Source organism: Mesoplodon mirus (genome assembly GCF_964341445.2).
Source record: "Mesoplodon mirus genome assembly, chromosome: 3".
NCBI classification, from domain to species: domain Eukaryota; kingdom Metazoa; phylum Chordata; class Mammalia; order Artiodactyla; family Ziphiidae; genus Mesoplodon; species Mesoplodon mirus.
The window spans coordinates 29,383,720-29,445,042 of record NC_138978.1 but is presented as its reverse complement, the minus strand read 5'-3'; the positions used below and the strand labels follow the sequence as shown (position 1 = coordinate 29,445,042).

General features: G+C 47.3%; 1 protein-coding gene across 5 annotated transcripts; it reads right to left on the bottom strand.

The window, feature by feature from the left end:
- Positions 1-11,293: 11,293 nt before the first annotated feature.
- Positions 11,294-50,751, bottom strand: AZIN2 (antizyme inhibitor 2). Of its 5 annotated transcripts, XM_082614885.1 has the most exons (12): positions 50,614-50,751; positions 50,400-50,520; positions 49,586-49,739; positions 47,928-48,101; positions 39,070-39,242; positions 37,917-38,072; positions 36,958-37,123; positions 35,601-35,763; positions 34,334-34,446; positions 19,729-19,943; positions 11,490-11,555; positions 11,294-11,399 (listed from the first exon to the last, which is right to left on the bottom strand). In XM_082614885.1, the coding sequence occupies exons 3-12, from the start codon at positions 49,688-49,690 to the stop codon at positions 11,390-11,392; spliced, it is 1,341 nt and encodes a 446-aa protein (XP_082471011.1). In that variant the 5' UTR covers positions 49,691-49,739; positions 50,400-50,520; positions 50,614-50,751; the 3' UTR covers positions 11,294-11,389. The 5 variants fall into 5 exon arrangements, with proteins under 5 accessions (XP_082471011.1, XP_082471008.1, XP_082471009.1 ...); XM_082614882.1 differs by lacking the exons at positions 11,294-11,399; positions 11,490-11,555 and adding an exon at positions 15,680-16,170; XM_082614883.1 differs by lacking the exons at positions 11,294-11,399; positions 11,490-11,555 and adding an exon at positions 15,680-16,170 and having other exon boundaries at positions 37,917-38,051.
- Positions 50,752-61,323: the final 10,572 nt, after the last annotated feature.

The following is a 61,323-nucleotide window of genomic DNA, read 5'->3' as shown; positions in this document are numbered from 1 at the left end:
GGCATCAGAGCAGAAGGAGAAGGGGAGTGGCTTGTGTCCCTGCAGCTCCAGGCACCAACAGCGGGTACCTTTCTCCATCTTCCTCCCCGAAGAGAATGGAGACTTGGCCTGGGCCTCCGTAGCCCCTCCTCCAGGGCAGAGTTAGTCGGTGCCTACCCACACCTGGTACCTCCCTTTCTGGCAGCAGAGCCAGAGCCAGAACTAGCCACAGCAGGGACAAAGCCACCTGGGCAGCTACTGGAGCCACGGGGAGTTGCAGGTAAGTGAGGGCACTGACCCGAGGGCATCCCCTGATTCCATGGCACTAGTGTCAGCCCTACTACCCCAGGTGGGCGGGGATTTGGCATTTTTTTCCTGGAGAAGGGGCTTTCCCTCACTCCTTGTGGGCTGAGCCCCTGGGCCTGCTTCCTCTGCCCACTGCACACCCCAGGCAAAGCCCCTCCATGACTAAGCTGCCAGATCTACAAGCCAGGAATGGGGCCCTGGGGCCCAGCAGCTCTCCTCTGCCACTGGGAGAAGGGAGAAGCAGATAAGCGCCCCAGGAGGTCCCAGAAAAAGCAGAGACCAGCTGGAGGTGTGTGAGTCCCACAGATGCAGAGTGAGGGTTGAGATCTGGGCAAACCTGCTAAATTGGGAGTGGACCCTGACTTGGTGCCTGACTCACCAGTGACCCTGGACAGCTCCTGGCACCACCACCTTATGGGTGTCCACACCCCGTTGGTTCAACAAGAGAGATGGGTGACCCTGGGCTATGGGGCAGCCCCCGGTTCTAAGGTTCTAACTTGAGGCAGCCTCATGGAGTTTGTCCAGCAGTGCCCACCCCCTTCACCGCCCCCCCTTCTTCTTTAAGGGCCTCCCTCCGTCACACTTCTGGAAGGCATTCCTCCATCCCTTTCGTTCCTCCAACAAAACTTACCCTCCTGTGTTCCTCGGGGTAACTGACTTATGGTTTGCAGTGCCTCCCTCCCTGTCCCATGCACACTTATAATAGAAACATCTTTTTTAAATATAAACAAATAAATTTATTTATTTATTTATTTATTTATTTATTTTTGGCTGCATTGGGTCTTCGTTGCTGTGCGTGGGCTTTCTCTAGTTGCAGCGAGCGGGGGCTACTCTTCACTGAGGTGCATGGGCTTCTCATTGCGGTGGCTTCTCTTGTTGTGGAGCACGGGCTCTAGGCGCGGGCTTCAGTAGTTGTGGCACACAGGCTCAGTAGTTGTGGCTCGCGGGCTCTAGAGCACAGGCTCAGTAGTTGTGGCTCACGGGCTTAGTTGCTCCGTGGCATGTGGGATCTTCCTGGACCAGGGCTCCAACCGGTGTCCCCTGCATTGGCAGGTGGATTCTTAACCACTGCGCCTCCAGGGAAGTCCCAGAAACCTCTCTTAAAGAGTAGCTAGTGGTGGGATTTCAGGCACCACACCAAGCAGGTGGGAGAAAGATAGCAGTAGGGATAGGAAGGCAGAGGAGAACTCGTACGACTCCACGTGGGCAGCACTACAGCAGCTGTTACTGTGTGGGCACAGACCCAGCCAGAAGTGACCATGGCTCCCAGGCACTGAACCGATCCAAGTCCTACTCTTGGCCAAGCTTTCAGCCCTCATTCCCCCTCACCAATACTCAGCAGGCTAATGGTGACACAACAACTGCCTTTCTGTTTTTGGGGGTCTCACGGTGGAGGAGAAAAAAATGGTGCATATAATGTTAGAATCAGAGCACTCAGAATATTAGGATTCCAAATGGAAAATGTTAAGCAGGTTCTGGTCCTTACCACCTCCGCTTTTGTAATACCCATCCGCCTCCTAGAATGCCCTTGCCCTCCTTTTCCTTCCTGTTGAAATCTTACTCATCTTTCACGTCCCATTCAAGGTGAAGCTGCCCTGGTCATTCAGATCCAGCAGAACTCAATGCTCTGGACCCTTGTAGCACTTTGGGTCTTCCACTACCACTAGACCATGAGCATCCTGAAGCAGGGATCATGTTCCCCGGGGACATGGGTGCAGAGAGTGTCTCAGAAAATATTTGCTGGCTGGAACTGGTTAGTGCCCAAGCTGGAATCATGAAAAGCACTCCATCTCCAAGTTGGGAGGAAGCTTAGAGACCAGGGATGGCTCCTCCCTAAAGATGCCCAGGGTGAGCGCACTGACCACCCCCAGATTGTGCACAGAGAGAACCAGCAAAGACTAGGGACATTGTTTGATTGTTTGTCTTTTTTTTTTCAATTATAAAACAACTTCTGCTTATTGCAAAACATTCAAATAGACGTAAGACCATAAAACAGAAAGTCCCCTCATCCCATTCCCAGGAGTCAACAGCTGTTAACAGTTTGGTGCAGGTCCTTCCAGACATTCTTCCTTATGCATAAACAAAAATAGAATTTTCTTTTACAAAAATACGTTCACTCTTTATTTCCTATGAGTTCCGTAAATTCCTACAAATAGAATTTGTTAGTCAAAAGCCTTGCTCATTTTAAACGTGTTGCTTTCCTAAGTAAATTTTTTTTCTTATAACATGTTCATCATAGAAAATTTGGAAAATACAGTCAAGACACACAGAGTAAATATTACCCATCAACCACTGTTCAGAGATAACCACTGCTAGCGTTTGGGTGATAAGGTCTACAGTTTTTTTTTTCCATGTGAGTATTATTTACCAAAGTCGAACATACTCTCCTATTGTTCCGTAGCCTATTTTTTTCTCCACTTAATTTTTTTTCCGTGCTGTTAAATAGTCTTCTACAGCATCAGTTTAATACAGTAAGGTTGTTTGACCTTGAGGGCCCCCCTAGAAGCCTGCTCTTTCTTTTTTTTTTTTTTTTAAACAAATTTAATCAGTTATACATATACATATGTTCCCATATCCCCTCCCTTTTGCGTCTCCCTCCCACCCTCCCTATCCCACCCCTCCAGGCGGTCACAAAGCACCGAGCTGATCTCCCTGTGCTATGCGGCTGCTTCCCACTAGCTATCTACCTTACGTTTGGTAGTGTATATATGTCCATGCCGCTCTTTCACTTTGTCACAGCTTACCCTTCCCCCTCCCCATATCCTCAAGTCCATTCTCTAGTAGGTCTGTGTCTTTATTCCTGTCTTACCCCTATGTTCTTCATGACAGTTTTTTTTCTTAAATTCCATATATATGTGTCAGCATACAGTATTTGTCTTTCTCTTTCTGACTTACTTCACTCTGTATGACAGACTCTAGGTCCATCCACCTCATTACAAATAGCTCAATTTCATTTCTTTTTATGGAAGCCTGCTCTTTCTAAGCCCCATGCTGAGTAGGGAGCCTGCTACAACAGTGGGCCAGAACCTGTTGCTCCAGGATGTAACCTTGGCCTGCCCCTACTTTCAGGAAGGGAAGGCCCAGGAAGGCCTTGAGCACCTGCTGCCTCCACCCCTCCTGAACGAAGGCCCCAACACCTCACTGATGGGCTCAGAGCTCCCCTGTAACTTCTCCACTGCTGCCCACCGGTGCAGTAAGTAGATACCTGCCTTGCCCTTTCCTCGGCTGCTTTCCTGGACCCTTGGATCCTCCAATCCTGGGGGGTAGGGGACTTGGGTGATCCTGACCTTGAGGTGGAGAAGGGCCTCTGGAATCAAGTGGTGAGTGAGGGGAGCAGTGCCACTTGCCGTTGCACTTCAGCCAGCTCTTCAGCCAGCTTTCCCTCATACTGACCAGATTGGGGAGGAACAGGGACAGATGGAGGTGGCGGGAGGATGGGGGAAGGAGCTGAGCCACTTGAAAGTTTTCCAAAGCAAATACCCAATTTCCCAACCCAAGCCCATGCTCTGCCCCAGGAATTTACCAGCCAAATAGTGTGGAATTAAGTGTGATCTTGGACAAGACTCCTCCACTCGGGGGGAAGTTTAGGGGTGGGTCTCAGTCTCCTCACCGACATACCACAAGGTTCCTAAGGCACGTTCCCAGCTCTGAAATTCTGTAACCCAATTCAAACCCATGTTTCCAAATGCTCTCTTTTCTCTCCAAGCCCCTGAACACCCTTATGATTTGTTAAATCTAATTGTACGCCAGGCCTTGAGGGATCATTAACAGAATGCATATTATTAGCTGCCATCTCGTTTAATCCTTACAACAAGCCTGAGAGGAGGTACCATTTTATTCCCATTTTACAGATGAGAACACTAAGTCCAGAGAGTTAAGATGATTTTCCAATTAAGTGGTAAAGCTCAGATTTGAACCCAGGGCTGTGTGACTCCCAAACCCATACTCGTTATTAGCCTCCCATACCCATACCACTGTGATGTGTGCAGGGATCATTCTTCCCTAGCTACAGTTGAGGAAGCTGAGGCCAGAGAGGGGAGGTGAATTCCTCAAGGTCACACAGCATGTTCATGGCAGAGCTAGGTGAATCCAGCCTTTGTGCCTCCCAGCCCACCCTCACCTCCTACATAGCACTGACCAGTTTTCACAGAGGGAAGCTGGAGAACAAGAAACAGTCCTTGGACTGGAGTCAAATGCCCAGAACTGATTGGGGGTGGGGTAGTCAGGTGGGGAAGGCCGTGTTTGTTCAGCCCAGCCTGGGTCCACCCTCCCCCAGCTCCGTCCAGGGAAGTGTTGACTTTGGGCATGTCCCGAAGGAGAAAAGGTAGCATTACCTATGGGTGGGGGAGGGCTGGGCCAGAGGAGCCCCATCCCCGCTCTCCTCCTAGAGAGTCCCACTGTCTTCTCCACTCCCTCACTCTCCCATTCAATCACTCACCTAACAAATCCCTACTGAGTGCCTATGCTGTGCTAGCACTGAGATGAGCAAGGACAGGTGCATCTCAAGTCTCCAGCAAAAAGCCAGCAGTGACCAGGCAGTCACAGCACACGTGCGGAGGGCTGGGCTAGAACAATAGGGGAGGTGCAGGAACTCAGAGAAGAGGGGCCTGCTGCAGGAGGTACCGCAGAAGCTGAAACCTGCAGCATGAGTAACAGCTGGGGAAAGTGTTCCAGGAAGAGGGAACAGCATGTGCTAGGGATAGGAGTCCGGAAATGAGGTCATGTGGTTAAGGGTTGAATATGAGGCAAAGGGGCAGTCCCTGCATCTCACCTTCTCCATCTGGTAAATGGGAATAGCATCTTGCCAACCTGTATAAGTCAAGGTATATAAAGCACCTGGTGTTGTTAGCATCACTTCTCTCCCTTTTAGTCCACAGACATGTACCAAGCCACAAGTGCTAAACACTGAGGGAAAAGTACTTTTGGCTACTTGTCTAAGATCACTCAGTCTTTGCCTCCAAGGCTGTTCTTGCTCTGTACCATGCCTCCTCCATACCTGGGAGCCCAGTATTGTGTGGGTCACAGGTCCTGAGGGCAGGGGCACAGCCTGACCCTGGGGAGCAGTCTACTACCACTGTCCTGATGCCTCCATCCCTTCGGCCAGACGTGGGTGGCTTGCAGGCTGCAGGGATCATCATCCCAACCCTGCTCTCCTCGTCCACTCTGCTGGTCATAAGCTGCATCTTATGGAAGACCTGCCGTCGGTGGTCTCGGGTCACCCACCCCAGCCTGCCATCCACATGAAGGGCCCAGGTAAGTCACTCAAGGACCATAAGGACAGGGAGGTTCTATTTCAGCTTTATTCTTTGTCTTCCTTAAGAGGAGAAACTCTCCTTACTCTCTTGAGGCAACAAGGGATGATGTGCTGAGCTGGATGAAGCCTCACAGAGGCCACAACCACGTGTGGGACCTCATAGTCTCCTGTACCCTTGTCCAGGTTCTGCTGGAAGTTACTCATCAACCTCTCAGGTCAAGGAACTGTGGCTTTCGTTAACTATGAGACCAAGGCTACCCTTGGCCACACGCTGCCCCCTTAGCTCCCTGCGATGCCCCCTGCCTCCTGGGGCCTCCACAGGGAACCTGACCAAGGAGCAGGAAGTCCTCCTCCAGGGACTGGATGAGAGCTCTCCTGGTTTCACCCCAGTTGGGGTGTGGCTTATCATATTATCCAAGGCAGTCCTTAGAACTTTCCACTTCTCATATTTTTAAACACTCACATCACCAGTGCTTTCCTGAGGTCATGGTGTTTCAGCTTATTACATGGTTCTTAGGGGGAACACAGCCCTAAGGCCCCTGACAGGAAAGGCTTGGATGGCATGGAAATTGCCAGATCCCTGGACCCCTGCCCGGTCTGGAGCCTCCTCTCTCCTTGTCTACTGCCTGAGCCCTGGGATTCAGAGGAGCAACAAAGTGAGGAAATGGGTTTCATGCAGCTAATACAAAAGCCCAGAATTCTCACCACTGCCCTAAGATCTCAGGATATCTGCTCTGTCTGCCAGCCACAGGTTCACGGCTTCTTCCATTCGTCCAGTGATACTCAGGTGTGTACCATGTGCCAGGCATGCCAGGTGCTGGGTTTATAACAACAAATGAGACCCAGACTAGTAATCTAGTGGCCGTAACAGAACAATGACAACAGAGTATGAGAAGCGCTTGGATGGGGTACAGGAGTCTGGGGGAGCATAAAGATGAGACCACTAACTAGCCAGGGGAGGAGGGTTAAGGAAAGTTTCCAAAAGTGGCATCTAAACTGACAACTGAAGGATGACTAGGTGCTTGCTGGAAGGAAGGTGGGAAAGGATAGAAACGGCAGAGGGAACAGAAAGTACAAGGTAAGGTGCTGGCAAACTATGGACCACTTTCTAGATTTATAAATAAAGTTTTATTGAGACATAGTCATATCTATTCACTTATGTATTGTCTCTGACTGCTATCGCTCTACACAGCAGAGTGGAATAGTTGTCAAAGAGACGCTATGGCTCACAAAGCATAAAGCATTTACTATCTGGCCCTTGACAGAAAAAGCTTGCTGACTCCTAGAGGTTAGAGTGCTTATACTGCCTTTTAGGAACGTAGTAGCTGGAGGGTTGAGGGTGGGAACTGTGCAGTAGGCAGCTCACAATGAGTGCTTCTTTCCTCAGCCACAGTGGATTGATCCAGGAGTAGACACACCTGATTTAAACTGATCTAACCAGATTCTCTCTTCCTAGGAATTTGAAATGTGGAATGTGAGGCCCAGAAATGGAGCTGAGTTACATCAGTGTCTGTGAACCTCTGCTGCTGAGGCCCTTAGAGCTGCCCTGCTCCTTTCCAGACCCATTCATCAATAATCCCTTTGATTCTGAAGCCCCTTGCAATCAATTCCCCAAACTTTTAACTTTCATTTCTTTCAAAGTCAGTTTCTGTTCATTTTAATGAAAAAACTTTAACTAAAATTAACATAGTGCAGAGAGATGAAACTGGTGGGGTATACAGTCAGCATGGTGCACTATATGTATAATATGAACGACATATGTACTTTTACATTTTCTAGTAGCTACATTTTAAAAAGAAATTAGTGAAATTAATTTTAGTAATATTTTATTTCACCCAATATAGGCAAATATTATCATTTCAGTATGTAGTCAATATTTTAAAATTGCTAATGAGATGTTTTACATTCTTCTCTTTGAACTATGTCTTTGAAATCTGGGGTGTATTTTACATTTATGGCACATCTCAAATCAGACTAGCCACATTCTGAGTGCTCCATAGCCACATGAGGCTGGTGGCTAACATAATGGACAGCACAGATTAGGACCTTCAAGGCAGCAAAGGACCTGCTAAGAAGTCCTGGCTTCATTCTGAAAGCAGTGGGCATCCCCTGAAGAGATTCAAGCTAGGAAGTAACATGATAAGATATAGATAGATAGATGATAGATAGATAGATAGGTAGATAGATAGATATAGATAGATAATTTTAGGAAGATCACTCTAACTTCCACTTAAAGAATGGACTGGACAGGAATTGAGGCTAGAGTTAGGGAGATCAGCTAGGAGGAGTTGAAGAGAGAGGAGAGGTAAAGATTATGATGGTAGACTTTGGCAGCAGCAGCAGGAATATTAAGATACAGTTGAACTCAAGAGAGGCTTAGGAGGCAGGAGCAACATGTCTCATCATCATTGCTGCCCCTACACACTAAATCTACTTCCCACCCGCACATCTTTGTGTATCTCCTCCCCATCATTCCATCCCACATATCTTCCCCCTTTCCTCTCTGGCGACCAAAGAGGGAAATCCTCCCCAATCTTTAAGGCATAGTCCAAGGTAGTTATGCATACACAGTGGTCCACAGTAGGAGATCAATTCACAAATGTTTCTTTCCTCCCTCAATGAAGTCTTCTCTGAATGCTCCTGCCCACACCTCACCTCCAATCCTGAAGTATGAAAGACAGGAATATTGGCCCAATCTAGGGTAAGCTGGAGGTCCTGTCCTGAGAAGATGCTGGCAACTCTAAGAGGAGCTTTCAGCTGCATGGGTGAAGGTGGAAAGTTATATTTAACCAGAGTTGTGGTTTTGCTAAGAGAGTACACATACAACAAATGAAAAAGAGGCAAGGAAGTAGAGGGTGAATGCAAGGGAGTGATGATAAAGATTAACCATGGAATTTCAGCTGACATGGGAAACTCTAAGTGCTATTCACAAATATTCCAGTTCTCCAGCCCCACCCCTTGCTTCTGGATTTTGGGTAGAAATGCACTTTCCAATCCACTTCAGGCTAGGTATGGCCATGTGACTGGTTCTGGCCAATCAGATTACAGATTCTAGATGGAGCAGTTAATTGCCAACATGACCCTCCGGAGTTCTCTTTTCGTTCTTCCATAGTGACCAACATTATTTGAGATGGTGGCTTTTCCATCACCCTGGGTTTCTGACTACAAAAAGCAGAGCCTTCTGTTGACCCACAATGTTCAAGTTATGCGAGCAAGAAATAAATCTTTCTTCGTTGTATTGAAGCTTAAAATGTAAGCCTTAAATATAAGCCTGAAATATACGGAGTATTTGTTACTGCAGCAGTACCTAGCCTATCCTGACTGATATAACTGGAGGAGAGAACATTAACAGGGAGAGAGATAATGCAAAATGTAGGATTAATAGATTTCACTTCCTGGCATGGAAGGATTGATGGGGTCAGAACAGGAGGGAGAATAATTGGAAAGACATGAGGTATTGTTTACAGCATTAGATTCATGATAAGGTCTAGGGTATGACCATGGAGCGAGTGCTTGAGGTAGAGAGGACAAGATCTCTGAAGCAAGAAACTGAGAGAACAATGTTGGAAGGATCATCTCTGTGTATATTGAAATCGTCAAAGATTAAGACAGAAGCAATGTTGGAGAGAGTAAGAACCAGAAGCCAAAAATCTTATTGTTTCTCTTCCTGCAATGAAGATAAGAATGCCATGAAGGCAGAGACTTTTGTGCTCACTTTTACATCCCCAGTGCCTGGGGTAGTGCCTGGCACAGAGAAGGCACTTAATACATATTTGCTGAATGAATGACTGGATGAAGGGGAGAGTAGTATACCATACACTTTGACAAGAAAACCTAATTCAGGGAAGAGAATTCCTTCCAGTTCTTACTCCCTTGATTCTATTTTTCTGCAGTACTTTTCCCCCAGACCACAGTGACAGTTCTCTTTGTCCAACCTAGAGTCTGCTTGTTGATCTATCTTGTTGTTGCCAGAAATCTCAAGGAGCTACTTTTTAAACTCATCCCCAGTGGCCTGCATGCTGGCAACTCTAGCTAACACCACCCCCCGTGTTACCAAACACTGGTGTTCTCTCCTCCGCCTCCTCCCTCATTCCCACATCCAACTCCATTGCCAAATGTCTTTCCTTTGTTTCCAGACCTATCTCAAATCCGTTCCCTGCTCTTTACCCCCACAGCTGCTGCCCCAATCCAGATTCTCATCATCTCTTCCCTGACCTAGAACAAGTGTCCCCTCCTAATCTCCCCCTGCTTTCTCTTTGCTTCTAATCCCTCTCTATTATCTAGTTAACTATTGCTGCTTTAAAATTACCTTAAATTTTTGTTAAAACTTAAAACCAAAAATATTTATTACCTCAAAGTTTCTGTGGGTCAGGAATCTGGGCATGGCTTAGGGGTGCCTCTGGCTCCGGGTCTCTCACATGGCTGCCACCAAGTGTTGGCCAGGGCTACAGTCATGCCAAGACTCACCTGGAGGAGGATCTACCTTCAAGCTCACTTATGTGGCTATTAGAAGTCCTCAAGTCCTTGCTAGTGGACAGAAACACCAGTTCCTGGACACGTAAACCTCTCCATAGGGTAGCTTGCAACATGGCAGATGTCTTCCCTAAGAGCACGTGAGCAAGAAAGAGAGGGTGCCAAAGACAGAAGTTACGGTCTTTTTGTAATCTAATCTCAGAAATGGTAACCCATCACTTCTAACATATTCTATTCATTAGAATGGAATCAATAAGTCCAGTCCATACTCAAGGAGAGAGAATCATATCAATATGTGAACACTATGGTTTGGGATCACTGGGGACATCTTAGAGCCTGCCTACCACAACCTCATCACTGCCTCCTAGTGAGCCACCTAAAGTGCAAAGCTGATCTCTTCTCTCCCTTTCTCAGAAACTTCTGTTAACTTGCTGATACTAGGACATAACCCTTCATAATATTCCTCAATCACTATTTCATTCTAATCTTCCATCCTGTACTCCAGTTCCTAAGAAAGAGCTCTGAATTATCGCACTTCTATCCCTTTACACACCACTTCCCTGGTTTGGAATGCTTCCCTCAACCTCCCCAGACTTTTCTACCTGGCCAACTCCTACTCACCCATCAAGGTTTCTGCTTCCATCCATTGCTTCTGCCAAGTCCATCCTAACTTCTAGCAGGCAGTTACGTCTATCCCTAATCAGACTTCCCTTGGCACCCTGTGCTTTCCACTAACACACTACTTAGCACACCAAATTATAATTATCTCCACTTGGATCTCAAAGTCGACATGTTCAGAAGTTCGTTTCTGCTGATTTTTATATCAATGAAATTTAGCAGGAGATAGATCTTGCAGCCTCACCATCTTCAATGGAGATGTATAGAACAAGTTATAGAACCTCACCATCTTAACTGGCATTATTAAATGCCCAGAGAGTAGTCATTTGGTAATAGTGTCCTACTAAATAAATACATGTGCTGCTCTAAAGGCAATTCTGGTCCCCACAAGCTTCCATAGCAAGAGGGCTGGGTGAGTATGACTGAGAGGTTCTTCCAGAGTAGGCAGAGATGCTTCCCAACCTGCCTCCACTTGTTACTATCTATTCTAGACAAGTTACGTCATATCTAAGCCTCAGTTTCCTAATTTATAAATGGAAATAACCTAAGTGGTTCCTATGGTGACCACAGATCAGCTGCTATTCTGAGCACTTCAAATATGTTAATTTATTTAATCCTTAGAATTAGGATATGCAGTAGGTGTATTATTCCATTTTACAGATGCAGAAACTGTGGCACAGAAAACACAGGTAATAACTGGCAGAGCCAGGATTCCAACACAGGCACTGAGGAGTCGGAGTCTGTGTCATAATATCCACTTCACAGGTTACTGCGGATTAAACGAAAAAGTGCGAGTCAAGGGTGAGGGCAGGGCATGGCACACAGTGAGTACTCTTTATTATTTTAAAACGTAAAACACCTTGGCCTGCAAGTCAGGAATTCTTTCAAAGCCCATGATTTTCTGCGTGAATTCATCGGGTGTCTCCTGTAGGGAATGAGATGGATGAGTGGGAGGACACTGGGGACGAGCCTCCCAAGATCGATACAGCTCTCTGGCCCCGTTACTCAGGGATGCTCCTACTTTGTAAGGGGAAGCGGAAGTAGCTGGTGGGCAGAAGCCCAGTTCCGGTGTCACTGCGGGCCTTTCTAGCCGGGCAGGGGCCCGGTCGCCCCCTTGCCTGCCTCCTGTGTGCCAACAGAACCCCTTGCTCGTGGGGGCCCGCCCACGGTGAAGGTTCGATTTTCCACTGGTGGGGGCTGCGGGCGGCGTCTGTCCATCCTTCCGCCAACGGACCCGGCTGTCTCTTCTCGCTGTTTGGTAAAGTCCTCCTCCGCTCAAGCAGAGGGCGCCAGAAGACGGGCCTCGAAGCCTGGGCGGCTCCCTGACACGGAAGTGACGTCACGCCGCCGGAAATCCGCGTCCGCCGGGACTCGGGAGTGTGACGGATAGTTGAAGCGGCTGAAAGCCGAGCGTGTAAGGTTGTGCTAGGAGGTGATTAAGGGCATCGTCTCCACTCCGGTTAGGCTCGGAGGCTCAGATGAGAAAAGTGAGCTCCTGGAGACAGGGACTTGTTCATATTCACCCAGCGAGAACCTCTCCCGAGACCAGCGCTCTTCGCACACGACTCCTTTTAGCGGAGGAACGGCCTTGGGGTGGTCTGCTCCGCCTGAGGAGTCCCTGAGGCAAGTGTCACAGGAATACCCGCATTGCACAGATGGGGAGAACGAACCCAGAGAGAGACAGGGACTTGCAGGGTAGGGTTGCCGGATTTAGCAGCTAAAATGCGGGACGCCCAGTTAAAGTTGAAGTTCAGGGGATCAACAGTGTTTTAGTATAAGGATACCCCTAATAGTCATGGGTCATACGTTTACTGAAAAAGTAGCCGTCGTCTTCTGAATTCAGATTTAACTGGGCGTCCCATATTTTGTATGGCAATCCTACCGCACGGTCACCCAGCTGAGTGGAAGAGCAGAAAGAGCTTTTGAGACATCCTGTGTGCCTCCCCACCGAAGGCTCACTAGTGTGTGGACCCGCGCCCCTCCTGGGTATAACCCTGGAAGCCTGCAGCGACCCCAACCCGTTCCAGTTAGTGGCCTGCCCTTCGCAGGATCTAGGCTGCTGTTCAGGAGCTGAGGAGAAGGGGCCAGATACCCCTGCCTCGAGGTTCAGGGGTAACCCCCCCACCCGCCATCCTCCAAGACTAGTTTATTCGAAAGACACTAAGCACTTACTCTGTGCTAAGCACAAACCCAGGCTCCAGATGACGTTGGCAAGTAGGAGAAATATTCCCTCTCTTTGTGGAATTAACAGATTTGCGGGGAGATGAGTAGAAAGATTACAATACATTGCGATCAACAGTTCTTTAATATGGGTAAATGCAGCACGCTGTGAAAGCACAGAGGTGCAATATCCAGGCAGAGAGTAAGAGAAAAGGGAGATACCCAAGCTGAGACTTGAAAGGTTCATTCAACTTATTTGAATATTTGTTTGTGGGCAGTGCTTTAGGCATTAGGAACACAGCAGTAAACAAACATATCTCTGCCCTTAAGAGCCTAATTCTAAGTAAAATGCATGTCAGATGATGAGCTGTGGGGTGCAGGAGTAAAAGGTGAGGCTACGGAGGGGATCATGGGATACTGGGGTGGGAGTATCACGGTTTTAAAGACTGTGGTCAGGAGGGCCTCACTGAGAAGGTAACATGTGAGCAAAGATCTGAAGGTGTGAGGGAGAAAGATCATGGAGCTATTTGGGGTTATAAGGAAATGTGCCTGGTGTGTTAGACGAACACAAAGAGAGGAATGATGTACTGCTTCCAGTATGATAGCTTTCTCAGGGATTTTCAGTGACAACTTTGACAATGTGTTTCTTGCCTTAAATACTGCCTTTAGAATCTAATTTCTGTAAAGTGTGACTCCACATAATTAGCTGGGGCCCCACTTTAAATAGGGTGTACAGAAAAGGCCTTTCTGAGAAGGTGACATTTAACGTGAGCCCTTTAAGATAGGGATGAGTCAGCCCTGGAGAAGCTGGAAGAAGAGCTATTTAGGCAGAGGGAACAGCAAGGGCAAAGGTCTGGAAGCAGGAAAGAACTCAGTAGACGTGAGGAACTGAAAAGAGGCCGGTAGGCCGGTGCATGGTGAGAAGAGTGGCAGGAGATGAGGTTGGAAAGTGGGCGGAGATCTCAGGCAATTTAACTTTCATTGGCATCACAGTGGGAATCCACCGGAGGGTTTTCAGCAGAGGATTGACAAGATCAGATTCATGTTCCAAAAAGATGGGTTTCCCTGGTGGCGCAGTGATTGAGAGTCCGCCTGCGGATGCAGGGGACGCGGGTTCGTGCCCCAGTCCGGGAGGATCCCACATGCTGCGGAGCGGCTGGGCCCATAAGCCATGGTCCCTGAGCCTGATCGTCCGGAGCCTGTGCTCCGCAACAGGAGAGGCCACAACAGTGAGAGGCCCGCGTACCGCAAAAAAAAATAAAAAATAAAAAAAAGATTCCTCTGACTGTTAGGAGCCTATATCAGATAATTTTGTAGGTTAAGTTTACACGGGCTTAGCTACTCATCCCCTAGGTGCCAGGAAGAGGGTTTAAAATGGAGCAAAGGGTTGACTGGGAACTCACATCCTGTTGCCTTCCGTATGGTCCCTTTACAGCTGGAATGAGTGGCGGGGGGCGGGGGGGGGAGCCACCATCTCCCTCCTGAGCAGGGGTGGACTGAGATGGCAACTTGTGTCTCTTGGACCCCCATCAGGCTCCCTGGCTGGACCCACCTTGAACAGGCTGGGGGGTGAAGGAAGTGCATGCTACCACCAGCCCACTAGGTCTTCCTTGGCCCCTTTTGAATACACTTTCAATTATCCTCTCAAAGGCCCTGTCATGCTTCTGTTCCGGAAGCATATAGGGCTCCCTGCTGCCTGCAGAATTAAGTTCAGACTCCTTGCTCTGTTGTTCACATTTGTAGGACTGAGCCCTTAACCTGTGGGATCTGATTCTATCTCTTAGGTAGGTAGTGTCAGAATTGACTGGAGTTGTAGGACGCCCGGCTGGTGTCTGAGAATTGCTTGGTGGTGTGGGAAAAAAACCCACACATTGTACTAGGCTTACCCAGTGAGAAGCTCGAGTGAAGATATAAAAACAATTGCAATGAAATGTCTAGACCAGGCAAGTCCACAGAGATGGAAAATAGATTCGTGGGTGCCAGGGCTGGGGGAGGGGAGAATGGGGAGTGACTGCTAGTGGATATGGGGTTTCTTTTTGAGGTAATGAACATGTTCTAGAATTAGGTGGTGGTGATGGTTGCACACACTCTGAATATACTAAAAACCACCGAATTCTACACTTTGAAAGGGTGAATTTTAAGGCATGTGAATTATATCTCAATTTTTTTTTAACTACAGAAGAAAAATCTTTAGGGTCACCAGTAGCAGCTGGGGGAACTCTAAAATCTGAACTCCTTTGCTAAGCGGCTCACACACCCCAGTTGCATAGCTTGAGACCCTAGCAATGTGACGTCCTGAAGAGAACTGCCAGTGTCTGAGGAGACACGAGCATCAGGGCCGTTGGCACTGGACGTGGCAGCAGTCTGTGGCCAACCGTGTTCTAACAATTACTGCCTGAATAAGCAAACCAACCAGCACATAGTTGCATTACTCTGATTGCCTTGCTGACCTGCAAGGAGAGGAAGGGTACGGGGTCTCCTCAGAACCTCCCAAGGACCCACCTCTTTGCTCTCTATCTTTGGTATGAATTTCCAAAAGCGGTGTCAAATATTCAGTTTTCCCCACTTTGGGCCGGGACTTAAGCTCGCTGTTGGGTTCACACAGAAGCCCCTCACCAGCCATGAGCTGCAGCCCCGGTGCCACACGGAGACAACCGTGACCCTGACCCCAGCCCCTGACAGCTCCCCCTTCCTCACGAAGCCAGGCATGGAAGCTTGTGAAGACGAGAGAGGTGAGTCAGAGAAGTTGGGTGCCAGGGGGAGGTGCCCACACTGCAGTGGGTCAGGACCGAAGCAGAGGGCATGGGGTTATCATAGTAGGGTGGGGAAGTCTCGGCCCTGGCCTCACCCAGGCTGCATCGTGGATTGAACCGCCGGGTTCCACTGGCGTATTAAACAACCGAAATATTTATTCGCTTCATATTTACAAAGGTGGGAAGCAGACCAAGGGAGACCCCAAGAACACCCCCATACCTGGCTGACCAGGCCCCTGGCGCTGCAGAGGAGGCAGACACAGCTGGAAGGGACAGGATTTATGTTGCATACTTGAACTACAGGGAGCGTAAGACTGGTCCTATTTACAGGGCAGAAACACTGCAGGGGGAGCGTGGGGCCAGCAGAGTGAGCGTCAGAGTCCTGGCCAGAGGGTGCTCCTGATCTCCACCTTCCCCTCCGCTCCCAGGGGCATCTCTGCGGCCCCGCTGGGGTTCTCCGCGGTCGGGGAGGGGGGGACGGGCCCCGCTCACATGATGCTTGCCGGGGTGAAGACAGGGCCCATGCACAAGGTATCTGTGATCTCCCAGCCACAGGACAGAGGCTTGCACGTGCCCTCGGCGTCCTCGTCCTGTTCTGCAGGGAGCAGCTGTCCTCGCAGGGCTTCCCTGCAAGTGAGAGGGGGTCCCTGGAGGCAGCCAGCATGGGGCCCGCAGGCCAGGAACTCCTGATTGGCCGCTGCACTGGAAGACCTGGCGCCACTGGGGCCGCAGAACCCAGGGGCAGGGGTGGGGGAAGGCCTGCTGCCCCTTCGTCCTCTGCTGCTCCCTTCTCCCCCACAGTCTACCCCCGCAAGGGAGAGGAACCCACATTCATTGATACGCCCACTATTGGGCCAGGCACTTTGCTTACAGTAACTAGTATCCTCCCAAAACCCTGTGAGGGTGACGTTATCGTCCCCATTTTACTCTGAGGAAATTGAGACTCAGGAGTTACCTGCCCAAGGTCACCTCTTCTACCCTAGAAGGTGGTAGAACTAGGACTCAACCCAGCGCTCACTTCAGTGCCCACATTCTTCATATCCCAAGCTTAGTACTTTAAAAAAAGCATCTAGGGCTTCCCTGGTGGTGCAGTGGTTGAGAGTCCGCCTGCCGACGCAGGGGACGCCGGTTCGTGCGCTGGTCCGGGAAGATCCCACATGCCGCGCGGAGCGGCTGGGCCCGTGAGTCATGGCCGCTGAGCCTGCGCGGCTGGAGCCTGTGCTCCGCAACGGGAGAGGCCACAGCAGTGAGAGGCCCGTGTGCCGCAAAAAAAAAAAAAAAAAAAAAAGCATCTGCCTCCCCTCAAACTCTACAAGCTGTTTCTCCTACTTCCCCACGTTAATAAACGGCTCCTGCTCTTGCCACAAGTTGTCTTCTTCCCACACCCAGTAGATCCCTGCTGAGCCTAGTTCCTGAGCATCCTCAAAGGTACCTGCTTCTCTCCATTCCCGCTGACACCACCATCTCTAGCCGGGAAAGTGCAGTCTCCCTGATCTGCTCTTGCCCCCTCTGGACAATTCTGACCCAGGTTCATCTTCCCAAAACACAAACCCCTGCTCTTGAGTCGCCAGCAGTTTCCCTCCACTGTCAGGCCCCACAAGATCTGGCCCCTGCCAGCCTCTCCCATCACACACAACAGTGCTGCCTGGTTGCCAGCCACAGCAGCCATCTTTTGGGCTCACGTCTCATCCTAGGCCTGTGCACATCAGGCCTCTGCCTGCACCATCAACCGTTCGCTGAGCCCCACAGCCCAGTGTACTCCTTCATAGCAACAAGGGTTCAATGCCTGCTTCCCTGACGTTCCTCCAACTATAGCAGGGCAGGGGATATGTCTGAGTTACTCACTGCCTAGTGGCCCCAACAGCAGGCTGGCACATGGTAAACACTTGGTGAGGAGGAGTGGACGCTGGGTAGGAGGACAGGGAAAGAGTACTGGGTTCAGTGTCAAGAGGCCTGGGGGTAGGGGCAGCATGACAGCCTGTCCTTGACTTCTGCCAAGTTCTGCTTCCCCACAAAACCTTCCCCCTTCCATCTACATCTTCCCTTCCCCCCCTTCATACTTCCAGTCTATTCTACTCCCCCACCTGCAGGAAGGCCTCCCTCTTTGCCGATATGTGCAATTCAGCAGCAAATCAGTCCGTATCTTTGCAGAGTCCAGTCAGGCCGCTCCCTTCCAGGTGGGAGGTCCTCTGGGCCAGGCACCCTCTGTCTGAGCCTCTGTCTCCTTATCTTTCAAAGTGGGTTTTGAAAGATATGTTTCTTAGAACCCCTCACTGGCTCCCTACTGCCTTCAAGATCAAGTCCAACCTGGGCCTCCAAGGTCCTTCTTGATCTATTCTTCCCCACAGTCCATTCCAGCCAGCCAGAGCTACTAAAAATTCTTTGGCTGGACTAGACTCTGAAGCCCCTACCCATCCTGGCCCAGACCACCCTCCTGTCAGCTTGCCTGGCCCTCCTTACCCATCAGGCCTCCTGAGAAGCAGCCCTGTCCACCCTCCCCAGCCCGCTGGCCCTCCCTCCCTAGTGACCTTGGCACTCTCTATGCCAGGGTCTGTGTATGCAGGTCCGCGCCTTGGCTCACCACATTCTCAGATGCTCTTTTACCCCCCAGGACCCAGCACAGAGCCAGACTCTAAAGTAGGACATTTTGATGAGGCCCCTTTAATATGGGGAATTTTTTCACATGGCCATTTCAATACATCAAACTTTTGTGTTCCTAAGTAACGAGTGCATCTGACTCCCTGTAGCCTCACCCAGCTGTGGTTGCTGGTGATGGTGCCTGGATGGGATAAGGAAGTTTGTGTGATTATTGGGTTTTTTTTGTTTTTTGGGGTTTTTTTGGCGATAACGCAGGCCTCTCACTGTTGTGGCCTCTCCCACTGCGGAGCACAGGCTCCGGACGCGCAGGCTCAGTGGCCATGGCTCACAGGCCCAGCCGCTCCGCGGCATGTGGGATCTTCCCAGACTGGGGCACGAACCCGTGTCCCCTGCATCGGCAGGCAGACTCTCAACCACTGCGCCACCAGGGAAGCCCCGATTATTGTTTTTTTACTTTTGCTTTTTAGGCCTTGTCAAAACACCCCTGATGTCAAAATGGTGGCATCAGCCTATCCTGTGCCCCTGCAGGGAGTAGAAACAACAGGTTTGTTGACTGGATAAATGACATGCAACTTTGATACTGAGCCCCATCAGGCCTGGCCTTTGGTAGCACTGTTCCGGCGGCGGTGGGTTGGGGTGGGGGGTGCAGGGAAGTGGCTCAGGAACCCAGCATGCCCCTGGGGACGCAGGCTGTACTTGCTCCTGAGGGCCCAGCATAAAAGCCCCTCCCAACTGCCCCAGCCTCCAAAGAGGGGGCCTCTTCATCACTGACCAGCTGTATGACCTCAAGCAAGTGACCTCTGTTTGTGTGGGTAAAAGGAAATCATCAAAAGGTGCCTAATGTAGGGCCTGACAGAAAGTTTCAACAAATGTGAATTTATTTCCATCTAGCCTCACTGGATCCCACTGCTGGCCTGCCGTGGGCAAGCTCAGCGAGCAGGCGAGTCTTTGTCTTTCCCGGGTCACAAAGCAGCCACCCAAGTGATCAGCTCTATCTACATCTGCCCTTGTCTTCCCTTAATCCACCCAGTAGTTAGAGTGGTCTTTCAGGCTTCGAACCAGTCACTGCTTGCTGCTGCTCAAAGCTCTCCACTTCCTTCAAGGCCCTTCCCAGATCCAGCCCTGCTCCTTCTCCAGCCCCGGCCAACCTCGTGTACTTTCCTGAAGTTATGCTCGCTCCCTGTTCCTTCTGCCTGGAACCCCCTTCCCACCCCTCCTGCCACCTAACTCCCACTCGTCCACCAGGCTTTGGCTTCATCCTTCCTTCCTCAGGGAGGGAGATCTGGGCCTTGGGATGGGGGCGGGGCTCTAAGCCTCCAGAGCCTGCCCCCCCTCCCTCCAGAGCTGCATTATCAGGAGTGTCTGTCTGCTTCTGTGTCTCTCACAGGACTCTGAGCTCCTCAAGGGAAGCTCAGTCTCATTCATGGCCACAGCCAAGCACAGGCCTCACTTGGAATCAGCAGCCAAGAGCTACTTGTCACATTGGGTTACACAGGAGCACGGACCCAAACCTGGGGTTCCCCTTATTGCTTCTGCCCAGGCTGCTCCCTTCTCCCCCCACTCCATTTCCCAGCAGGGCCCCCTTACCAGGCCACCCGGGACATGGCATAGGTGATGCGGCAGGTCTGGGCTCCCCCGAGGAAGGAACCCATGCCCACGGTGTAGGCGCCCATGTTCTCAAAGACCAGCCAGTCCCCTACATGTAGTTGCGGCAGCCACAGGCCCTCGGCGATGCAGTCACAGCCATCGATCACTGGGCCCCATAGGCTGCTGCTGTACAGGGGCTGCTCCGTGGATGGTTTCTGCAGGAGAGAGGGATGACAACGGTCAGCTTTCCTGGGCATACGTGCACAGCCTGAGCACCCCCTCCCTCCGAAGCCTGCGTGGCTCCCAGAGCCAATAGAATAAAGACTTGATGGGCCTCCGAGCCTGCACTTATGGCCCTCCCACTTCTCTGCATTCATTGCTTCCTACACTCTGAAGCCACGGTGCCTGGTCTTACATCCAGGCTCCAATACTTGCTATCTGTGTGACCTTGGGCAAGATACTTTATCCCTCTGTGCCTCAGTTTGCTCATTTGTAAAATGGGAATAATAACAGTACCTACCTCACAGGGCTACTGAAAGGATAAATGAGTATAGGTAGAGCATGTAGAACAGTGTCTGGCACGTGGCAAGGGCCCAGTAAGTTAGCACTATCTTTATTATTGTTGGTGTTGCTGTCAGCTCCCGGCTTTTGCCTTCACTGGTGTGTCTGCCGCTTTCCAGACTCTGGATGGGTCCCCCCTCTGCAGCCCTTCCCCCTCCCTCAAATCAGAGATTGTCCTCTGGGCCCAGCCCTGGGGCTCCTTCTTCTATGCAGGCCTCCATGATCCCCTCCTTCCATGCCAGGCCTGGTAACAGGAGCTAGAAGCACACCAGTGAGTTAGACCCTCCCTCCCTCCCTCCCTCGGGCTCTCAGTCTGGTGAGGAAGACGGGCCTCCCACAGACAGTCACAGGGTGACCTGCCAGAGGTCACAGAGGACCTCACAGGGTAGATAGAATTACTCCCATTTCAGGGAAACCAAAGTTCTGAGAGATTAAGTGACTTACCCAAAGACACAACTAACAATGACATAATATTTTTATTTTTTTTAAGTGACTTCCAAATCCAGGAAAGAAATCTGTAACATAGGCCATTTGCGGACAACCAAGATATCAGTGCAGTTTGTCACAGTGTAGGGATCCTGCCAGGCAGGTCCTAGAGGAGGAGTCATGACTGAAAGATGGACAGGAGCGAATCCTGGCTGAATCGTGCCGTTGAAAGCCCCTCGTTCCAGTTAGTCCAGCTGCTCTGGGCTCCCCAGGTAAACCCTGCTTCCCTTCCCCCAGCCCCAGCCATCCCCATGCTATTCCCTGAGTCTCCAAACCTACCAATTTCTAATTTTCCTTTAGATCTCAGCTTCCTCATGGAAGCTTTCCTAAGGCTCCCCAAGCTTTGTCGTCATAGCATGTACTATGATTTATGATTAGATATTTATGAAATGTATCACCCAGGCCTGTCTTCCCTGTCAGACTATAAATTCCATGAGTCCAGAGATCACGACAGTCTTGTTTACCCCCATCTCCTCCAAGCCTAGCAGTCTGGCATACAGTAGGTGCTTTTGTCAATAATATTTCTTAAGTGAATGAATGAATAAATGAATAAGGAATACATGAGTGATGAGAAAGAGGAAGAGCCAAAAAGAAAGAAAAAGAAGGTACGAATGGAAGCCATCAAAGAGCCTAGAAGGAAGGAGGCAGCGGAGGAAACCAATGGAGGATGAAGGAAAGGTGTTTCAGCACCTCAGCCAGGAGCAGGAATGAGTCAGACTGAGAAGAGTCATGGGTGCCATAAGCAGAAATAATACTCATAGTTGACAAAAAGTTAATGCATAAGCCACTGTCTCATTAATAAAGAAAAACATGCACGTTATTAAAATCAAACATGAGAACTATCCTATACTCATTAATTCATTCAATAGGAACTTATTAAGCACCTACTATATGCCAGGCTCTGATCTAGGAGCTGCAGATGCATCAGTGAACACACACACAAAAAAACAAAGTTCCTGTGCTCATGAAGCTCACATTCTAGGAAAGCGAGACAAACCAATACATCCTTGTTCATATAACTTAACAAGCTTGTTCACCAGCTTCGTTAATGAGTAAAATTCATCTTAGTTGCTCTGAATTATTTCCCTTAGCTCCAGTTGTTAAAAAACAATAAGCTAGAGACTTCCATGGTGGCGCAGTGGTTAAGAATCCACCTGCCAATGCAGGGGACACGGGTTCGAGCCCTGGTCCGGGAAGATCCCACATGCCGCAGAGCAACTAAGCCCATGTGCCACAACTACTGAGCCTGCGCTCTAGAGCCCGCGAGCCACAACCACTGAGCCCACGTGCCACAACTACTGAAGCCCGCACGCCTAGAGCCTGTGCTCCGCAACAAGAGAAGCCACCGCAATGAGAAGCCCACGCACCGCAACAAAGGGTAGCCCCCGCTCGCCCGCACGCAGCAACAAAGACCAAACGCAGCCAAATAATTTTTAAAAAAATTAAAACAAAAAACCAATATGCTAACTTTTAAAGAATTGTGAGAGGAAATGCTATATAATTGTATCCATGAGGATCCTTAAGAAAATAGATTCCAAAGATTCTTCCACAATAAAATAAAAAGGAACTCTTGAGTTATAATCAGAGTTCTCTCACTTCTTAGTAGTGGTATAAATTTAAAAATGGGTGGAAAAGAAAGATTTTTAAACTTCACAGGAAATAATGCAATTATCAGTTAAAACCTTAAAAAAAAAGGAAACAAAAAAGGAATATGCAAAAAGATGTTCCAAAAGCATGTGGGGACAGGCTTGTACGTCTCAGCTCTATTTATGAGTCAGAAAACTGAATGGAAATGGACAGGCACCTGTAAAAATATAAGATGCCCAGTCTGCTACTAGGGCCCCCTCTGAGAGAGAGGGCAGGGGGTTCCTACTTTACAAAGCGTGCCCACCACTACTTCACACCTCATCTGGGAGGCAGTTGCAATTCCCCTGTTACAGATGAGAAAACTCAGAAGAAATGACCTGCTCCAGGTTCTGGAGGGGGTTAGCAGCAGAACTCCAGGTGGTCCCAGACAAGGTGCCTCCTAGCTGCACCTGAATGGCTGCTTTCCTCAAAGAGGCCCAATAGGTGAGCAGATCCGCAGATGAAACAAGGTGAAACATTTAGAATGGCACATGGCTTTGATGGAATCCCTAAATAGTTCCCCAACTTTTAAAGAATAAATCAATTAACTCCTATACTACATTAAGTGTACAGAAATATTTTCAAAGGGAAAAAAAAATGGGATGAGCAAGGGCTGCACACAAAAAGGAAAAAGAGGAAACAGAATGAAAGCCTATGATCAAAATCTCACTTGTGAACATATAGGCAAAAATCCAAAATGAATCCCTAGCTAATCAAATCCACATTCATATTCAAAGAATCACTTTCAATGATCAGATAATTTGTCTCTAAATGGAAGGCAGGGATGATATGAGCAAGGCAATCACTGGCTTCATCGTAATATGGAAAATATAGATCTACAATTCAAATTTAATTTTCCCAATACATGTCAACATGGCATTCAATAGCCTATAGCATCTCTTCTTGATTAAAACTACAGACAAAACTAAACCCCACAACGAAGAGAAACTATTTAAAATAAGGAGCCAACTCTAACTTAATGGGGATACACTAGAATGGCTTCATTTCAGAACTAGAAGCAACCTTAGTAATTAAAGTTAAGCCCCCTCATTTTCCAGATGAAGAAACGAGAGAAACAGGGCCCAGAGAGGTTAAGTAATTTGCCTAATGTTACTCAGCTACTGTATGGCAGAGCCAGGACTCAGACCCACATCTTCTGACTCCAAGTCTGAAGCTTTCTGTCATCATTTCTATTTTATATAGCATGAGAAATGCTGGCAATAGCTAGCAGGGAAAAAATAAACAATATAGAGAAAATAAATAAATAAAATATCACATTGCAGATAACACTTGCCCACCTGGAAAAAAAAGGGGAGAGAGGTAGTTACTAGAGGAACTCAGTTTCAGCATGCAAGCCAGTGTCTCAGCTCAAACACGCAGGGGACCATCTTCACTCAAGACAGTAATGAAAGCATTACTAAACTCAGGGATGTACTTGGGCCACAATAATACTTATTCAAAGAAAATAATAAAACCTTAAAAGGAGAGATAAAATACAAGAGCTCTACCCTCTCCTAGCTAGAAAAGCTTAGTAAAGCAAAAAAAAGAATCCTCTCCAATTTAATAGATAGATTAAATATGCTACGACTAATTAAAACTCCCAGGATATTTTTCTAAACATGAGAAATATGACAAAAAATAAACATGAGCCTATCACAGGATATTAATAAGTAGCAGTGACAGACTCAATTTTTTGTTAAATGTTTAATTCATATAAAAGGACATTTGTATCATGTGTAAAATAAAAAGAATAATGATAAAATGAATATCTGTGTACCCACTGCCCAGCTAAAGAAATAGAACATTTCCTTTATCTTTGAAATCCCCATCCCAATGACATGTCCCCTCCCAAACCCCTCCAGAGGTAACCATTATCTGGAATTTTGTTTTCATTATTCTTTTGCTTTAGTTTCTTTTCCATGAGTATACCTAACCCTAAACAATTTAGAATTTGATTTTGAACTTTTTAAAATGTATATGATTGGAAATATAGGGTATGTAATCTCTGCAACTTGCTTTTTTGTTTATTTGAAACTTACGTTCCCAAGATTCATCCAACTGATGGATGTAGATATAATTCACAATAAGCTACATAGAATTCATTGTATGGAATACACTGTAATTTATTTGATTATTACCCAGCATCAAGACGACATTAAGGTTGTTTCCAATGTTTTGTATTATATAAATTGCTCCTGTGAACATTCTGACATCTCTTCAAATACACATGCCCAGAGTTTCTATGCAATATATACCTAGGAACTTGCTGGGAGAGTATACACATGTCTAACTTTACCTAAATAATGCCAGCTTGTTTCCCAAAGTAGAAATACCAACTCCACCTAGCAGTATCTAAGAGATCCAACTCTCTATATGCCACCAACACTTGATATTGTCATGCTTTTAATTTTTTTCTAATCTAGTTGGTAGAAGATGTATCTTGTTTTCCTTTTACTTTGCATTTCCTTGATTACCAATGAGGTTGAGCACCTTTGCATTTTCTATTTGGCTTTCCTCTTCTGTGAACTGCCTGTTAAAGTCTTTTGCCCCTATTTCTATTGCTTTCTGCTTCACTTTTTTCCCCTTATTTTCGTAAGATTCTTATTTGTCTCTGTTTCAAGAATCCTTCATATATTCTCTCTACTAATCCCTTATCAATTATATATGTGCTTCAGTATTTTTCTCTCACTTTATGATTGCCTCCTTCCTTTCACTAACAGATGAGCAGAAGCTCTTCATTTTATTTTATTTTTTTTTTATTTTTATTTTTTGGTGGTATGCGGGCCTCTCACTGTTGTGGCCTCTCCCGTTGCGGAGCACAGGCTCCGGATGCGCAGGCCCAGCGGCCATGGCTCACGGGCCCAGCCGCTCCGCGGCATATGGGATCCTCCCAGACCGGGGCACGAACCCGTATCCCCTGCATCGGCAGGCGGACTCTCAACCACTGCGCCACCAGGGAGGCCCTCTTCATTTTAATGTAGACAAACATCAGTCTTCCTTTTTGGTTTTAAAGATATTCTTCACTGTTTTTTCCTGTTTCAAGGCCAAACAGATACTCCCCTATATTGGTCTCTGGAATTTATATATATGTATGGTGTAAGATAGGGATCCAGTTTCATTTTTTGCATATGGACCATCAGGTGGTCTAGCATCATATATTAAACAATTCCCAATGATATGCTTTGCAAGTGCTGTCAAATCATGTTTCCAGATATATGTGGATCTTTTTTGCGCCCTCAACTATGTTTTGCTGGTCTATGTGTTTATGCCACTCTCCAAACCAAACTATTTTAATAAACTTCTACTATTTTAGTGGGTACTCTAGACATTTACATTTTAACATGCATACCTAACATAAAGTCTAAAATTAATCGATATCTTTACCTTCTGCTCAAACAATTCAAAATCTTAGAAGACCAACTTGGTCACTCTACCTCCCAACTTACATTCTGTTGCTATCCAGTGTTTTAGTCTATCTTATTTGTGACAGAGGCTGCTAGTTGCCTACCCCCAGCAATTCCAATCTTCAATGTTTGCTGGGCACATGTCCACCTAGAATAAAGACTATATTTCTCAACTTCCCTTGCAGGTAGTTATGGCCATAAGATGAAAGCATAAGTACTTTCAGGAAATTTCCTTGAAAGACAACTGGCAGAGGGACTTCTCTTATTTCCTATAATGGCTGGAGCTTCAAATTGCACCTACCAAGATGGGGGCAACACCTAGAAACAGGTACAACTAAAAGCCATATGGCTCCATGTGAATATGAAACCACTATACCAGCTCTGAATTGCCTGAATCCAGACATTTGCATAAGAGTAAAATAAACTTAAGTGTCTTGTTCTAGTCACGTAATTGGTGGTGGTGTGATGCTGGTGCCAGTCAGTGATCCTTTAAATATGCCCGCATGGGCTTCCCTGGTGGCGCACTGGTTGAGAGTCCGCCTGCCGATGCAGGGGACATGGGTTCGTGCCCCAGTCCGGGAAGATCCCACATGCCGCGGAGCGGCTGGGCCTGCGGGCCATGGTCGCTGAGCCTGCAGGTCCAGAGCCCGTGCTCCGCAACGGGAGAGGCCACAACAGTGAGAGGCCCGCGTACCGCAAAAGCAAAAAAGTAAATAAATAAATAAATAAATAAATATGCCCGCATATTTACTTACCTTTGCTCATCATTCATTCCTGCAACTCAGACCATCAATCTGGATAATTTTCCTTATGTCTGAAATATATCCTTTAGAATTTCCTTTAGTGAAGATCTATCTCTCAGTATTTGCTTGTCGGAAAATGCCTATGTTTCATACTCATTCTTGAAAAATAATTTTGCTGGATATAAAATTCTAGGTTGATAGATTGAAGCTGCTATTCCACTATCTTCTGCCTTCCATTGTTACAGGAGAAAAATAAGCTGTAAGTCTAATTAACATTCTTCTACAGGTATTCTTCTATCTGTCTCATTTCTCTCACTAGTTTTATGATCTTCTCCTTGTCTTTGGTATTCAGTGTCACTAATATGTTGTCTAGGTATGGATTTATTTTTAGGTAACATACTTGGAATTTGTTGGATTTCCCAAATCTAAGAATAAATGTTCCTCCCTTTCATTTTATTAACTGTCTGCCAGCTATTAATTTTTTTAATTTTAATTTATTTATCTTGCCTCTCAGCTCCAAATCCACCCTTCTTTGCCCTGGTTTGTGATGCTGGAGTAAGACATTTCTTCTTTACTATCCACCTCTATGTTAGGCTTTGTCAGTAGAAGTTGCTGGAAAGACTCTGCAAGAACAGGTCAGGAAGAAGGGACCTTCCTCCTTTTAGCCTGATGTTTTCTGTGTGGCCACCTCTGGTTCAGGGTATGAGGGTCTGGCTGCATTCGCTTCAGTGGCCCCCACAGTTCAACTTTGGCCTGCACAGTCCAACAAGCTTCCCTCCACTCCACAGCAGGCTGCTTCTGTGATGCAGTTGTGTTGGGAACCCTCTGAAAGTTTCTTTGCCACTGGTAGGCTGCACATCCTTGTAATAGCCACAGCCTCTCTTTAAAGGTTTCAATCTCAGCCTTGGAGGGAGAAGCCCTCCTCTAAGTTTCTTCCTTTTTCACTCTCCCTTACCAGGGGTAGTAACTGCTTTTATCCTTATTAGTAATTAACCATCTTTAAAGCTAGCAATTCTTTATATTAAAATTCCCCTGTTCAAATTACTTGTCTCGTTTCTGTATCCTGATACAATCTCTTCCTGAAACTATGATTAGACATTATGCCTTCTCATTCTATCTACCACTTCTTTTGCCTTTCTTATTTTCTTTCCTATCTCTGTTTCTTTGTGCTACATTTGCATAGTTTCTTCAGCTCTATCTTCCCATTCCCTAATTCTCTCTTCAACTGTCTCTAATATCTTTCTTACCCTGTGCATAAGTTCAATTTTCATATATTTCATTTCTAGAAGTTCTATTTAGTCCTTTTAAAAATCTGTTAGTTCATGTTTTTATATTTGCTTACTTTGGGGTCATACTTTCAATTTCTTATTTCTTTAAACATTGTAAATATTTTTATTTTTAGCATCTGATAATTCCAGTACATGTAGTAATTGCAGGTTTGAATCTGCTGTCTATTGCTTCTGCTGGTTCCCCCTCATGGTGACTTGTTTCTTTGTGTTTTGTGACTTTTTATTGTGATCTCATGTACCTTGGAACTTCATCTGTGAGAATTTTTAAAAGCCTAGGTTGAGGAGTCCTCCTCCAGAGAGAATTTGTGTTTGCTTCTGCAAGATAAAATGAATTCTAGGCTTGAGGTTTTTCAGACCACACAGTTAATATGAATTTGGGCAACAAACCCAAGAAAAGGCCAGCTTGTGGTTTCAAATCCTAATTTTTTTGCTCTCTTCCAACTACTAATAAGATCAAAACAGACAAGTTTTCTTGCTGTCCTCCTCTGTGGGAGTTTTTCCTAATATTCTCTTACACTAATGATTATGTACTTTTTCAGGGTTCCCAGATTTATGTGAGGGATCCTATCATATTCTCTATCTTGACTAGTCCCTAGGAACACACATAGCTATGAAAACTGAAGATCAGTGCTAAAAGGATTCAGTATACGCCTCCCAGAGAGAAAGCCAGTTTCAGAGTTAGGTTTTCTCTCTGGATTAATTAATTCACTTAACACATATTTGAATAGTCACTGTTGTATGTGCTTGGGACACACTAGTGAACAAAAGAGACAAAGATCCTTGTCCTCATGGAGTTTATAGTCTAGCAGGAGGGAGGAAAACAAAATAAAGAAGTTATATACTGTGTTATAAAGTAATTAAAAAACAACAGACCAGGTGGGGGGTACAGGTGTAATATTAAATAAGGTGTAAGGTGTCAGGGTAGGCCTCCTTTAGGGCAAGGACCTAAAGGAGGTGAGGAGTGAACCAGTGTGGTACCTAGAAGAGAAGTGATCCAGTCAGAGGGGAAAGCTGGTGCAAAGATGCTGAGGCAGGAACATGCTGGGTGAGTTCAAGGAACTGCAAGGAGGCTGGTATGATTAGAGTGGGGTGAGCAAGGTGGAGAGGGTGGGGGAGGTGGTCAGAGAGGAAACAGGGTCAGATCAGAAAGGGCTGCGGGAGCTACTATAAGGGCTCTGGCTTTAATATGGAGTGAGACAGGAGCCAAAGAAGGGTTTTAGGCAGAAAAGAGACATGATTTGATTTACATTTAAAAAGGATCCCTCAGGCTGGTGAGTTGACTGGCTTTTACTCTAAGTGAAATGGAGATTCCTACTTTCACTTATTTTTTGACCTCTGAAGATTCCCTGCTATCTCTTAAGTCAGGACACAGTTTTCTTTGTTGTCAGTGGGGAGGCTGTTTGAGGTATCTAGTCTACCACATTGCTGGAAATAGAAGGCACCCTACCAGTTTTCTAAACATAGCACAAAGCTGTTGTCAAAAGAATGGGATAAAAACTAGAGATCATTGAAAAAAAATGAAATTAATGTACAGTATGGCAAAGCAGAAATAAAACAAAAAAGGGTTAGAAATCATTACTTAAGAATTTTTAAGACAAGAACTAACCAGATCCAGACCTGACAAGTACTACTGCAATATATTCCATACGGATTCACACTTTTTAAACCATAAATAATTAGAATAAAATACAATGACAAGTAAGAAAGCCCAATCTTGGCAAGGGGGGGTGTCTCTGTACAGAGTGGGGCAACTAGAGCTTGTACCCTGAATTTTTCTTCCCAAGATTCTCGTAAAACTCCCATGGTACTTGCCCCCTCTGGGTCCCTCCCCACACCTAACTATACCTTGCATTTATGAAGTGCTAATACCCATTTATTGAATTGCATCTTTATACCCTAAATATATGTCATTTTAGACCACTCAGTGAACATTTAAAATGTTTATAAATAAAGAGTCCACCTAACATATCAGTAAAGAAAACCATGTCTCATAGTACATAATTTTTTAAAGTTAAAAACAATGTGCACTATAACACTTAAAAAAAAAACAGGAATGAAAGTAAATTTTAACAATAGTTGTCTCTGAATGGTGGGATTAGTGGGTTATTTTATTTTACTGTTTGTGCTAAATTTTTCTCCAATAAGTGTTCTATTTGTTATATATATACACCATATATATGGTAATCTATAACCCGCAGAGCAGTTAGAGACAAATTTCCTTACTATTAATTACAGCACACTTAGTTAAGATATATGATAGTGTGTTGAAACTTCTATGAAAGAATAACAAAGAATCACAAAACTAAAATAATAAACCATCAGATTAAGAAAAAATATATGTATCAAATATTATATTAAATACATACATGCATATGCAGGCTCATCTTCATTTGCAAGAAAAAAAACTTTAAGACCTCCAATATTAGGCAAACAGAGGATGTAAAAATATATTGACGGGACTTCCCTGGTGGTGCAGTGGTTAAGAATCTGCCTGCCAATGCAGGGGACACGGGTTCAATCCCTGGTCTGGGAAGCTCCCACATGCCGCAGAGCAACTAACTAAACTAAGTTGTGTGCCACAACTACTGAGCCTACGCTCTAGAGCCTGCAAGCCACAACTACTGAGCCCGTATGCCACAACTACTGAAGCCCGCGCACCTAGAGCCCGCGCTCTGCAACAAGAGAAGCCACCACAATGACAAGCTCACACGCCGCAACCAAGAGTACTCCCCACTCGCCGCAACTAGAGAAAGCCCACGCAGCAAGGAAGACCCAACATAGCCAAAAATAAATAGATAAATAAATTTATTTATTTTTTTAAAAATAGATCACTTAAAAAAAAAGACATTGACATCAAAGGAAATAAAATAAACCAAAAAAAAAAAAAAAGCCTTATCCTCGTCAAAGAAACAAGAATGAAAGAAATATTGAGGTATATACCATTTCAGATAAGTTAGCCAACAGAAAAAGGTCATGGACTTCCCTGGTGGCGCAGTGCTTAAGAATCCGCCTGCCAATGCAGGGGACTCTGGTTCGATCCCTGGTCTGGGAAGATACCACATGCCATGAAGCAACCAAGTCCATGCGCAACAACTACTGAGCCTGCGCTCTAGAGCCCACAAGCCACAGCTACCGAGCCCATGCACCACAACTACTGAAGCCCGCGTGCCCTAGAGCCCACGCGCTGTAACTACTGAGCCCAAGTGCTGCAACTACTGAAGCCTGCGCGCCTAGAGCCCGTGCTCCGCAACAAGAGAAGCCACCACAATGAGAAGCCCGGGCACCGCAACGAAGAGTAGCCCCCGCTCGCCGCAACTAGAGAAAGCCCGCACAGTAACAAAGATCCAACACAGCCAAAATTTTTTTAAATTTTTTAAATAAAAAGAAAAAATAGAAAAAAGAAAATGGTCACAGCACATAATGCTGGTGAGCTTATTGTGAAATGGTACAAATGGTAACCATAAATATTGGTCCAAGCTTTGAGGAAAACAATCTGACAATACGTATCAAGAGGTATAAAAATGCTCAAATCATTTTACCCGGTAGTCCTATTCCAGAGACGGGGGTGGGGGAGGGGGAAGCTGGGGCGAAGTGAGAGAAGCATGGACATATATACACTACCAAATGTAAAATGGATGGCTAGTGGGAAGGAGCCGCATAGCACAGGGAGATCAGCTCGGTGCTTTGTGACCACCTAGAGGGGTGGGATAGGGAGGGTGGGAGGGAAGCTCTAGAGGGAGGGGATATGGGGATATATGTATGCATACGGCTGATTCACTTTATTGTACAACAGAAACTAACACAGCATTGTGAAGCAATTATACTCCAAAAAAGATGTATAAAAAAAGAAAAGAAAATAGTTTTTAAAAGGGAATCTACTTTAAGCATGTGCATTGAGGCAGCATGCAAAGAGACTAACAGAGAGCATCCTAGGCAGAGGGAGTACTCAGAGAAACATGAATAAGAATAAACAAAAATTAGCAATGCCCAACAACGGCGAGAGTTTACAAGGAGGCGGTGATTTTATAGAGAGGCCATCATTTTATAGGAAAGTATCAATAGTCAAGAGCTTGTTCTTTGGCAGCAGACAGGTAATCAAAGGTGAATAAGACATGAACTCTGCCCCCAAGGGTCTACAGTTTATTCCTTTATCAACTGTGTGACTTTTGAGTCAGTTGCTTCACCACCCTATGCCTCAGTTTTCTCATCTGTAAAATCAACTACATAAACCATTTATGAGGGGAGATCTGAACACTAACTAGATGACAGGGGATACTATGGAACTGCTCATTTTTTAGTTTGGTGATGTTACTGTGTTCTTTTTTTAAGTCCTTATCTTTTAGTGACAACTACTAAAATATTTTTGAAAAAAGTTCAATAACATTTGTTCTGTAGTTTTTTTTTTTTTTTTTGCTGTATGTGGGCCTCTCACTGTTGTGGCCTCTCCCGCTGTGGAGCACAGGCTCTGGACGCGCAGGCTCAGCGGCCATGGCTCACGGGCCCAGCCGCTCCGCGGCATGTGGGATCTTCCCGGACCAGGGCATGAACCCATGTCCCCTGCATCGGCAGGCGGACTCTCAACCGCTGCGCCACCAGGGAAGCCCTGTTCTGTAGTTTTTGTACTCTTCTCATGACACTGTTGTAGTTTGTGTACTACTCTCTCTCTCTCTCTCTCTCTCTCTCTCTCTCTCACACACACACACACACACACACGTTTCTACCCAGCGGGATTGTATTTCCAAGACACAGGCAATCATTCCTCACTTACTGTCTTCTGCAGACCTCAGCACAATGCCTTGCATGTGGAGGGTACTCAAATATTTGTTGAATTTTTTAAAAAGAAAAGAAAAGAAACAAAAAGGAGCCATGCATATTCCAATGATGAGAAGAAAACCCTGAACCAAGGATTATGTTTAAAATGAGTTTTTCTCCCTGAGGTCCAAAAACAAAGTGCCTGGGCACGAAGAGCAGGGTACAAAGCTGCCATCCTGGCAAGTGAGGGGCACCTTCCTTGGGGAAGAAAGTGCAGATACCCCTGGCCAGGCTGGGTCCCTCTGACACACTCCCAGCACAACTGTAGCTAACTGACTATGTGTGCTGTCACCTACGCCGGTGTCTGTCTCCACGGCCACACCGCGGGCCCCACCCTGGGTATGGTCACGTGGCAGGACTCCTAAGTGGTTGACAGCCTGAAGAAGAAACCTCAGCACCCACCAGAGGAGGAACAGCACAGGCCACAGAGAGGGTCAGTACCATCCTGGTGCCCAAGTCAGGAACACCAACTAGAGACTGATCAGCCAGAGTGCCTGGAGCAGGTATGGGGCTGGGCTGGGACTACAGCCCCGCCCGCTCGTCTGAGGAGCTGATGAAGGGAATGGGGAGTGGGCCAGGGACGGCCTGCAACAGAAAGAAGGGAGCGGAACCGAACCGGGACTGGGAGGGCGACTGGAAGGGAGAGTAACTGGGAAGCAGCTGCTGCCTGCTGTGTAGCCTGGGGCTTGGCTGGCCTAGACCTGGTGCTTCCTCTGTGTGGTAGGACGTGGGAGGCCACAGGAATGCAGAGAATGCTAGTGCACCACCGTAGAAAACTGAATTCCTGAGCACGTCGGGAAGGCTTACTCAGACAAGGCAGCTATGGGATGAATATCCATCAAGTCGCGGGTAGGGTAGGGCCGCCTGGAGGAGAGAGGGGCTCCCTCTGCCAGCAGTAGAGGAGAGGCAGGAAGAACTACAAAGAGGAGCTAACGTCTGATTGCCTCTGGAAAAACTAGTCAGCATGGAAACGGAAAGAAAAACAAAAACACATATTGAAAGCTCACGATGGTCTAGGTACTAGTTAGGCACTTAAGTTTCCTTCCCAAAGCAAGACCACGCAAAGGCCTGGAGATGTGAAAATCTTACAAGTGTGTCTGATTTTCTTTCCCCTCTTAACAACGCCCGCTAAAGCTGCCAGAGGCCCTGGGCTGGATTCTGCAGACTAGAAGGAATGTTCTGTCTATTCCTATTCCTTTGTTAACATGGAAAACTCATTAAAGATGAATTTTTACTTCTAGGAATTTACCCCAGAGCAGTGATCAGAGATGGATGTCAAGATAGACCCACAAAGCTCAAAAACAGGAAACCAAATGGACAATCACTAGAGTTAGATGGGCTAAAATATTATGTAGTCATCAAGAAGCGTGTTGTCAAAGATTGGTTAATGGCATGCAAAGAGCTACACCCCATACTAAGTGGGAAAAAAATCAGGTTACAAATGGATATGATCCCAACTTTATGGGAAAAAGTATAATACATTTTTTAGAAGATCGAAAAGAAATCTAATGTTCAAAGAGTCTATCTCTGTGATGGAATTATGGGTGATAACGTTCTTTATTCTTATTGTCTGTTTTCCACAATGAATCTTTTACTCTTTTAAAATTAGATAACAATACACACACACCAATGTTATTTAAATGCACCCACCCAATTGAAAACAGGCCCAGTGGGGTAGGCTCACCTTCTGCAGGATGGGGGTAGGGCAGGTGTTGTCAAACAGGACTGAGTTGAAGATTCCATACTCGCCCTCACCGAGTTGGTACAGGATGGTCTTGGGGACTGAACCGTTTTCCTCTGCAGGGAGGGGAGGGGGCGGGGCAGCACAAGCAGCACATAAGGGATTGGAACTATGGCGGGCTCAGCAAGGGGACAAGCTACTGAAGCAAGAGGGCTACCCCTTCCTCAGCTATGAGGTGGCCAGCCTCCTCCTGTGAGAGGAGGTTCGCTCCTGTGTTGGAAACACCTTGCAGCTGAGCAACCCTGCCCAGGACACACTCCCTGACTGCATCTGAGCCCCTCAATGCCCCTGCAAAGGCAGAAGAGCAGCCCACCCAAACTCAAGACCCCAAGAGGTTAAGCCACCTGCTCAGAGGCACACGATGGGGCAGTGCATGAGCTGGAATGAGAAGCCAGGTCTCCCTGCTAGACTAGAAAGTATAATCCCCCAGATGTGTAAAGGAGGCCAGAATTCCATCCCTACACACACACAGAAGACCTTCCACCTGGAGCCCACCACCCCTCTCCGAGGAAGAGCACACTGACGTCAGGCTCTCCTGCCTGGGGGTCCCAGAGCAGAGAAAAAAGCCCCAAGATCAGAGTCAGACCTCTCACTCAAGAGGCTGCTGGGACGACTGATCTATCTGGAAGGTCAGGGAAGAGCGCTGATGTTGGCAGTGTGGACAGAGGAGCCTTGAGTCAGCCCAGCCTGGACTTGAACCCTGGCACTGCCCCTTATCAGCTGTGTGACCTTGGGCTAGTGACTCAACCTCTCCATGCCTATGTTCTGTTGTCTATAAAGTGGGCTTAGACAAATATAAGTTGTCATTAATTACTTTCAATATGTTGTGAGAAGCAGTAGGGTGAGTAAGAGCCTGTACTTTGGAGAGAAGACAAACAAGGGATGAAATGCAGGCTTTACCACTTACTAGCAATTAAGCAATTCACTTGTATTCTCTCTGGCTCTCAATTTCTTCATTTGTACAATAGGGTTAACAAAGCATCTATTCTCCCTAAGGTTGCTTTGATCTCAATCTTCATAAAATATAAACATGCATAGGAAAAAAAAGAGATGCTAAAGAGTGTCTTGGGGTGAGGAGACTTGATTGTAAATTTCCCTAAAGCAAGGACCCATTTTCCAGATTCCCCCACCCCTTAAAATCAGACCAGGCTCAGCCAGCCACTGTCCCTGGTTTTAGGGAATGGGGCTCCGCTGCCCACCTGGCACCTACCCTCCCTGCCAGGCTGTTCCAGAAGAACCTCCTTCTTGGCGATGATGCTGGCTGCCAAGGTGAAGGCCGAGGTCACATAGTAGCGCCCCAGCTTGGCAAGGATGTCCACACCACAGCCCTCCGGGAAGTACAGGTCCAAGGCTGAGTTGACCACAGAAGAAATCTGAGAGGATGGGGGACAATTACATGTTTGAAATGTGGGGTTTATGCTGAAGACTTGCTGCAGCTCCAAGTCTATTTCTTGAAAGCCTCTTTGATTTCAGGTTACCCCAGCTGGTAACCACGGACAGCTGGACAAGAAGGTAGGCAGAGACAGAGCTGGGTCAAGACCCTCACACTTGTGTAAATCACCCTTCAATGACCCTACAATGGGAAAAGACACTCTTAAGCTAACACTTGGTACTCAGATTCCAGAAGCCCTGATGTGGATTTTTCTTTCCTAAATAACCAATATGCTAAATAACACATTTTTAAAATAGAAACTACAGAGAAGGAGAAAGAAGGTCAAAGTCACCCCTAATTCTATTACCCAGATTAACCTAATCAGTGTTAACTTTTTGGAGTCGCTCCTTTAATTCCTTTTTATACAAACCTAAAAACCTGATTTTTTTTATTATAAACATGATAGGGCTCTAAGTATATATGTTTTTATAAACTGTTTCACTCAATAAACTGAATGATCTCCCCATGTGTGTAAATGTTTTCACCATAAGAATATACCATAATTTAACCAATCCCTGAGTGCTATACGGACCAAGGAAGTCCACTGGACTTCTGTTATGAAGAATGCTGCAATGCTCATCTTTGAAGCTAATTCTTAGTGTCCATCACATATTATTAAGTTCAGTTCCAAGATGTGAATATTCCAGGACCAGGCACTTACTGAGGAAAAGCGACCCCTAGTGGTTCAAGTTGGGATTGCAATGACACATTTTTCCTGATTTCACCTTCCAGATGGGAAGGAGACAGACGGACTAGGAGTGGACAGAAGGTTTGCTTTTCCTTCCCCTGCCCACTTGACTTCTCATCAGTCTGCCGGAGGGTGAATAGGGTACACCCAGACCCTCAGAAAGCCTTATGACTTATGCAAATATGGCCTGGTTAAGCCTCAAATAGGTGCATGGACGGAGTCAGGCAGAGCTGGGTGCGCAGCCAGGAAGTGAAGTAACGTCTGCGAGCCTCAGTCTGCTCAGCTGTAACACAGGGTTAATAATAAGATAATCCAGGTAAAGCACTAAGCACAGCACGTAGCACATGGGACCCACGCACAGTGGGCTTCCTGGGATCATTATAACCCTCCTCACCCCCATCCCCACCCCCACCAAGCCCAGTGTGACACTTGCGATCCCAGGGTTACCTCTTCGAATCTCACTTTGGCCCCCTCCACTCCAGGGAAGCCGCCGCCAAGGTCCAGGATGTGCATCCTGTGGCCCAGCTCAGCACCCATCTCAAACACAAGCCGGGCGTCTGCGATGGACTGAGCGTAGGCCTGAGGGTCAGGACAGCCACTGCCAACGTGAAAACTGAGAAGGGAGGAAGAGCCTCGGCTTACATACAGGGGCCCAAGTACCACCACCTCAGTCCCAGCCAGGAGCAACCTTGGTCGAGCACACTGGATGCTGTGCCCATTTTCCAGATGTAGTAACTGTGGGCATAAAAGGTTAAATGGGCTGCCAAGGGCCATGTGGCAAGTGAGGAGTGGACAGGAGACTAGGTCCAAGGTCCCTTGGCACTTGGCACCCCCCCACACCCCTCCATGCTGCCCCTGGGGCTGAGCCTTCTGGGGTGAGGGCTAGGGTCCCAGATTCAGCCAGATCTGATGTACATCTCACTCAGCAGTCTGACATGCTGTGCTTCAGTTTCCCCGTCTATAAAGTGGGGAGAAGATCCCACAGTTATGGGATAGTGTCCATGAAGCATTTAGCAGAGTGCCTGGCCATCCTAAGTCCAAAAATAAGGAAAGCTATATTGTTAGGTCATAGCTCTTGCTTCTTCCATATCCCCTACCAGACAAGAGGCAGTGCCAAGGTGTGCCTGGATGACCTTTGGCCTCAGGCTGGGAAAACTCCTGCAAAGCCAGGTCCCTCCTGGAACCTCCTGGGACAGGACCTTCTGCAAACTGTGGGGTTGGGGCAGTGGGACCCTCCAAACCTTCTTTCCAAAGGGAGGAAGCTCTCAAATGGCAGAATTCTAGGCCCAGGGACAGGCCCTCCTTGGAGACCCTGAGGGAGGTCTCACACAGAGCTGATTAAGTCCTGGGAAAGAGGCAGTGGGCAGTGGGCGTGGGTGGTGACGGCGGGGCTTCTGGGCACTCACCTCACACCCACCACCTCTACATGGTTGCTCTTGGCATCTTCAAGCAGGTGTCTGCAGGATTTCAGCGACACTCCGAACTTGAGGCTCAGGCGGCTCCGGGAGTGGGAGTCATCGGTGGCAATGCACAGAACCATCCTGAGGAGACACGCAGCACCTCTGCAGGGGGTGCCATGCCTCACCCCACCCCACCCCGCCCCCGACCAAGCCTTCTCTAAGTCAAGAGGCGTGAGCCCTCATGGCTCAGAGCTACCCAACCCCACAAGCCCCTGGACCCCTTCCTCTCCCTGCACAGCCAGTCAGCCTCTGAGTCCTGTCCAATCCCTTCCCTAAATGTCCCTGGGCCCTTCCCTGGGGCCCCTGCCCTGGTCCCGACCTCACCAGTTCTCCTCTGAGCAGCCCCACTTCTCCGAATCAGCCTTAACACCAGCCAGGCTTTTCCAACTTCTCTTGTATCGGGGGGACCATTTTTTAAACACAGTCTTATTGAGAACCCTGATATCCCCAATATGTAAAACAGACAAAATGGAAGCTGCTTTGAGTGAACTAGAGTGGCCCGCCACCTGGCTCCCCAGGGTGTCCAGGGACCAGGTGAGAGGCACAGCCTGAGCAAGATGTCCAGCCCTGACCCCTCCCAAAGCCCACGTGCACCGGGGTCCCTGCCCTGTGACAAGCACCATTCACTTCTTCTCGCCTTGCACATGGTATGTTCCAGCCATACCAAATTTCTGCATATCCCTCAAATGCCCCATGCTGCTTCTGGCCTCCATGCCTTTGCTCACGCAGTTCACTCTGACACGCTGTTTATGCCCTCCCCAGATGCTGCTCACTCCTCAAGGCCCTCCTTAAATGCCACCTCCTCTGTGAAACTTTAAATGCCACCTCCTCTGTGAAAAAACCACCCCATCTTGCTTCCTCTGCCGTGACTCTGACCTCCGTAGTACCGTGGGCTTTGCTCTGCCTGGCCTGTAATCCATCATTTCTACCTCTGTCCTACTCAGGCTCTGCATCCTGGGTCCAGTCCAGGAGTGCCTGCCCCAACCTCCTGTGACTCTGGCCAGGTCCAAGGCAGGGTCCTCAGCCCCGGCCCCATTCCTCCCACTCCCCCTGCCCTCACACGCAGCCCAGCCTCCCACATGAGTGCTTCTCAGCTTACTTGGCACTGGGGTGGCTTTTTACCACCTTTGCCAGCTCCATCTCGTTGTCAAAGCTCAGCAGCCGGACCCCATGCTTGGCAGCATACTTGATGTGTGCAATTTGCTTACAGGCGTTGGCGTAGATGATCTTACTGGCGGGGACACCAATACGCTGGACCAACTCCATCTCTGCCTGTGGGATCCCAAAGGCGGTGGTGAGGAAGCACCAGAGCCTGCTGGGCCCACGGAGGCCAAGGAAGCACAGATGAGGGGCAAAGTCATAGCTGTGCCTGGGGAGGTTCATAAAAAGTGGGCCTCACTTTTAGACAACAGGTATACAAAAATCAGGACGCACGCTGGTTCACCACTGACAGGCAGGGCTGCCATGTACAGCTGTGTGGGTGGTTTACTGCACAATCCCAGGGAGGGAGGGGTCCCGTTCAGAGAATACATGGTAGATTTGTATGCTTATTACGACTTCCTAACAGTAAAGCATCTTGCTCTAACAAAATCAGTATATTTATTTACAACAATTAAGTGTCTTAAGGAAGGGATACATTTTCTAATTCACACAAAGGCACTCCACAGATTCATGGTAGCCCTGAAAACAGGTTTCTGACACATTTTCCTGGCAGATTTAAATGTTTAGAGACTATCACTTGATGTATTAGAAAGTTCACCAGACCAATAGTCTTCTGACACAGGTCATCCAACATCCAAACACCTGCTCTGTGCATGGCATGGTGCTGGGTGGCTCCAGCAAGGCCCTCTCTCCACAGGGCCTCCTCTTCCTCACCTTTCCAGAATAGTGCTCCACCTGATTGCTGCATTAATGATCCAGACAATGATGATGATGATGGTGAAAGCAACCATGGTCACAGAGCACCTACCACAAGCAGGCACTGAATGAGAGGCTTTACATCGGGTGTTGGCAAACTTTTTCCATGAAGGGCCAGAGAGTAAATATTTTAGGCTTTGTGGGCCGTACAGTTTCTGTACAGCTACTCAAATGTCTTTGTAGCACCAAAGCAGCCACAGATGATGCATAAGTGAATGAGCATGGCTGTAGTCCAATAAAACTCTACAAGTCCCACCATCCATTGTTTGCCAACCCTTGCTTTACTTATGTATGTATGTATGTATGTATGTATGTATTTGGCCTCGCTGCGCACCTTGCGGGATCTTAGCTCCCCGACCAGGGATCAAACCTGCGCCCCCTGCAGTGGAAGCACAGGGTCCTAGCCACTGGACCGCCAGGGAAGTCCCCAGCCCTTGCTTTAGACTCACTCTTTTATTTACTCTTTACAGTACGCCACCAGATGGTATTAGCTCCACTCTATAGAGAAGGAAACATGCTCAGAGAGGCTATGGAGCAAGTAGGAGGCAGAACCAACTTTCAAACTCAAGCCTGACCCTCCGTGATTAAGAAGGTGGCAGTTTGGAAGCACGGTAGGAGACACAGGGCCATCTTTAGCCATCCCAAGTTTGTAATAAGACTAATTTTAATGTAGCAACTTTTCAGCACGAGGTATTTATGTGCATTATCTCATGCAATGCCTACAACTATCCTATGAAATATTTATCGGCCACATTTTACAGAGGACAAATTGAGTTCAAAGAAACCCACTTGCCTTGGTGACACAGCCAGTGAGTAGCAGAGGGAGACACAAAGGTCCACCTCCAGAGCTGGAACTGTTGTCATCACAGCTTGCTTCCAAAGACCCCACGTCTGAGCAGTTATGAAAATGTGGTTTTGCTCCCTGCTTCACCCAAGAGGTGAGAGGAAGCAGCAATGGTAACACTTTGGGGACCTGTGGTTTAGCTTTGATTAAAATTATTTAAATAATAACCATTGTCACTCATTAAAGGATTACTGTCTGCCAGCCATTGCAATAAATATTTTATAGACATTCTCATTTCATCGCCATATTAATCTTATGAGGCAGGAGACAGAGGCTCAGAGAGGCCTTAAGTGACTTGTCCAAAGTCACACGGCTTACAAGTGGCACTGCTAGAATTCTAACCCAGGACCGTCCGACTTTAGCACACCAGCTTTTAACCACAGCACTTCAGTGGAGAAGACACCTTGATGCTGAATTGGCAAGTGTGTCTCGAGCATCTACTGAGTTGCCAGGCTTTGAGACAGGTGCTAATGAAAACAAGTGGTGAGTAAAGCAGACAGGGCCTCCGACCCTGTGGAGGTTTCAGGAAGATGGGAAAGAAGGGGAGGAATGAATGAACACTGAATAATAACAGGATTACAAATGGATGAGCCATGGAGAACAAGTACGGGATACTAGAGAATGTGGGATGGGGAAACCTGGATGTGAGGGGGTGACGGACAGCTTTCTGAAGGTCAGAAATTTAAGCTGAGGAGGCGGTGTGGAGAAAAGGGAACCCTCCTACACTGTTGGTGGGAATGTAAATTGGTACAGCCACTATGGAAAACCGTGTGGAGGTTCCTTAATAAACTGGAAATAGAGTTACCATATGATCTAACAATCTCACTCTTGGGCATATATCTGGAAAGGACAAAAGCTCTAATTTGAAAAGATACATGCACCCCAATGTTCATAGCAGCACTATTTACAATAGCCAAGACATGGAAGCAACCTAAGTGTCTATCAACAGATGAATGGATAAAGAAGATGTGGTGTATATATATATACACATACACACACACAATGGAATATTACTCAGCCATAAAAAATGAAATTCTGTCACTTGCAGCAATGTGGATGGACCTAGAGATTATCATACTAAGTGAAATAAGTCAGAGAAAGACAAATACCATATGATATCACTTATATGTAGAATCTAAAATATGATACAAATGAATTTATTTACAAAACAGAAACAGACTCACAGAAATAGAAAACAAACTTATGGCTTCCAAAGGGGAAGGAAGGGAGGGAGGAATAAACTGGGAGTATGGGATTGACAGATGCATACTTCTGCATACAAAACAGGTAAACAACAAGGATTTACTGTATAGCACAGGGAACTATATTCAGTATCTTATAATAAACTATAATAGAAAAGAATTGAAAAAAAGAATATAGATATATACATATATAACTGAACCACTTTGCTATACACCTGAAACTAACACAGTACTGTCAATCAACTATACTTCAATTTAAAAAAAAAAAAAGTAAGAAATTTAAGCTGAGCCCCATAGGAGGCCTGGGCCAGGCTGAAAGGGAAGGAAAGAATGTTTCTGGTAGGAGAACTGGCCTGTACAGAGGTTCTGAGGCAAGAATGTACTCAGCCTGAGGGAGGAACAGAGAATGCTGGGGTGGCCTGGGCAGGGTGACCACCGTGGGGGACGATGAGCTTGGAGGGATGCAGGCAGAGCCAACAGGGAGACCAAGAAGGCTGATGTGATTTATATTTGACCCTACCAGTGGTGGGAAACAGTTTGAGGTGTCTCAAGAGGGAAAAGGACATGATCAGATGGGCATTTTGAATGCAAGGTCTAAATGCATGTCACTCTGGCTACTGTGTGAAAATGGACCAAGGAAGGGCCTAGAAGAATTCTGGGACACAGTCACAACCTCCCTGGGAAACAGGACAGGCTGCATAGAAAGGGGGGTGGTGTCATCTGAAGGCATGGCTGGCAAGCTTGGTGAGGGACTGCACGTGGGGATGTGGGGTTAGATGTCTGAGGGGGACTCCTCACCCAGCAGACCCAGGGGCCCCTCTCTAGGGGAAGATCATGAGTGCATTTGAACACACTGGGTTCCAGGCATCCTGTGGCAACAAGTCAGCACCTGGATACATAGGGTCTGGGCTGGAGATCAAAACAGGGGAGGTGGTGGCATATTAGGGGTATTTGAAGCCATGGGAGGAGATGAAATCCTCTAGGAACACAGAGAGTTTATAAGAGAAGGGAGCCTGAGCCAGAATCCAGAGGAACTCTCCCAGCTAGAGAGCAGGAAGAGCCGGCACAGGACCGAGGGGAGGAGAGAGCGTCCCCAGAAGAGGCAGAACAACGCAGAGGTTCTTATGCCATTCCTGTCAAAGCAAATCTTGTCTTGCAATTCACAGCTGTGCAGAAGGAGACCTCTCCACTGTCAGAGGCACCCCAGGAGGGTGGAGCAGGCTCCCAGCAGCATCCACTTTCACTGGATATGTTTCTAAAGTCTTTAAAACCAAGAGCACGTGTTGTTGAGTACAAGCATACCTCATTTTATTTCACCTCACTCTCTTGTGCTTTGCAGATATTGCGATTTTTACAAATTGAAGGTTTGTGGCAACCCTGCATCAAGCAAGTCTATTGGCACCATTTTTCCAGCAGTTTGCTCACTTCATGTCTCTGTGTCACATTTTGGTAATTCTTGTGATATTTCAGACGTTTCAGTGTTACTGTATTTGTTATGGTGATCTGTGATCTTTGATGTTACTATTGTCATTGTTTTGGGGTGCCACAAACCACGCCCATAAGTGAACTTAATGGATAAATGTGTGTTCTGACTGATCCACCCCTCAGCCATTCCCCATCTCCCTCCCGTTCTTTGGGCCTCCCTATTCCCTGACATACAACAACCCAACCATATCGAAATTAGGCCAGTTAATAACCCTACAATGACCTCTAGGTATTCAAGTGAAAGGAAGAGTCTTCTCTTAAGAAACTGCCACCCCACACTTCAGCAACCACCGCCCTGAGCAGTCAGCAGCCATCAACATGGAGGCAAGACCCTCCACCAGCAAAAAGATTACAACTCGCTGATGGCTCAGATGATGGTCAGCATTTTTTAGCAAGAAAATATTTTTTACTTAAGGTATGTACATTTTACTTAAAGTATTTTTTTAGACATAATGCTATTGCACACTTAATAGACTACAGTACAGTGTAAGCATAACTTTTATATGCACTGGGAAACCAAAAAAATCGTGTGACTCACTTTATTGTGATCTTCACTTTACCGTAGTGGTCTGGAACCCAACCCACAATATCCTAGGCTAGGCCTGTGTTTTTAAAAAGAATGTGTTTCAATGGATGCAACTAGAGATTATCATACCAAGTGAAGTAAGTCAGAAAGAGAAAGACAAATACCATATGATTATCACTTATATGTGGAATCTAAAATATGACACAAATGAACCTATCTATGAAACAGAAATAGAATCGGGGACATAGAGAATAGACTGGTGGTTGCCAAGGGGGAGGGTGGGTAGGAGAGTGATGGATTGGGAGTTTGGGATTAGCAGATGGAAACTGGTATATATAGAACGGATAAACAAGGTCGTGCTGTATAGCACAGGAACTCTATTCGGTATCCTGTGATAAAGCATAATGGAAAAGAATATGAAAAAGAATGTATATATATGTATAACTGAGTCACTTTGCTGTTCAGCAGTAATTAACACAAAATTGTAATTCAACTATACTTCAATAAAAAATAAATTTTAAAAATAAATTTAAAAAATACTAAAAAAAAAAGAATGTTTCAAATGGGGAGTTGCTACTCAATGGGTATAAAGTGTCAGTTCTGCAAGAGGAATCGGTTCTAGAGATCTGCTGTACAACATGGTGCCTATACTTAACAATTCCTTATTAAACACTTAAAAATTTGTGAGGGTAGATCTCACTTTAAGTGTTCCCACCACACACACACACACACACACACACACACACACACACTTTTTCATGGTGAGATCAAAAGCTAGGAGGAGCAAGGAGTGTCCCCTATGAGGTCTAAAAGCATCAACATGGACAGATCTCCAAAATCTGCTGAGCTTAAAGCTACTGTAAGGGACTTCCCTGGTGGCACAGTGGTTAAGAATCCATCTGCCAATGCAAGGGACACAGGCTCGAGCCCTGGTCTGGGAAGATCCCACATGCCGTGGAGCAACGAAGCCCATGCAGTGCACCACAACTACTGAGCGTGCGCTCTAGAGCCCACGCACCACAACTTCTGAAGCCCGTGCTCCTAGAGCTCGTGCTCCACAAGAGAAGCCACCCCAAGGAGAAGCCTGCGCACCGCAACAAAGAGTAGCCCCACTCGCCACAACTAGAGAAAGCCCACGTGCAGCAATGAATACCAAACGCAGCCAATAAATAAATAAATTTATTTTAAAAATAAAAATAAAGCTATGTGGCACAACACCTACCACATGAACATCTTATATTTTGTTACAAAATCACAAGATATTTTGTATGTTTCCTATGGATCATATTTGTAAGTATTTTTCAAATACCATGTAGCCACCAAACTCAAACTCAGAATGTTGATTATCTCTGGAGACATAAAGCTGACATTCTACTTTTTTTTGCAGGTGAATCAACGTATTATTTGAATAATTCAAAATGAATATTTAGAATAAAGTGCTCACTGGATCCTGGAGATTGCTGGGGACGTTGGCAAGAGGAGATTCCTTGGAATGATGAGTGGAGGTCGGGAAGCAGTGGCTTAAGGACTGGGTGCTAAGGGAAAGTGACAAGTGACTGCAGACAGGCAAGTGTAGACAACTCAGTTTGGCCATGAAGAGGGAGCAAGGGATTGGGCTGGGGGATGATGTAGTGTCCAGAGAAGGCATTTTAAGATGGGAGGATGCTGAGGGAGACAGCCAGAGAGGGCAAGGGATGGGGCAGGAGAGATGACATAAGGTCCTTGGGAAGGTGGGTGGGTGGACCAGAGCCCCGTGTAAGGCGTGGCTGGTGCTCTTGACCCTGGAGCCTGTCTGATGCATATCTGTACACCCAGCCCCAGCTCATGCCTGACCCTAGGTCAGTGGCCGCCAAAGCATGGTGCTGTACAGCGTGGCCACCAGCTCCAGCCAACCAGAAGAGGGCAGCCTCGGCCTTCCAAGAAAAGCTGTGCCACCTCTCAGGAAATGCACCCAAGGGCCACATGATCCCACCTACTGGGTGGGGTCTCAGCTCTGCCATCCTCTCCCTGGGGATCTTCGCAAAGACAGCAGTGATAAAGTCAGAGACCCATTGCCATACTCAAGCGGCCCCTTCCCAGGGCATCCCTCAAACCTCTGTGCCTCCTTTCCTTATACACTAACTGCTTCCTCGTGGGGCTGTTGTCAAAATCACGGTGATAATAATTACCTCACAGGGTTGTTTCAAGAGTCAAATGAGATCATGTACAGAAAACGCTTGGCAAAGCACATGACACAACAGAAGCCCTCAGCAAACGTTCCCCCCCCCAACTTCTAAGCCCTACACCTCACAACTCTGCCCTTTGGAGGCCAGTCCTGAGGCTTGAGGGCCAGCACAGGGCCCCACCTCTGGGTTTCCAGAAGCACAGGACTCTAGTCAGTGAGGTTTGGTCCTGTTCTTCACCCCTAGACCAAGGGTTATGGAAAAGGGTCCCCTTCCTCCTCGGTCAGAGCAGAGACCCGGCATGCTACAGGGGGCAAGTCTTGGCTCTGCTACCAGCAAGCTGTGTGAAGCTGATCCCCAGTTCCTCAACTGCAAAATGGCAATCTCTTCTCCTAGGCACTCCATGGGGCTTTATGTGGGGCATGCATGAAACCAGGTGTGCAAAACAAGAGCTGATGCAAAGGGGCTTCACGGGTGACATGAGGGAGACTCATCTACCAATAAGGACACTAACATGCGTCTCTGATAAAGGTGAACCTGCTCGTTCCAACCGTCCACCATGGTGTGTACCTCTCTCCCACCTGGAATCCCTCCAGCCTCCTATCCAGATGAGCTCTCCTCCTGTCTCCTCCAGATCCCTTTCTAGAATCCTCCTCACAACACCCAGCTATATTGCTGACCAGGGTTTAAAAGGGATTCTCCCTCAAAACAATCATTACTAAACATTTTTAAATAACTGTAATAACAATATCACAAACCAATGCCCACAGGCTTGCTCCCACCTCAGGACCTTTGCACTTGCTGGTCCCTCTGCCTGGAATGCTCTTCCCCTGGTTTTCCACCTGGCTTGGATCCTTTGCTTCCTTCAGATCTGTGTTCAAATTTCAGTGATGCCTTCCCTGGCCAAACCATCTACAAGTACAATCCTCTTTCCTGACATCCATGTCTCTTCCCTACTTCCCTTTCCCTCTTTAATTTTCTCCACAGCATTTACCATCTAAAATGCCATAGACTTTCACTGTTTAACTTGTTTGTTCTTTAGAAAGCAAGCTCCACGAAGGGGCTTTTTTTGTTTTGTTCACTTGCTAAATCCCCACCTAGAAAAGTACTTGATCCCCCAGTAGGTGCTCAATAAATGTTGCTGAATGAATAACTATGTCCAAAGCTGTATTCTGAGGAAACTTTATAGCTAAAAGACTTATCAAGTAAGAACAGAATGGAAATAGATAAGCCGTGCATTCAACTCAAGGACAACAGAGTCTGTTTTACTCAACACTGTATTGCCAGCCCTACCTAGAACAGTGTCTAGCACACTGCAAGAGTTCAATGAATAGAGAATGACAGTAATAAACAAATCTAAAGAGAGCAGGAGGTAATTAAGACAACAGCATTAATCAAATGAGAAAGGCAGCAGAACTGGCAACAACAGAACTCTATAAGGATTAGTTAAGAAAATGTACAGCCACACGTTATTAATATTATAAAAGAAAAAAATAAAACCTATCATAAAACGGTGTTTTTGTTTTGTTTTAATTAGAAGAATACCACATATAGCTCTATGCCAAGAAGTTTGAAAATCTCCATTAAAAAGGTGACCCACCTACACAGGGTCACACGTGGTTCCAACGTGGAACTTCAAGGCTGGCAAATTCCACCCTCATCCCTTACACCCCTTGCATGTGGGTGGCCCTTCCCAGAGGGCAGGGGCCAATTACAGGTCACTCCTGCTTCCCCAGGTCCACCCACAGCAGCTGCAGCCGGGCCATGTGGGTGTTCAGTAGGCAGTGAGGGTCAGTGTGCAGGTGGGGGGCAGGAGCTCACCTTGTTGGCACAGCTGAAGCCCAGTCCTAGCTTGGCCAGGACCTTCAGCACACCCGGGCTGTTGTTGCACTTGACAGCGTAAAAGGGTCGGACTCGCGGCAGGCACTTCAGAAAGCAGAAGTGCTTTCTCACTACAGCACCCAGGTCAGCCACAAAGAAGGCAGAGACCTCTTCCTGCACAACAAGAAGGGTGAATATGAGACCCCACCCAGCTTCTTCCTAGTGCGTGCCATCCACGGTCCTCCCAAGTACCTTGCTCTAAAATTCTCTGGGGATCCCCAAGCCTACAGGACATTCAAGGCTCTGTGATCCAGCTCCAGTCCCTTCCCTCACTTCAGCTCAAACTCCAGCTCTATCCTAGATCATTTTCCACCTCCCAGCCTTTATTCCCACCATGTCCTCCAAACAGAATATGCTTCCCCCACATGTGTCTGGCAAGTTCCTAATCCACCTTCAAGTTTCAGCTGAAATGTCACCTTCCCCCAAACCTATAAGGCAACTCCACCTTTAATGCTCCCACTGCATTTTGCACATGCTTCCAAAGTATCAGAACTCTGTGTATACAGACAACTGTCTTCTCCGGAAAAAAGATAAATTCCTTGAAGACCCACAGCCTACAGCCACTGCCTTTCACATTTAGGTGTTCAATGAAGACTTGAAGTAGTCCCACTGCTACTGCAACCCATGCCTGAGGACAACTGTTTACTGAGGGTTGAACACATATGAGGCCATTGGTGAGACCACATTAATTAAACCTTTTCTGGGACTCAGTTTCCCTTTTATGCAACACTTTTTTACTGATGCCCACTTGGTGTCTGACCAAGCATACCTATGCAAGTATGCTAAGTATGCTTGGGTCTGCAAAAGAACCCCTTAAGCAATTACAAGCCCATTCAATAAATGCTAAGCAGGAGTTTCTACAAAATGCAGAGGGGGCCCGTGGAGAAGGAAAGTACAAAATCTGCCTGGGGCAATCAGGAAAAGGTGACACGGATGAGTAATAAGTAATGAGTAGAAATAGGTAAGAGGCAAGAGGCTGGGAGAAGGGAAGAGGGAACAGCCTGGGCAAAGGAGTGATAATGGAGCACATGGAATCCTCGGGAAATATGAGCAGAGTAGTTCAGCTCTGATGGAGCATAATATATACCGTGGGAAAAGCCAGAAATGGGGCTATGAAGGCAGAGGGGTTCTGACCTGTATCCTGTAGGGAGTGAGAAACTGCCAAAGAATTCTGATTTTGAGCAGGGCTGTGATAAAGTTGGAAGCGGTGGGATGAGGCAGGGAAAAGGTTAGGGGAGTTTTAAGAGAGATGAGGCCTAAACTACACAGTGAGGTCCCAGAAGAACACACTGAAGGGTAATTTAAGGAGGCTGGATTCACAGAGTTTGGGGGTGCCCAGGTGTGGGAGGGGAAGTGAGGACTCCCAGGTTTCTGACCTAGAGGGCTGCGTAGATGATGGTAGTGTTGTTCATGAAGGCAGGGAACACAGGAGGGGCAGGTTCGGGGGCAAGGACCAGGAATTTGGAGAAAAAATGAGACATCTCTCACAAATAGAAAGGAATGAATACCAAATAAGTGAAAGAACCAGATGTGGGCCCTAGGAGGCAGCTGAGCCTGCTGGGAGAACAGAAGACCCATCCCCACTCCCAGGCCCTCACCGTGGTGGCCTGTGAGGCCCCCAGAGTGAGCTGCTCCAGCAGGTCTCGGGTGCTGAAGCCCTCCTCCACCATCACGAAGTCCGCTTCACTCAGGCAGCCAGCCATGCTGAGGAGGAGCCGATGGGCTGGATGGAGCTGCCGCTGCCTCCGGCGCCTGAGAAAGTATGCAACACACTGCTGGAGAAGAGTGAGGGGGCCGCTGGGGGGCTGGCGTCAGCTGCACCCCTCACCTCCCCAGGTCAGGGCGCCCACTCCTGTCACACCCTGCCCCCAGCACAAGCCTGGGGAGCTTAGGTTCACTGGGAGGAGTAGGGAAGATCAGGAATCCTGGACTGGGACAAGGCATTATCTGCCTAGATGTCACTGCCTCTCCGAGCCTCAGTTTCCCCATCTGTAAAATGGATGCATTGTTTTGGAGATCCTTTCCAGTTCTGAAATTAGGGTTTTGGTTTAAAGGGAAAGAATGAGAGAGAAGGAGAAGAAAAGCCGAGTGGGGAAGTTTCCAGGTGACCCCCCATCCTGACCACCTAAAGTGGCTGCAGGTGGTCCCACCAAGGAGTCTCAGCCTGAGAGCTGAGGTTCGAGTCCGCTCTCTGCTGCGTGACCCTGGGTACGCCCCGTCCCCTCTCAGTTTCACCGTCTGTAAAGAGGGGCCGGGCTGGTCCTGACGTGCTAGGATGGTAAGCGTGCGTGAGGGCTCCACATGGTGGGTGATGGCCGCGGGCTCCCGGGCAAGAACTGAAGGCTGAGGCTCTGTCCGGGTGAGCCCTCCTGAGTGCAGGGCCGAGGTCCCGCCCCCCCAAAACCCCCTTACCAAGCCCCGTGCTCCTTCGCGGGGGCCAGAGTCAGGCGCGCTGCTAGGGGGGGTCGCCGGTGACCTCGAAACTTGTGCAGCACCCCGAGGAGGAGTGGCAGTTGCAGAGCCGAGGCCCCTGCTGAGAGGAGACAAGAGGGGCCAGGGAGCAGGTCAGCACTGGAGCCGAGAGCGCCCGCTCCCGAGGCTCCCCGGACCTCTCCCCCGCACTCGCCTTAAAACGCATTTACACGGTTTCGGCCCATAGGTCCCCCCAGCGAGTGAAACGGCTCCTCCGCGCCTCCTCTCGCTAGCTTTCCCCGGCTTGGGCCCCGCGGCCTGCGGCCCGCCCGCCCAGCAGCCACAGACCCCACGCCCCGCCTTTCGCCCGGCGCTCACTTATATAAGCCCCGCCCAGACCCCGCCTCTGGTGCTCAGGCCCCTCCTCCGCTCGGCCCGCCTCCGTAGCCCTGGCAACTGGATGCCACCATCCCATTGGTCGATTCCGACATAAAGCATTCAACCCTGCTAGCCGGCTCCGCAAACGTTATCCTCAGTCCTACTGAGACCCCTACGCCATTACCCTACGCTGGGAAATCGGAACTGCAGGCCCGCTAGCTCAGAATCCCGAGCGTCTACGCGGTGGGACGCTTAGCTCCTGGATATTGGATCTTGGAGAGTGGGCAGGAAGCCAGGAGGTTTTTTATTTGCTCTGGGAAGCCTTTTCTGTGACTACCACAGCTCGACGGTGCCTCTCCTCTCCGATCTGGTGAATTGCCCACTCATCCCGGGAAGCCCAGGTCAAATGTCATCTCCTTGTTTTACTTTTCTAATAGAATCATTTTTATTTAATTGCCTCTTCCAGCATCCTCCAACTCAAAACCCAGATGAAATGTCTTCAAAGATCCTTCTTGTGACTTTCCCAGCTCAGGGCAATTCCTCCCTTCATCCCATCTTCTGGATCAGGCAAACTCTTACCTCTCAAATAAAATGTCTCCCTTTCCAAGAAGCGTTCTCTGACTTCCTCAACTCAAAGCGTTTCTTCTCTTTTATACCTGTTGAACTCCTGCTCCTGCACATTCATCAAAGTCCAGTATGCCATCTCCCCTGTTGAGCTTCCCATGACTTCCCTAGCCAGAGGAACAGTGGAACTCACAGCACTTACATCTGTGTGGACTCCTCACTCTTTTGGCTTTTGTTACCCATAGCGTGAGATTCCTGTTGTTGCTTTACACTTCTTGTTTGGTTACACTTCCCAGCTAGTCTGTGAGCTCCCAAGGGCAGCAACTGAGTGCCTGGCTCCTCAGAACACCCAGGGCCTGGCACAAACAAGAGTGCTGGGACTTCTCTGGTGGTGCAGTGGTTAAGAATCCGCCTGCCAATGCAGGGGACATGGGTTTGAGCCCTGGTCCCGGAAGATCCCACATACTGCTGAGCAACTAAGCCTGCATGCCACAACTACTCAGTCCGCATGTCACAACTACTGAAGGCCACGTGCCTAGAGCCCATGCTCTGCAACAAGAGAAGCCACCCAATGAGAAGCCCGTGCACCACAACGAAGAGTAGCCCCCGCTCACCGCAACTAGAGAAAGACCGCACGAAGACCCAAAGCAGCCATAAATAAATAAATAAATAAATTTATTTTTTTTTAAAAAAGAGTGCCGAGGAAGATTCAATATCTATGCTACTCAAAAGCTAATTCAAAAGTTCATCTGAAACAGTAATTGTACAAGAACAGCCAAGACATTCTTGAGAAAGAAGAGGACATCTTCTACAATACATCAAGATATTTTATAAAGCTATGGTCTTTAAAACATCATGGTGCTGGTGCAGGAAAAGACAGTGGTAGAACAGAACAGAGTTTAGGACAGTCTTGTGCATATTGGAGAATTTGGTCACAATGAAGGCAGCATTTCCAATCAGTGGGGCCAAAGAGCTTTTGGCCTTACATATGTGCTCATGTCCCCTGTCAGGCTGTAGGCTTCTTGAAAGCCAGAGGCACTTCTTGTTCTGCATCAGTATCTCCCTAGGGCACCCTGCACAACCTAATCAAAGCATCCTCAGCATACAGATGGTATAGAGCAGTGATCATGGAGTCTTCAAGAGCCATTTTCTGCTCCCCACCCAGCCTGGCCACATAACTACTGGAAGTCCTTTGTTGGATCATCCTGCTGAGACCAGGGTCACATCTGCCTGGCCTGATTTCCCCCTGTGAACTGAGAGAGCTCAGACTGAATGATTTCTCTGGGCTCTTCTGCCTTGAACACTCTTGCTTTCTATGCTAGGAATAGACTTTCAGTAGGCAGTCACCTTCACAGGAGGGGTCATTTGAGATCCATTCTTTGAGAGATCTGTAGTCATTTGCACCATAGTGTGAATTAATGACTGAAGTCCTCCTAAGAATAAGCATCTACTGAATGGGAGGGGGTAGATAAGGATGGCCATGGCAGAAACCTCAAAGGGAGCCCTCAAGAAAAGATGACAGTAAGAGGATGGGAGAGGCACCCAAACAAACTGGCTCTACTTTTTTTTAAGTCATTCTCTGAGCTGACTTTATTTGGATGCCATGGTCTAAGTCTGCCTCACTAGCTCTTTTCATTACCTGGTACATAGTAGGCACATAATAGGCACATTCAGTATGCTAACTGAATGAACTGATAAAGGTAAAAAGAAACAAACCATAATCCAATCTGTCCATTTGTAATTTGTCAAGGGTTGGTAGTCAGAGCAGAAAAATCTGTCTCCTGGACTGCATACAAATAAGCTGTGGGTTTATCTTTTTCCCTACTGGGTATGTGATGTCACTGAATCTCCATGACAACCCTATATCATAGGGCTATAATTATCCCCATTTTACAGATAAGGAATCTGAGATTCAGAGAAGTTCAGTACCTTACCCAGGGTCACAGAGCAAGTAAGGGTGGAGCTCAGATTTAAACCCATCTGGCCTGACCCTTAACCTTCATGCTTAACTGCCAACCAGTAGCTGAGCATTCAGGCCCCAGCTCAAAAAAAGTCATCCTGTTGGCATCCAGCCCAAAGTCTGGTGGCTCCTCTCCTGCTGGTCTCTCATGCCACTGTTATCGATGGATGCCATGCAGAGCCCTCAAAAACATGTTGCTGAAGCAGGACAAAGAACCTTTGATCTTTGACCAGGATCATATCTGTCAATTTCAACCTATTCTTCAATTAATCATAAGGATAGTCACAAACACTGCAATAACAAAAATGCCTTACGTGTGCATAGAACTCGAGAGTTTGTAAAATACTTTCCTGTTCATCATTTATCTGGGCTTCACAGTACTTTGTAAGATTGGATATCAGTTAAATTTAGGTTTGGCTGAGGAAAACAGAAAAGTCAAAAGTAATAGAGCCATAAACAAACAGGTTTATTCTACTATGTATGTAGTATAACACTTGAGGAAGGCTGTCCAAATCTGGTATGGCAGCTCCACAAGGTCATCAGGAACCAAGGTGCCTCCTCTCCTTCAACTCTGCCATCCTCACTGACTGGCTTCTAGCCTCATAGTCCAAAATGGCTGCAAGAGCTCCAGCCACACTCCTAGGGCTAATATTTAACCAGTACACACAAGTGTGACCAGAAAAATTGTTCACGGCCAGTGTCCTTTCTGATTGATCAGTGCCCATCTTCATACTGATTGCTAAATATTTTAAACACCAACCCTGCACGTTCCAGGCAGGAGAAAGCAGCCACCCCCAAATTCCACACGTGTTAATTTCCCAGGGCTGCCATAACAAAGTATCAAACACTGGGTGGCTTAAAACAATATATTTATTGTCTCACAGTGCTGGAGGCTAGAATTCCAAAATCAAGGTGTTGGCAGTGCCATGCTCTCTCTGATAATTCTAGGGGAGAATCCTCCCTTGCCCCTTCTAGCTTCTGGTGTCCACTGGCAATCCTTGGCATTCCTTGGCTTGTAGATGTATCATTCCGGTCACATGGCCATCTTCTTTTCCTTGTGTCTTCACATCATCTTCTCTGTATACATGTCAGTCTCTGTGACCAAATTACCCCTTTTAATAAGGACTTCAGTCATATTGGATTAAGGCCCACCCGAATGACCTCATTTTAACTAGATTACCTGCATAGAGACCTTATTTCCAAATAGAGTCATATTCTGTGATACTGGGGGTTAGAACTTTAATCTTTTGGGGGGACACAATTCACACCATACCAGCACCCAATACTTCCTTTCATATCATTGGCCAAACCATAGATACATGGCGCCACCTACTGCAAGGGAGATAGGAAGATGTCTTTAGTCTGGTACATTGTTGCTTCCTCCCACTCCCAATAAAGTCAAAATAGTAAAGAAGAAAGTTAAGAAACCAGTTCAGAAGGATTATGGGATTTACTCCATAGGGAGAGGTGACAGAGAAGTAAACAAACATTTATTGACCACCCACCGTATGACAGGCATCATGCTGAATGCATGATTGCAATTAACCTTTAGACAACCCTGCAAGATAGGCATTATTAGTCCCATTTTACAGATGAGAAAATTGTGATTAAATCCTTTGTCTGGTGAGGTACAGAGCTGGGACTTAACACCAGTCTGACTGACATTATGCTTGTGAGATGGGTCCCAGGATGAGGGCATGACTCCAGAGCAAAGAATGCTGAGATTGATCTCAGAGAGGCAGCAGTGAGTGGTGGCATGAAGCAAGATCTTAATTCCCTGCCCAGGAATTGAACCTGGGTAGCCTGGGTGAAAACCAGGAATCCTAGCCACCACACCCCCTGGCTCTTGCCCCCAGTGAAAAATGCATTTCTCACGGAGGCAAAAACTGTAAAAACAGGTACAAAGTTTATCATTAGACACATAGCGCAACAACAAGTGGGAGAGCACAGTTTGTTTAGTTACGACAGAAGCAAGGCAGAGATGCACACCCGGAGAGCAAGGGTGTGGGCGTCCTCCCTAATGAGGAGGAGTGCAGTAAAGAGGTGGTGAAGTCTTTTATATAGGGCAGGTCTTCCGGGTCTTTGTTTACCTTTGGCTAATTATCTCATTTCTTTGTCCACACTTGACCTGCCTTAGGACCCTCTCCAACATGTGTGCGCAGCTTTTTCCCAAGATGGATTACAGCCCAGAGGTCTATGGGATGGCCTTTGCGTCACATGTTATGGGGTGGTGCCCCCTCCTTTTTGACCCCCAAGGAGCCCTTCTGCGCATGTGCAATGTTTCCCTTGCCCCAAGGGTGGGAAATGTATGACCTCTTGATCTTTTAACAGGGTTTAGTCCCACTCTGCCCCTGTCATAAAAATGTCCAACGTCTGGTTATTTACCCTATTTCTGTTGCTGGTTTTTATATTGAGGTGCAGATCTCGAAATATAGACACGAGTCCGGTCATAAATATGTAGTCCTGGAGCCCATTTGTCTCTTGCTTCAGGAAATGTAAACAGGGGGCTGGTAATGAATGTCTAGCCTGGAACCCATCTTCTCATCCCAGGAAGTGTGAACAGGAGGCCAGTTGTAAATGTCTGGCCTGGAGCCCATCTACCTCCTTCCTCAAGATCAAGCCAAGCGCAAACAGCAGGAGACTTGAGAGAGGCTGGAATTCAGAGTCAGACACAAGATAGATTGGCAGAAAGGCACCAACCCCAAGTCAGCACTGCAAACTCTCTGAAGGCATCAGTGAGATGGAGACCCTGAAGTAACCAGAAACCAGAAGCTGAAAGAAGCATTAGGCACCGTTAGGTCAGACCTGTCTTCACATTAAAATGGAAACTAAGTACTAACAGCGGCCACCATTTACTGAGCATCTCCTGTGCTCCAGGCACTGTATTGTGTGCTTAATAATAACAATAGCAGCTAACATTGCCAGAGTATTTACTATTCTGCAGCCTTGATTTATATAACCTTTAACCTCACAACAACCCTATGAGGTTCGTGCTATAGGTATTACAGAGCAGGAAGCCAGGTAGAGAGACTAACAAGCCTGCTCAAGGTTACACAGCTAGTGAGTGGCACCATTATGCTACATACATTTCCTCCATCCTCACAGCAAGCCTGCAAGGTGGGAATTATTACTCTCGTTTCACAGTGGAAGAACCTGAGGCGCAGGGAGGCTGAGTGATTTGCCCAAGATCACACAGCTGGTAAGTGGTAGAGCCTGGACCCAAACTCAGGGCTGTGCTCTGGTGAGGAATTTGAAATGCTGCAGTCCAGAGTCATGTTGGAGCAGACCCTGAACCACAACCCTTGGAACCCCCCAATTCTAGTTATTAGTGAGGTGTCTGTGTCCCCTGACACAAAAGCAGGCAGGACAGAGGCCCAGTCTGCGCCTCAGAGCCCAGCCCGGGACCAGGCACCAAGGAGGCAAAGCTTGAGTGTGTCGACTGAGTGTGGAATTATAGTTGCAACCCTTCCCTAGACAGACAGGATGCTAAGATACTGACTTTGGTACTTTGGTTTTCTTTATGTTTATTTTCACTTTTAGGCTGAACACAAATGTGAAAAAAATAATAATAAGGTGCGACAATTAAGGAATTCACACACTACCTCTCGCCAACCCTGAGTCATCTCTGACAAATGTGTTGAGAAAACAACAACAACAACAACCGAATAAAAAAATAAAAAATACTCGAATGAAAATTCTCACTTTGGCCAGCTGCTGTCGCCAGAGCCACCTGGGAGTAGAATGGAAAAGCGTGTTGATTCTTCTGCATTCTCCAATGATTCTCAAATGAGTGTGCATCAGAAGCACCTGGAAGGCTTGCTAAATGACAGATTTCTGGACCCCACCCTAGAGTTTCTGATTCAGTAAGTCTGGGTGGGCCTGAGAATATGCATTCCGACAAGTTCCCAGGGGAGGCTGCTGCTCTGGCCCAGGAACCCCACTTTGAGAACACTTGCCCTAAATGAACTTGAAGCACAGCAGGTAAAGAGGTCAAAGCTGTGTACCCTTGAAAAAGGGCATCAGGCTCTTACCCCCATCCCCTCTCTGGCAGGGAAGTAGGGTGGGACAAAAACCAACCTGGGCTAGCCGAATGGATGTACAGTTTCTAGATAACAAGAGAACAAACTCCATGGGTATATAAGCTTTACTCCATCTCCTGGGACCACCTCACTGGCTGTGTGACCTTGGCAAAGTTACTTATCTTGTGTGAGCCTCACTTTATTCATCTGTAAAATGGACATAATAAAGAGTACCTACTTCCTAGAACTGGTGTAAGGAATTCATGAGCATGTAAAAGCTCTTGCCTAGTGCCTGGCACATAACATTAGTGAATGCATTCTAAGTAGTAGCTGCTAGTATTATGACCCTGAGCCGGGGGTGCAGGGGCCCAGAGGAGAAAATTCTGAAATGTGTCAGAGTGATACTGCTGGGACAGGATGGGAGAAGCAGCCCCACAGGGAGGTTTTGGGACCTGAGCTGAGGAACACGCAGCAGGAGGCAGAGGCTCTGGAAGAGAGTCCACGCAGTGTGAGGGGATGGGTGGTGGAATTCCATTCCAACCCCATGGGATTTCATGGGGGCAGAGCCAGTGTGCTGAGCACTGAGTCATGGAAGCCTGCCCCAAGCTGGGCCTCTTTCTAAACTGCGGTAGTGTCATGTTCTCCCTTTGAAAATTGCTCACTCACCCCAGGGTGGAGTGGAGACAGGCAGCCATGTCTGTACTTCAGGGATCCTGCTCCCCTGCCCCACTGCCAATAGAACCACACAGCATCCATATGCCTCCAGTTAACTGACCAACCAGAGACACAGAGACTGTGGTCAGGTGACAGGTCAGAGCCAGGGTCAGTGGAATCTTCTCCAGAGGGAGCCAGAGAGTGTTTGCCTCTGTCTCTGAGGGTTCCTGCCCTGCCTGGTGTCCGTGAGAGGCCCTGTGTCCTTTGGCTAAACCCCTTCACAGAGACCACATAGCAGAGTCCTCTATAGCATGGACACCAGACCTCCTGCCTTTGAAAGGCACAGTGTCACTTCCTCTGCATTCTGTTGGCCAAAGTGGGTCACAGAGCTGTCCCAGATTCAATGTGGGATGAGACTACACAAGGCATGACTATTGGGAGGCACGGTTCATTGGGGACTAGCACCACAAAATCCAACCAATCTCTGTAGAGCCATAGCCCCACTCTAAATTGTCATCATCTCTAGCCTGGAGGTCTGCAATAATTTTCTTAGGGATCCCCCTGCATTACTTTTACCTCCTGCCAATCTAGTCCCACACTGCCACCAGTGTTCTTATTAAAATACAAACAATGTCAAATGCAAATTAAGTCAATCCCCATTTTAAACTCTGCAATGGCTTCCCATGGCTCTTGGGAGAACGTCCCAGATCCTTAACAAAACCTGTGAGGCCCTCCATCAGGGACCAAGTTCCAGGTTCCTCACTCGACCTGCCACCACCATCTGGACCTTTCTGCAGCTCCTCAAACCTTCACCGCCCTTTCCTTTCCTGGGGCCTTTGCATTTGCCGGTCCCTCTTCCTGGAATGCTTTCCCTGCCTCTTCATCCAACCAACTGCTGCTCATCCTTCAGGTCTCTGCCTAAATGTCCATTCCTCAGAGAGGCTGACCCTAGCACTTGGAATCAGTCAACACGTTTTTTGTTGCGAGTAAGAGAAAATCCAACTCAAACTGGCTCAAGCAAAAAGGGAATTTGTTGCCTCATGTAACTAAGCCACCAAGGGATAAAAGTTCAGACACAGACTTTGCTTCAAGTCTCAGCTGGGCCTTCCGTGGAATTGGCTTCCTCCTCAGGCAGGATCTCACCACATCCGCCAGCCCTGGACCCCAGAACTCTGTCTCCTTGGCCCTGTTGCTTGATGTGCACATCTCTGATTGGCCGGACCTGCGTCTCCAGCCAAGCTGGGAGATGGGTTGAGTACGGAAGGAGAGTGGGGAAGGGGAAGTTCCTCAAAGGAAGAGTGGGTGTTTTTACCTGAAGAATGAGGATGCATTCTAGGCAGGTAATAAACACCGATGCATTCCCTTTACAGCTCTTCCTCAACTTAGGATGGGTTACATTCCAATAAACCCATCATAAGTTGAAAATATCATAAGCTGAAAATGCATTTAATACACCCAACCCACCAAACATCATAGTTTAGCCCAGCCTACCTTAAACATGCTCAGAACACTGACATTAGCCTGCAGTTGGGCAAAACCATCTAACACAAGTGTTGAATACCTCATGCAATTTATTGAACACTGTACTGAAAGTGAAAAGCAGAATGATTGTGTGGGTACAGAATGGTTGTAAGTGTATGTATGGTTTACCCTTGGGACCACGTGGCTGACCTGGAGCTGCAGCTGCCACTGCCCAGCAACACAAGAGAGTATTGTACCGCATATTGATAGCCTGGGAAAAGATCAAAATTCAAAGTACCATTTCTACTGAATGCGTATCACTTTCACACCACCATAAAGTTGAAAAATTGTAAGTCGAACCATCATAAGTTGGGCTCCATCTGTATTTTCTTTGCCAGTGCCTTGAGTGTCTCCTTCACAAACCAGGCACCCTCTCATCTAAGGGTCTTTTTTGTTTGTTTGTTTTTTGTTTGTTTGTTTGTTGTTTGCGTTACACGGGCCTCTCACTGTTGTGGCCTCTCCCGCTGCGGAGCACAGGCTCCGGACGCGCAAGCTCAGCGGCCACGGCTCACGGGCCCAGCCGCTCTGAGGCATGTAGGATCTTCCCGGACTGGGGCACGAACCCGTGTCCCCTGCATTGGCAGGCGGACTCTCAACCACTGCGCCACCAGGAAAGCCCTCATCTAAGGGTCTTTGCACAAGCTGCTCCCTCTGCCTGGAATGCTTTTTTTCCTCTTTAAATAATATAAATCTTTAAAAAATATATTTTATTTTGGAATTTCATACAGAAAATTTCTAAAAATTGTATATCCTCTTCACCCAGATTCCCCAAATGTTAACATTTTAACACTGCTTTATCATTTTTCTCTCTAAATACAACTATATTTACATACGTAAATATACACATACATATCATATATCTATTTCTATCTATCCATATAATTTATTTTCTTGGAACTGTCTTAAGTTGCAGACATGATTCCCCTTCACCCCAAATACATCAGGGTGTATTTCGCCTGGAATGTGTTTCTTCCCGATGTCCAGATGGTTTGCTCTCGGTATGGCACACTCTCACCCCCTTCAAGTTTTTGAAAGTTCAGATGAAACCTTCTCAAGGAGGCCTCCCTGATCACCCTTTTAAAGATTTAAACCCACCCCCTCCACACACACTGTTGTCACTCTTGGTCCTCTTACCCCTCCTTACTTTTTCTTCTTTTATACACCTTTCACTTTCTAGAATATACTTTAGAATTTATATATTAAGTCTGTGTACTTTAAGCTTCATAAGGGCAAGGATTTTGTGTTCACTGAAATATCCCAAGCTCCTAAAACAGAACTTAGCCCAAAGCAGATAGTCGATAAATATTTATCGAATGAATGAATGAATGAGGCTACTCAGGGTCACAGCAAATAATGGCGCTTTTCATCAGGCACTGCCATGGGCCAGGCTCTGTTCTTGGAGCTTTTCTGTGATGTCCTCAGGGGCTGCCTAGGCTTTCAATGAGTCCATCTGTGATGCTGGTTAATGTAGACCCTAGCCACGGTGGGGATGACCCGAGACAAAATTATGAGATCTCCATTTTGTTGTTGTTACCTTGGCTTCCCTTTTTCTCTCCTTCCCCCACCCCAAAGCTACCCTTTACCCCAATGTGCTTCCCCCATGTGGCAACCATTCCCCTCCTGTGTGTCAGGGACAGGGCAGTTCGGTGCAAAGAGCACTGGGCAGTGGGCTTCCCTGGTGGTGCAGTGGTTAAGAATCCGCCTGCCAATGCGGGGGACACGGGTTCAAGCCCTGGTCCGGGGAGATCCCACATGCCGCAGAGCAACTAAGCCTGTGCACCACAACTACTAAGCCTATGCTCTAGGGCCCGTGTGCCACAACTACTGA

Bases quoted from the DNA above. Each gene is read 5' to 3' on its own strand.
- AZIN2 (XM_082614882.1), bottom strand. From the start codon at position 49,690: ATGGCTGGCTGCCTGAGTGAAGCGGACTTCGTGATGGTGGAGGAGGGC. The intron at 39,243-47,927 runs GTGAGCTCCTGC...GGGATCCCACAG, and splicing joins GCTTCAGCTGTGCCAACAAG to GCAGAGATGGAGTTGGTCCA. The intron at 19,944-34,333 runs GTGAGCCTACCC...TCTCTCCTGCAG, and splicing joins CTACCCCCATCCTGCAGAAG to AAACCATCCACGGAGCAGCC.